Source organism: Arvicola amphibius, chromosome 3, assembly GCF_903992535.2.
Source record: "Arvicola amphibius chromosome 3, mArvAmp1.2, whole genome shotgun sequence".
Classification (NCBI taxonomy): Eukaryota; Metazoa; Chordata; class Mammalia; order Rodentia; family Cricetidae; genus Arvicola; species Arvicola amphibius.
Window position 1 is genome coordinate 156,850,704 of NC_052049.1, and position 72,089 is coordinate 156,922,792.

A 72,089-nucleotide genomic window follows, 5' to 3' on the forward strand; every position below is an offset into this window, starting at 1 on the left:
CAAAATAATTACACAGAAACTATATTCATTTAATCACTGCCTGGCCCATTAGTTTCAGCCTCTTATTGGCTAATTCTCACATCTTGCTTTAACCCATATTTAGTAATCTGTGTAGCACCACGAGGTGGTGGCTTACCAGGAAAGATCCTAACCTGCATCTGTCTCAGAGAGGAGAGTCATGGCGACTGACTCATTGCCTTCTTCCCAGCATTCTTTTCTGTCTACTCCACCCACCTATGTTCTGACCTATCAGGCCAAGCAGTTTCTTTATTAATTAACCAATGAGAGTAACACATAGACAGATGATTCTCCTCCATCAGGAGTAGACTGAACAGATGCTGGGTATAAGGCAGTGTAGCAGACGCCATGAAGCTCCAGCCCGAGATGATGGTAGGTTAGAATCTTCCCAGTAAGCCATGACCTTGTGGTGATATACAGATTATTAGAAATGGGTTAATTAAGATGTGAGAGTTAGCCAATATGAGGCTAGAAATGATGAGCCAGGCAGTGTTTAAATGAATACAGTTTCTGTGTTATTATTTCTATGTCTAAGCTAGCTGTGCAGGAGCCAGGCGGGATGAAAAGCAAGCCCGCTGCTCCCTTTACAACTTGCAATAGCTGCATGGGTGTAGAAGTAACAACGTAGTGGATTATTATTAAAACATCAAGTCTAAAACTGACCAGGAAAGGGCCACCATTGCTCGTTATCAAATCTTGGTATTTTATCATGTTGGCGATCAGGACCCAGTGGCTAAACCTCGTTTGCAGCATCTTGCTTTTCTTTTCCCTGTAGCTGTCAAAACTGGCAACACTTTCCTGGTTACCCTCCATGTAGTTCCTCTGAATCAGTGTCTGTATTTTGATCCTTATCCTCTTTTCTTTCTAAATATTGTACCCATGTTCAGTCATTGGTCTGTTCTTCTCCCTTCCCTCTCTACTCATTAACAGCTTCCATTGCCCCCTAACTGTCTGCTTCACAAGTCCATCTCCCAAATATATTCATTCCTTTGTATATTTATTTAATTCATATTTTCCATCTTTACTTTAATATACACACACATATATATGTGTGTTTATATATGTGTATATATATTTATCTGAATTGCCCAGTTTCATGTAAAAAAGATCCAAAATAAGATTTTTAAAGGACAGAAGCTCATATATAACTCATTTGTGGCTGATATGATGGCTTCAAAGTTATTTGAAACCTTGAAAGCTTGGACTGCCATATTAGATTTCAACAAATTTAAATAATGTGATCCCACCCTCATAGCCCAAGATAGATTCCCTCAAATTATCAATAACAGTGTTTTTAGTAGTTTGTAAAAGGAGGGTGAATGGCTCTACAGCAAGCCCAAGCATGGCGGACAGTTTTGCCCTTACCCTTTCTAAACTGTTAGATTACATTCCCAAAACTAGCTCCGAGACCTGTTCCCTTATTTAGCTACTGACTCGTTCCAGAGACTGATCATAAAGGTTCAACTGTCAAAACACCAAAGTCCAGCAATAAAAGTACATTATTTGGTTACACTGGCTATTCTGTCCATTCAGGACTTAGCAACTCGCCCTGTTCACCCTGGCAGAGACTTCCCCTTTTCTCCTTAAAACCAACTCCTGTTTAAACAAAAACAAAAGACAAACCAACTGCTGCTTGCTGTCTGCCTTTGCCCCCTACTCCCACCTCCCAACTCCCTACCTTCCATGCCCCATCCCCCATGCCCTTATCCCTATGTGCTAATAAATCTCTTTCGTGAGAAGGATCAGAGGGATGATGAATGGGGCTGTTACAAGAATTTCCCAAGAATAGACTTGGAGATAAATATTTGCAGGAATGTGATGTGGGAATCTCCTCTGTATGCTGTAAATACCATTGGTTAATGAATAAAGCTGCTTTGGCCTACAACAGGGCAGAATTGAGTAAGATGGGAATTCCAAGAAGATAGAAGGAGGAAAGAAGGTAGAGTCAGAGAGACTTCATGTAGCTGCTGGAGGAGAAAGATGCCCGCACACCAGAACAGGTAAACCACAAGCCTGGTGGTAAAAATATAAAATAATAGAAATGGGTTAATTTAAGATGTAAAAGCTAGCTAGAAATATGCCTAAGCTAATGGCTAAACAGTATTGCAATTAATATAGTTTCTGTGTGATTATTTCGGGTCCGGGTGGCCAGGAAACAAATGAGCAGCCTCTGCCAACAGGAATGAAATTTACTAGGATGAGTCCTGCAGTTCAGCATCTGCAGCCAAATGAAGGAAGTAGGATGAGAGGACAGAAACTGGGGTGCGATCATGGGAAGAAAAGAACAGCAGATAGCCCTCAAAAGTGTCCCCACATCGGGCAAGGGGAGCAGTCCTTTTCATCTCCGCGTTACTCAGTCATGAGAGGAAGACCACCAAGGAACAGAACTTTCAGATGGCTCTCCAGGCGAGGATAGCCTCTGAAAAGCATCAGCCCCCAACACTCCCTGTAGCCAAAGACTGAAGTGCTTCAGGCCTGAAGCTGGGAGGAGTCTGGGCGGTGAAAAAGAGAATTCAGGGCCGTCCACTTCTGTGCCACAGATCCACGTACATGGCTGAACTTCTAGGAACAGTCCCTTGACAATTCAGAAGGGTCTCTTTTTCTCTTTCAAAAACAAATTGGGGACTGCGCGGGGGAGGGGGGGAAGGCTCAGTTAGTAAAGTTCCTGCTAAGATTCCCAGATCCCATGTGAAAGTCAGGCATGGCAATACATGCTTGTAATCCCATCCTTCAGCAGGAGGATAGCAAGCCACGCAGGTCCCTGGAGCTCAATAGCTGGCCAGCCTAGTCAAATTGTAGCTTCAGATTCAATGAGTAACGCTGTCTCATAAAACAAACAAACAAAAACGTAGTGACTGATAGAGGAAAGGCATCTGACATCAATCTCTGATCTCCACATGAATGCACATGTGCACACATGTGTGCATACACCACACACATGCAAATGCGTAAGAAACCATAAATGGACTGCAGCTCCATTTGCTGTTGCAGCTCAAAGCCCCTGCAGTTCCTTCCATCCACTCCCACTCTCGGTGTCTCTTCTCATCCCGGCAGGCTGCCTTGTGCAGTGGATCTTGTGGTCGGGGCATCAAGTCATAGCGCCCTTCTCGAACTGTGACTGCAACATCTGTCCATCAAAATTGATGGGGGAGTAGAAAAGCTGCTTCAGAGTATCACCTTGGTGCCACATCCGTTTTTCTCCGCCTCTGTGTAGCTGCCAGCACTCTATTTCCACCTAACTGTAGTCAATCATCATAGCAGACACTCAGAATTACCAAGTAACAGCCTTGACTTGAAATTTAATGGGTCTCTTGTTACAACTTTTGGAGAAATCACTCCTCACACTCTAAGACCAAGGTCTGTAATGGCACAGACGCCCCCCAAATATCACTGGAAGCAATTTTAGTCCACGTGGGCTCTCCTCCATTCTTTAGTTCCCAGACCCATCTAATAGGGCAGCATTGAAGTCTTTGAAGTAGCAAAATGGAAATTCCAGTGCAGCAAGGGTGAGGCTATATCATAAGACAGTGTTTTAAACAGGAGGAGGAGTATAGAGGTGGTTAGGTTGTCCAGGCAGGAAATTATGTGGATCTAATAATGGAGCATTATTAGAACCTGACATTTCCTGCAGCAGAAAAGAAAGCACTTGGCATCCAATTAGTGTTCCTGGGTACATCGGAAGGCATAGTGTAGGTTAGGAAAGACATTTGTTAAGCTTTCCCTGCACTCACAGAAGCGAAACTATTACAGGACCATTCCAAAAATAACCGAGCCAAACTGGTGAGCTGTAGCTAAGCCATACGTCAGCTCGATCAGCAGAGACACAGACGTCTCTGCATCAGCTCCGACCAGTTCTCACCCCAACCTCTGAGTCCTGCTTATCTCTCTGTGCCTGAATGCTTATCACATCTGCTGGTGTTCAAGGTATTTACATGTAGACTGTCACCAGCTCTAGTGTCAGATGTCAACTAATAGGAAGCTTGTCCCAGATTCTTTTGTTACCCCTGGCAGTGCCCAAACAATAAACTCAGTCAATGTTGCAAGGAGGCTGCTTGTTCGTTTCCTGGCTGCCCAGAACTTCCAAAATAATGACACAGAAACTGTATTATTAAAATCACTGCTTGGCCCATTAGCTTCTTATTGGCTAACTCTTATATCTTAATTTAACCCATTTCTATTAATCTGTGCATCACCACTAGGTCGTGGCCTACCAGCAAAGTTTCAGTGTGCCTGTCTTCCGCAGTGGCAAAGCAGTTCCTTTATTAACCAATGACATTTACAGCATACAGAGTGGAATCCCACATCTAGTCAACACCGAATGGTATTGAAAATTTGTTGTTGGTTGTTTTTGCTCTTTACTATTTTGGGGAAGGACCATCACCCAACTCTCAAATAAATCACAGAGTCTTATTATTACTTATAAATGCCTGCTGTTAGCTTGGTTTATTTTTAGCCAGCTTTTCTTAACTTAAATTATCTTGCTCCTGGGCTTTTATCTTTTCTTACTTCTGTTTTTCTTATTTTTACTCTTACTCCATGGCTGGCTGTGTGGCTGGGCCCCTAGCATCCTCCTCTCCTTGTTCTTGCTCCTTCTTCTCCTCCCAGATTTCTCCTCCATTTATTCTCTCTGCCTGCCAGCACTGACTATCCTTTCCTGCCAAGCTATTTGCCATTCAGCTTTTTATTAGACCAATCATGTCTTTTAGACAGGTGGAGTAACACAGCTTCACAAAGTTAAACAAATGCAACATAAAGATTATAACACATCTTTGCATCATTAAAACAAATGCTCCCCAGCACAAACAAATGTAACACATCTTAAAATATTGTTCAACAAAAATCCTACAAGTGAAATCCCCAAACTGTCTATCTGTGATCAACCATATGATACTGATAAGTACCATTAACTGGAACAAACTTTTAGGCTAGACAGACTGTTACATATATGGTCCTATTTAATTCTTCATGAATCCCTATAAGGGAGATATTATTATTATTATTGTCCCCACTCTGCACAGGAAAAAATTTCAACACAGAGTTAAGTGGTTTTCCCAAGGCTGCCTTGTTCCCAGGTGCTAAACCCATCTTTAAAAGACAGGTGTGAGTGGAGGGTGGGAGGTGGCTCAGTGGGTAAGAGCACTTGCTACACAAGCATTAAGACCTGAGTTTGGATCCCAGAACCCCCATAAAATGTCAGGCCTGGCTGCCCACATGCCTGTGTAATATCTCCAAGGTTATGTGAAATAGAGACAAAAGGATTCCGGGAGCTTGCTGTCCAGCCAGTCTAGCCAGAAACGGTGAATAAGACAGAGAGTGACAGAACAGGATACCCAATTGCTTCCTCTGACCTCTGAACACATGTGCATAAGTGCTTATATACATGCTTGCACACATACACCACACACAGGTGCCTGAACACACACACATGGGAGGACAGATTTTGCCAAAGAAAGAGAAAAAGAGAGAGAGAAGTGGATGCTATTATTATGAACCTGAAAAGGTGGCATCGACCCTTTCAAGATCCCAGAGTTATTTGTGAGATCCGACTCTATCAGCAACAGTCCAAAGATTACTAGGAACCAGCATGTGTCCATCCAGAACATCTCATTCCTTTGCCAACTCTCCATACCGTGCCAGCATCCTTCATCAATGGCTGTGTCATTCCAAAGCATTCCCCCATGTCTGCAGCTGCTGCCCAGCCTCGAGCCATGTGCTCCTAGGGGAATTACACAGATCTCTCTCTTACGTCATTTATTTTCAAGTAGCCGAAGGTGTCATCACAGTTTCTCTGCCATCCCTCCCCCACAGCTGCTGCCCTCTTCTTGCTAAGCTTCATTACCTCAACACCAGGTAAAGTGCACCGGCCCCAGACATGTGAGAACCAGCTGCCTCCAATCACAGGTAGTAGCAAGTGAAATCCCAGAATCAGAACACCTATCAACCTGCCTCACCTTCTGCCTGGCCGCCCGCTTGCTTTCTCTGCTTACCCGCAGCTAGGACAGTTTTGCTCACCCTGGCCTGGGCAATAAGTTAGGACCTGCCGTAAGTGGAGCATTCATATCACTGCCTCCAGAGCTCAAGGAACATCTCAGAAGAAGAGTGGGCAAAACCGAGTCATAGGAATGGCGGTAGTGGTATGAGAAGCTGACTTCCAGGCATCACATTCTTCATGAACCCCTATGAGGGAGATACTATTATTATTGCTGGACAGTGGTGGCACACGCCTTCAATCCCAGCACTCTGAAGGCAGAGGAAGGTGGATTTCTGAGTTTGAGCCCAGAGTTTACAGAGTGAGTTCCAGGACACGGCCACACAAAGAAACCCTGTCTCAAAAAAACCCAACAACAATAATATTATTAATAGATAATTGATGACAACAATATGGAAGAATTAGAACCTTGTGCACCATTGTTAGAAGTGTGAAATCCTAAAGCAATTATAGAAAACAGTATAAAGGGCCTGAGGGAAACCAAAAGCAGAACTCCACATAACCAGCAATTCTGTGTCCAAGTCCTTATCCAAAAACAGATCTCAAAGAGATATCTTCATTCTTGTCTTCATCACAGCATTGTTTACAACAGCAAAAAGGTAAAAACGGCCCAAAAGCCCATTATTGGATGAATGGATAAGCACCATATGATATGTCTATGCAATGACGCAATATTCCAAACAAAAAGAAGAAAACCTGCTGTACACAACACAGGTGAACCAGGAGATCATTACAGCAAGTGGGGGGAAAGGCAGTCAGAGGATGGTGAAAACTGCATAATCCTACCTGTGTGGGAGGTGTCTAAACAGTCAGTCCTAAGGAAGCAAAAGCAGAAGTGGTTGTCAAGGTCTGGGCAAGAGCTGGGGGTGGGAGGATGATGAACTGTTTAACTGTGCAAAAACGAAAAGCCTTGCTGATCAGCCATAAAACCGGGAGCATACAGTTAACTTTGCCATACACCTAAAGCATGATAAGATAAAGCTCATGGTGCTTTCTTCCCACTATTTTTTTTTCATTTTTCGAGACAGACTTTCACTGTAGCTGTCATACCTGTCCTGGAACTAGCTCTTGTAGACCAGGCTGGCCTCAAACTCACAAAGATCCCCCTGCCTCTTCTTCCCAAGTGCTGGGATTAAAGCCGTGCGCCACCACTGCCAGGCCCCAGTCAACTGTAAGCATATTTAAAAAAAAAAAAAAAAAAACCTAATGATAAGACAGGCACGGGAGGACTGTGTAGCCCAGGACCTGTCTTATTCTGCCCCTCAAAATTTGCCTTGGCCTGGGTGACCCTGTAGAGACACACAGATATGTAAGAATTTAGGTTTATATAGATGTAAAAATTCATGAAGCTAAAACAAGACCAACACAGTTGAGTGTACATATTATGCTGTGTTTTTATGGGATTCCTGTGTGTGCGGTAGTGTTTCACGGTGTCTATATACATTTCTTGTGGTTTTTCTCTGACCCTATTCCTTGTTTAGTTGTGTTGTCATGTTCTGATTCGTTCCTTTCTCTTTTTTATTTTATTATTATTCCTCAGATAACTTTTTGTTTTCTAAGAAGAGACAGAGAAGGTGTGGGTCTATATGGGAGTGGAAGTGAGGAGGAACTGGGTGCAATAGAGGGAGAGTAAATCATAAACAGAATATATTGTATAAAAAAATCTACTTTCAATTTTTTTAAATGTAAATTGGAAGGCCAACCGAAGACCAAATCAGAGAGATCCCTGGTTGACAAGCAACGACATTTCAAGTATGCTGAGCAGGGCCAGCTCTCAGAGGCAGCTGTCCTTTATCTGAAAGCTTCTGGAAGACCATGATGTCATGTGCAGGACCAGTGCCTGCCTTTGCTTTTCTACCACGCTATGCCTGTTGCGGGTGGGGTCCTGCCTGGTGTGTCATGGCTCCGTCCAGTGCACAGCATAGTCACTGGCTCATCACTGGAGCAATGGCAGGGATGGTGGCATACTAATTGTTTACCAGAAACCCAAGAAGTCATTCAGGCTAATGTTCAAGGCCAGCCCACTCCAGTCAGCCGGCATCAAGACACACCTGCTGTATGCCTGGGATGAAGCAAACAAAAGCTGCCAGGAAACCAGAAATGGTCTTAAGTTTCTCTCCCCAAAAAGAAAGGCTCTCTGACAAGATAGTTGTCCTCAGAAACCGCGTCTGGTAGTTCTCAATTTCATATTTTACCCAGAGAGACTCATTAATATTATAGGATTTGCCTAAAGAGGCAGCATGCAGACTTCAGCTCAAGCAGATGTCAAAAAGAATTAGCGAAGACACCGGCTGTAAGGTTAAAACAGTATCTCATTGCCATGGCAATCCTGCACGTCATTAGAGAGGAGGTATTTAGGACTGACAGGAAGCAGGGGCCATGAGGAAGGGAGAGAATCGACCAAGATGCAAAGTGGAAATGACTGACAGCTGCGGCCTGAGCACAGAAAGTAATCAGACTCTCGAGCTCAGGAACGTACACAGAAGAGGTCACGGAGGGCATTCTTCTGCAGGCGGATTCAGGAGGCTCTCTTACCAGGCCCACATATCTGGCCACTGCAGAATGCCTATAAACAGAGAACAGGAACAGAAAGCGAGAATGCATCTTTCTGGGATTGAGAATGCAGCTCTGTTAGTAGAACGATTGCCTTACAAGCATCTTGGTATCTATCCCCAGCACTTCATGAACTGGACATGTTGATGCCTGCTTGCAATCTGGGGATTCAGAAGGCAGAGGAAGGAGGGCCAGATGTTCAAGGTCATCCTTGCTGCTGCATCGTGCACATCTTCAGGGACTTGCCTAATTGGGGAGATAGGGGGAATGAAGAAAGATCAGACGCACGTATAGAAAAGCTGGGCTCTGTGGGATGCGCTTGCTCTGATAAAGAGCCCCAACTGAACCAGAGCTCTGAAATTTCAGTGTGTTTAGTTTTTATCTCTGAAGTAAAAAGGTGGTTTTAGGGTATGCAGATGAACAATGGGGCAGGTTGAGCTAATCTTGGTAGGAGGCCTCTGTAAAGCGGCGGTTTCAGGCTGCAGTCATCCAGGAGGAGGGAGGTCTGGTTGATAGTGTTTTCAACCAGTGATCAATCGTTCATAAGCCCTTGTACCAGAGGAAGGCTTGGACAGTTCCCTGAGCCTATCCTGGGAAAGGCTTTGCCACGCTCATGAGTCTGGCACTGGGACCCTTGACATACCAGTGCTCATGTCAACAGCACACATTCACTTGGGTTTGCCTCTGCGACCCATACATGGCCACATAGAGAGTTTGAGGCTGACAGTGACTACACGAGACACTGCCCCCCCCCACACACACACAAACAGAGAGAGAGAGAGAGAGAGAGAGAGAGAGAGAATATGATATTTGTGGTGAGTGCCTCATAATAGAGGGAATGGGGGACAAAGGCTCATACAGAATGGATGGTATGGCAGAGAGTCTTACTACAACTAAGATATCCCTCTTCCTAGAGCACCCATGAAATAAAAGCAGTCAAGCCAGTCTGGGTCCCCAGGGCCTTAAGACTTTGGTGACCTCAAGACCGTTCCCAGCATATGAACAAAGACAAAACAGGAATTTGACCCCAGCTCAGGGGCAGAAGACTTCCTGAGATATTTCAGCATTAATTATCACCCCTTTTCCAATTCAGGACCTTTCCTCCATCACCATGACAACCCACATTTCATAATAACCAGGAGGACTCTTCATTAGAAGGGATGAGCAAAGCAAGCCTGCATAGGTAACTTGCCCTTGGTTCAGAAGAATTCAAATGAATTCAAATGAATTTGTTGGGGCCTCTCAGCATATTGGGAGAGTGGCTGGAACCAGAGGACCAGAATCAAAGATGCACAGATTCAACCTCAGGGACTCTGCTAGCACCCAGATGCCCTCCCGATGGACACATCAAAAGATAAGGTGAATTTCCGCATTCTGTAGTCCCTAATAGCAGGGCTATATAATAGCCTAATAGCACAATTGGGAGGGTTAAAAAATCTTGCTCTAAGCCTGCACCAGCTCTGGACTGAGAATGTTAAAGGATGTCGTCAGCTTCTGCAGAAATGAGAGGAGTACCAGTCAGCCACACAGATACAGAAGCAGAGGCAGGCAAGCCAGGCTGCTGGGCGGGTTTGAAATAGCCACTGTGTTCTTTAGTATTCAGCTGAGCATATAGGACAACTCACCCCAGTGCTGTCAGTACCTCTGAGACCATCAAAGTTTCTTCAGCAAAGCAGAGCTTGCTGCAGGATGAGAGGATAGGACCACCAGCAGTGGCCTGAGTTAGATAGTCACACTTCACCTGATAATGGTGTCCCCCCGAGTCGCACTTAGATGTGGACATACGGAGGAAAGAACTATTCCCCTAAGCCTTGTCCTAAGGGCATCATCTGAGTAGTCCTGGATAGAATGCCTGGGAATGAGGGTACAGAGAAGGGAGAAGCCCACAGCCCTCAACACAGCTGGCACAATGAGTAAACAGAGAGATAGCACAGACCCAAGCGGAGAGGAGACCAGAGTCCAGCCTAGATTCCAGGCTCAACAAAGAAGGGCTGTAGTTGATGGTAGAGATAACAAGAAAAAAAAACCTAGAGTTTCAGGGCTCAGAGATTTGAGACAGTTTTCTGGAGATCGGTCCGGTCAATGGATGCTTTAGATGGGGAGACAGACCTGAGTAGAGCCCTGCCAAAACTGCCACCAGCCCCAGACAGGAGTGTCACAACACCAAGGACCTGGTGAGAGTTGAGATCGGGACATCTTGAAACCCTGGATGTAGAGAGCGGCAGATTAAAGTCTATCCTACTTTTACCATAGCCAGTCCATCTCTGTAGGGTCCAGGGATCACTCATCAAGGACTAGGTTGGCTGCTAGAGAAACAAGCTATGTATTTTTGATGGTGCGGATTTAAAATAAGCGATCCAAGAGCAATGGGGGTACAGACTCTGGCCTCCTCCTTTTCTTCTCCCAATAGAACACAGCTTCTCCTCTAAATAGCTTTCCAGAAGATACCTCAAGACTGGTATTTTGAAATATATTAATTTTTCATTACATTTTATTTACTTATTTTGTGGGGGAGGAGATGCATGCACAACTAGAGGTCAGAGGACGACTTGCAGGAGTTAGTGTTCTTCCTCCTGGTCTGGGTCCCCAGGATTAAATCTGGATTATCAGATTCAGCAGCAAGCACTTTTACCCACTAAACAATCTTGCAGGCCCAATCATTCATGTGATGATGACAAGCACACATTACCAGTCCAGCAACTTTTTTCAGAGCCCCTGCTGTGAGTGACTTAGTACCTTGGGCAGCAGGATGCAGGAAAGGAAGTCAGAACTCAAGAAGCCTGGTGTTCCAGCCTCATCCCTTCACAGAGGGCCCCTGAAGAGCCACTGTGGGGGTTCTGGAATGACAGAGTATCTGCCAGTTTTCTTGTTCTAAAATGGCAGCTAAAACCCACCTATCAGAATGAATGGTGACAACTACCTCACACTTGAAGTCCAGACGACCCTTGGTTCAGAAGAACCTCTGCTTCTGTATCTGTGTGGCTGACTGGTACTCCTCTCATTTCTGCAGAAGCTGATGACATCCTTTAACATTCTCAGCCCAGAGCTGGTGCAGGCTTAGAGCAAGATTTTTTAACCCTCCCAATTGTGCTATTAGGCTATTATATAGCCCTGCTATTAGGGACTACAGAATGCGGAAATTCACCTTATCTTTTGATGTGTCCACCGGGAGGGCATCTGGGTGCTAGCAGAGTCCCTAAGGTTGAATCTGTGCATCTTTGATTCTGGTCCTCTGGTTCCAGCCACTCTCCCAATATGCTGAGAGGCCCCAACAAATTCATTTGAATTCATTTGAATTCTTCTGAACCAAGGGCAGAAGGGCCCTGTAGTCAGTGCCCCAGAAGCAAGCCCAGCTTAGGACTGTCAGGTAGGAAACACATCCCTGTAAATCTCCCATTACCCTAGCTCTGGACAACGAGCAAGACAAATGGGGACAGGCATTACCCATGGAATACCACATTTTCCAGAAGAGATAATCTTTTTCTGTTCTTCCTGGTAGTAAATAAGGTGCTTCCCCTCCCCCCAAAATGAAGGGGCTCCTGAGAGATCTTATAAATTTAGAGGGTGCTTTCCAAATGAAAGACTGGTTTGGGGTTCCCAGTTAGACTTTCTCTCTGTCTCCAGACTTCCATCTATGTTTGTGTAACCTGTGCTTGGAGAAAGGGGGTATCATGGGGTGGGGGTGGGGAACCATGATTCGTGGCAAGTGGATCATAGCTAGTTGTAGAAGCTCACCTGGCAGTGCTGGCCACGCACAAAGACCATCACAGTTGGGATGTGAAGAAAACACCTGTCTTCCCCTTCTCACCTGCACTGCCTCCAGAAGGTGTGTTGGGGTACAAGCAGAAAAAGTAGAGAATGCTACACCCCTCAGTGTAGCCCAGCTTCCAGGCTTCATCTCAAACAACAAGCCCTCCCTGTCTGACCTGCTCTGTGGGAAAAGAAGAGCTTTACATAGATGTGAGACCAACATTTGCAAATGATCAGCGCTGAGTTCTTTGTAAAGGCAACTGTCAGAACTTTCTGGAAGGAGATGGCACTGTCACTGATAGACCTGCTACCCAGAGAGAAAGGCACAGCAACAGTGGAACAGAACAAACCACCTCACCCTGGCATGGCAACTATTTAATAAACCACTTACATTCTCTCAACCTGGTTGGCTCAAAGACTTTCAGGATCTGGAGGCAGGAAGGTGGGGCTAAGAACTGTAGATACAGCCAGAGCAGAGCTGCACAGCAGGGACCAAGAGGTCCTTTTGTAAAGGACAGTCATGGCCACAACGAGGAGGGACAAGAATGCCAGGCTTAGAACCTAGATCGGAGGACAGGCAATGAGAGACAGAAGCTGCCAGGTTCTAGGGAATTCTTTGTGGCTGTTAGAAAGTTGAGTGACCTCTTATGCCCTAGTAGTTGACCCAAAGGTAAGATTCAAAGAAAAAAGCCAGTTATAATTAATCATAGCATACAAGAGATATAAGTGGATCTTTGTGAGTTTGAGGCCAACTTGCTCTACATATTGAGTTCCAGGATAGGTAGGGCCACATAGTGTGAACCTGTCTCAGAAAAACAAAACACAATAAGAAGAGACAAGTCCTGATATAAGAGATGAAAACCCTGGCCCCACTTCATTATGAAAAGACCCAACCAATAACAGATTAAGATTATTTGTGGGGCAAGACTTTGTTTCAGTTTCTTTAAAACAACCGTGCTTACAAAATGTGGACCATATCGGTGCAGTCTGCCAACTGGGCACCAGACACTCGACACCTGAAGCCATTGGTCTGTGATACAGTTGTCTGCTGCTTCTAAGAAATCCCTCAGTCCAAGCTGGAAGAGCCTCCTGGGGAGGCTACTTACTCATTAGTGTCTCCTCAGTATCCATCACGGATCACAGTAGCTGCCCAATGACTGTTTCCCAAATGGATAGCTGGATGGATGATAGGACGGATGGGTGGATGGGTGGGTGGTTATGGATGAATCGACAGATAAGTGGGTGGGTGGGTGCATGAATGAATGGGTAAGTGCATTAGTGAAGCTTTTGGACAATCAGATCTTTCTTCCACTGTATCCTCACTATGCCGTTATGTCCCGGCTATAGACTTCTCTCAAAAGAAATGAGGTGTCTGTGTGTTGGAGTGTGTGATCTTCAGCATGACACAAGTAAACTAGGCCTCCAGCTCTGTGACCGAAACAGCTTCAAGTGTCCACCCTCTAGTGTCCAAATGCTAGTATGCCCCATAGGTTCCACCTTTTGCAATCACAGCTGTTTTTCAAAGGGGATCACAGAGGCATCTTGCCTCCCACAGACTTTAGTCTGCAAGGTCTGTCTCCTATAATGAAATGGAGTCTGAATTGTCTGTTTTTAAATGGAGATCTGTTATGACAATGAAAGGTATGTTGTGTGGCTTTAGGAGCGAGGCTAGAGGCAGCAATAGCCATTGTTCCTGGCACTCGTGGTGCGCTGGTTCTTAGATCCTGGCCGTGATCCAAGGAAGCCTAACCAGTCCACAAATAGACCATGTATAAGTGTTGCAGACACATCCCCAGGACGGCTCTGAGCTGAAGTACACTATTTTTCCATCCATGTCAATGAGATATCTTCATGGAGGAGAAACAAACAAGTCCCCTCAACCCCTATCTAAATTGTAATTTTGTGGGCAGAAAAATTAATGTTTTCAAAAATAATTAGTGTTGTCATTTAACCACAAGATTTTGCAATAATTGTGCAAAAGTAGACATTGAGAACAACAAAAAGTCAACTGAAAGGGATCAGAAAAGGATAAATTAGCAATACTTATTAAACATTCCCAGACCTTAAATATTCCTTTAAAATTTCCATGCCTTAGCCGGGAGGGGCTTGGTCCTGCCCCAGTTTCATGGCCCAGACTTTGTTGACTCCCCATGAGGAGTTCATTGGGAGGACTGGATGGGATGTGGGCTGTGGGAGGATGGCTGTGGAAGGAGGGAGAACTGTGGTTGGAATGTAAAATGAAATTTTTAAAAGTTAAATAATTAAAAAAAATCCCATGCCTTAAATCCATCATCACATTTTGGGTGATTTAACCCTTGTGAGAAAAGGAAATGTGAGCTCTAAAATGTTATTGCAAGAATATATTTTGATGTGGTATATATACACAGTGGAATTTTATTCACAGGTAAAGAGCAATGAAATTAAGGCATTGTGGGAAACAGAGGAAACTGGAGATTATCATGTTGATCAAAGTGAGCCGGACTCAGAAAGAAGACGAACACACGTGTTTGTATATGTGAAATCTCAGCTTAAGCTGAGATTTAAATGTGTACTCGTGTGTATGCGTGGGAAGGAAAACGCCTAAGCTGGGGGACACAAAAAAAGGCGATAGGATATATGTGACATGTGCAGAGGTACTGTTGATTGACAGAAAGGAAGCCAAGAGACAGGGAGAGTAACAGAGATACAGATAGGAACAAAGTATAATGACTTACGTGTATGAAAACGAAACATCACATCGAGACCTATTATTCATGACGGTAGAAGCCTGCAATTCCAGCCACATCTGGAAGCTGAGGCAGGAGGATGGTGAACATCCAGAGTGAGTTCAAGACCTGCTTGTGAAATTTTTTTTCTGATAATGTCTTTTTTTGCTTTGTTTTTTATTGAGCTATATATTTTTTCTCCACTCCCCTCCCTTACTCTCCCCTTCCCTTCTACCCTCTCCCATGGTCCCCATGCTCCCAATTTATTCAGGAGATCTTGTCTTTTTCTACTTAACATGTAGATTAGATCCATGTATGTCTCTCTTAGGGTCCTCATTGTTGTCTAGGTTCTCTGGGATTGTGATTTGTAGACTAATTTTCTTTGCTTTATGTCTAAAAGCCACTTACGAGCGAGTACATATCATAATTGTCTTTCTGGGTCTGGGTTACCTCATTCAATATGATGTTTTCTAGATCCATCCATTTGCCCACAAATTTCAAGATGTCATTATTTTTTCTGCTGTGTAGTACTCCATTGTGTAAATGTACCACATTTTCCTTATCCATTCTTCGGTTGAGGGGCATTTAGGTTGTTTCCAGGTTCTCTGCCTGTGAGACTTAACGAGACCTGGTCTCAAGATTCAAAGTTAATAGAGGCCTGGGGATCTGACTTGGTGGGAAAGCACTTGCTGGGAGTGTGTGCAGCTCTGAGCTCAATCTCCAGAAAAGCAAAAAATAAATTATGTTAAAGACATGTGAGTAAGAAGAGTGTGCGTTAGAAAGAAAGCATCTGCTGGGAGGCGAGAGTGGGTGGTGGGAGATTGAGGTGGTCATATATGTTGTATACATGTTAGAAGTTTCCAAAACCAAAAACTCTGAAAACCACCCAAATATTTAATAGGGACCTGACTGGTTCCATTTCAGCACATCTGATTCTATTCTGGTGACCGAGCGCACACGTGGTCATAGAGTACATCTTCCAGTCATCTCACTGATGCTTCTAGCATGGGACTCTTAGAAACGGCAATGGAATGAATTTACATCTGCCTTAGATCCTGTCTGTTGTTAATCTAAGATGCATTCTTAGGAGCCGGAGAGGTGGCTCAGCAGTTAAGAGCACTGGCTGCTCTTCCAGAGGACCCGAGTACTATTCCCAGCACCCACATCAGGTAGATCACAACACCTTCTTCTAGCCTCCATGGGTACCTGCACACACATGAATATATTCACAGAGATACACATATACCTGTAAATTAAAAATCAGTTTTCTAAAAAAAAAAAATACATCCTTAGCTCTCAGCATCTAACTAACTGAACTTAAATAAAATTTCAAATTTATTTCTGCAGTCATTCCAGCTTCACTTCAAATGCCAGTAGCTGCCAGTGGCTGGTGAACACAGCGCTAAGAGTGCAGAATAAGCAGTTTCCACAGCATGCGAGTTTTTGCTGTACATCCTATCCCATCCACTGTCTATCATTCATCTTCATGCTGCCTTGCACCACAGCTAACTTGGAATTTTTATGTCATTAAGTTTTGTAATCTTTTCTTTGTAATTACTAAATATATCTATCTTCCCTCATTAACTAAGCCAACCCTATCCCAAGATCATTACTTTAAAGGCTAAAGTATGCTAAATTACCTTTATTTACTTATTGCTGCGGGGGCCAGGCACTCATGTGCCACACAGGTACTGTGTGAAGGGCAGAGGCCAACTGTGGGAGTCATTTCTCTCCTTTCATCGTGTGACTCAAGTCAAGTTTGATGGCAAATGCCTTTGAATGCTGAGCTGTCTTACCAGCCCCAACGCTTCAGTTTTCGTTGCCAATATTTTATGCTACGTTTTTCATTTAGATTTTTAAAAATCTTTTCTTTTTCCATTTTTGTGTGTGTCGTGTGCATGTTTGTGTTCTCGTGTTTGCGTGTACATATGTGGACACCTGGGGTGCACATAGATGTGTGTACATGTGGAGGCTCAGTGTGGATGTCAGAGATGATCTTCCATTACTCTTCCACTTTATTTAGTGAAGGAGAACCCCTCCATCAAACTCGGAGCTCCCCCAGACTTTCTTGGAGACTCGCTGTGTTCTGAGACTAGGAGGACCATCTGGCAGCCACACCCACCTAACATTCAGGTGGGTGCTGGGCATCTGAATCTGCTCCTCAAGCTTATGCTGCAAGCGCTTGAGTGCTGAGCTCTTGACCCAGCCCTTAGATGTTTGGTCTACAAGGCGTTTATATTTCTACATGTCGAGCCTGTGCATCTGGTTTATTTCCTCCCACATATATTTGTATCATTTACATTGTTGTTAATGTTCGACTGTGCCCTATCTGTTTAATCATGCTTTTATTAGTGCGCTGCGCTCTCTTCCTAGGCTGAAACAGTTCTGTCTTCACCCTTGCTCTGGTGAGCGCTTGGTTGTGTTTTCAGTGTCAATGTTCCCTCTCCGGTCACAATCTTGGGCCATTCACAATCTTGGGCCATTGTATGCAAAAAATGGTAGGAAAGTCACATAATGGGACAAGAACAAAGACAATGAGACAAGGCTGTGACAGGGAGGTGCATTTGGAGAGCAGAGAGCTTTCACAATACCAAGTCAGTTGCCTGCAGATCTCCCACCAGGTTCTCTCACCCCAGGTCACCTGTGCCCAGCTGCAGCAATGCAAGGATGACTCACTGTCAGAGTCCTCCTTTCCTCATTCCTGTGTCACCATCATCCTCAAGTGCCTCCAGGGCTCTTCCCCAGCTGGTGCCCAGACCACACCCTGGCCTCAGCCTCCCCTCATACAGCCAGCCTGGACTCAGTTTGACATCTGGACGGAAACCACAGCAGACGCCAATGGAAGGTCTTGTGAGCAGCAGAGGAAGGGCTGGCTACATTATTTCTGGGACCCAGAACAAAAAGAAAATGACAGCTTTTTGCATTTTTTTATCCTTTTTATTTATTTATTTATTTATTTATTTATTTATTTATTTATTTATTTATTTGGTTTGTTGAGACAGGGTTTCTCTGTTTAGCTTTTGGGGCCTGTCCTAGTACTACTCTTGTAGACCATGCTGGCCTCAAATCACAGAGATTGCTTCCTGAGTGCTGGGATTAAAGGCATGCATTACCACCACCTGCTATATATCCTTTTTAACATTTTAAGAATTTTAGGGCGGTGACAGCAGAGTTAACTGAGCCTAGGGTGCTAGGAAGTATGGAGGCATGAACCTTCTAGAAACGCCAGACCTGGAGATCTGGGATCCCACCCTATCTTCTTCCACATTCAGAAAGTGAAGCCCTCATTGCTCTGTGTGTAGGATAGATGTAGCACTGTATACGTTCCATCTCTTTAGAATCTATCTTACTGCCACAAGCCTGTCCCTCTATCTTTGCTCTTATTACCTTAAGCTGTTTTACTTACCTGGAGCCCTGAGCCCTAAAAACAGTGATTGACAGGGTTCCGTCTTCCCTCCACACCTCCAGTCCTATCCCAAAATCCCCACTGAGAGCCTTGGCCCAAATCGTCCTATTTTAGAAACCCCCACTTCACTGAGACCATGTAAACCCTTGTATCTGTACCCAGTACAACCTTGGTCACATCCGGGAAAAGGATGGCCCACACTCTGTAATAACAAGGACCTGAGTTCAACTTCCTATCCATCACACCACATACACTGTCTTTTAGGGACTCTTACTTAGATGTGCTTCAGAAACAGTTGTGAGTTTTGCACGAAGTAGGACTCAAGGCCTGGCACAGATCAGGGACCAGATAATAGTAACGTTTTAAGATGAGGCAATGTGGCCAAGTAGTAAGAGCACACACTTCTGGAATAGTCCCAGCTCCGCCACTAGCCACCTTCTACCCCACACCCCCACCCCGTTTCTGCAGAAGTAGCAAGGAGCAGCTGCTGGTGGTATATTCTCTGTGTGCCGTGTTTTTAAAGGATGAAACCTGTTGATGCACGCAACTCAGCTGAGAGCTCTGCCTGCACCAGTCACATGACTTCATGTTTCACTGATTTGGAGTACTCGGTGAGTGCTCTGTGGACCTTTGGGGATTGCAGTAAGAGCTGGGTTTAAAGATTTTTCTCTGCCTCTTGAGCAGGCCTGGTAGATTATCTGGGCCATTGTTTTCTGGTCCAGTTAATGGGAATAATGGTTGGTGCTTTCAGTGGTTGCAAAAACCAAATGGGCCCCTGGTGCCAGAGTGCTGACTAGAAAGAGGCAAATTCCATTGTCATTGTGATGATCTTTCTGGTCATCAGACTTCCCAGTCTTGGGTTGGCAGGGGGTTTCAGGGGCAAAGGCCCTTAACCCAGCCTGACAACCTGAGTTTGATCCCCAGGACCGACACAATTAGAGAACTGACCCCCAAAGTTGTCCACATGCATGCACACACTCAACGTCCACATGCGTGCACACACTCAACAAACACGTAAGTAAATAAATGTATTTTTTAAAGTTAAAAAATAAAAAAAACCATAGTCATGTAGGACTACGGAAAGAGAGCCAGCAACTCGGCCCAGACTGAGATGGCAGAGACCCACGCCCATACGCCAGCCAAGCAAATTCACTTAGAGATTGTGCAAGGCTGGAGGGCCCCAATCTGGCAGCTTAGAGTGAGTGCTTTTCTGGGTGAGGCTCCACTGTCCCTCATTCTTTTCATAAGTTCTTGCCTCTTCCGCCATCCATAAACATGAAGACATTCTTTTGCGGAGATTTAATATCGAAGCTGTCTGTCTGGCCTCCCGAGAAAGCCAAAGCTTCTTCTGTATGCCTGTGTCTAACCCGGAGCAGCTTCCTGCTCTGCAGACAAGCCTGCATTCCCCTGATGTCCCTGGGATTGATTGCTCACATGAAAATCCGCTGCCTCAGGGATTTCCAGACAGAAGTAAGCCTTCTTTTCAGGAGCGATCACGAAGCAGCCTGGAGCAGGAAGGCGGGGTGCCTGCATGCCTGGCTGGTCTCTATAGATATCGGATCATACAAGCCTCCCCTCTCCCTGACCCCACACGGTAACCCTGGGCTAGGGAGAAGCTGTTCTGTGACAGAAAGCCATCTACATCTTGCTACACACATGGGAGACCCAAGGTTGGGCACAGCACTGGATCTGCTTGGATCCAAATCTCAGTGTAAACTAAATATTCTTAATCGCTGCCCAGAGTCCAGTGCTTGTGTCTGAGGGGCCTTCCTTGCAGGGGTGGGGGAGGAGCAGGGCCAGGAAGTCCTACATGGCTTTGACGTAAAGCCTAGGAAGGGAAGATGAGCACGTTGAGCAGAGTGGGGCAGGAGGGCACACATCTAAAAAAGGCCCTCCGTGCCCCTTCTTGGAGATACTGTTCACAGGCTTACATTTCTGAGAGGCTGTATGTGGCTGAGCGTGGAAGCTGTAAGGAGCTGGCATTGTGTCTGTGCACATGCGCCCCTTGGGGACTTCTAGTCTACAGACATTGAGTCTGAGCCCATTATGTTCAAAGCCACATGCCAGAGCCTTGGGAGTCAGGGATGAAGAGAGTCAACACACACACTGTGTTCTGCCCACTTCCAGCCAAGTACTCAGGCCACACCTCAGGAAGGTGGGCCCCATTTGAACCTTCCACTACCAGCCGTGTGTCCTGGGTTCGAATGTGGACTTCAACCTCCGTGTGACATGGTACTCGTCAGTTACCCGCTTTGACTTCTAGTATCCCAACTACAACCTAGAAATGACGACAGCAATGCCAAGCTCCTACCACAGGTGTCATAATTAAATGAGTTAGTTAACATTTAAAAGAGAAGGATTTTGCTCACAGATGTTCCTAGTAAGCCCTAAATAAATGAGCCATCTACTTTTAATTATTAATATCCTATCTTCCCCAAAACAAACAAGCTTTGTTTCCATCTTTTCACGTGTATGTTCCTGGATCAATCAAAAAGAATGGAAACAATTTGTATAAAAATGGAAATGTAAGGAACTGTGAAAAATAACCCCACTGTAGAATAGACCATAGAGATGTACTCTGTTTTGTTGTGATTTGGAGCCCAGCAGGGTGTCACCAGGAAACCATCACATCCTTGAAGAATCATATGCAACAAGGAAGGGTAGGGACTTCTCAGCAAAGCAAGCCAGCCCCTAACTGGCCTGGGAGGTGAGGCAGCAGAGTCTCTGGCTGCACTTCGTTCCTCTAAGCTGCTCTACCCATCTATCCTGTAGCCAACCAAGCTCCTCTCCACATCCTCTGTTCAGATCTGAGCAGCAGGTGCTGAGTCTCCCCTGGTAAATGCAACCTCAGGAAAGCACTCAAGAACCTCAGGTGCCTCAGAGAGAAGGGAGGACCTGGAAAAGACTTCCACCTCACTTGCTGTCCCCAAGATCCAGTTTTCATAAAAGTGAACAGGCATAGCAATGGTTAAAAACAGAGGCATTGCTGAGCCTTCCGGAGCTGGAAAGCAGGCACCTGGACTCAAAAGTCATCAGCTGCCATTGCAGTCACACCCGCCAGTCTGAGGTGTCCCTGTGAAAACGCTGCACAGTTGCAAGGCCTGGGCCACATCCGCATCAATCAAGCCAGCATCTGTGAGGATGAGGAGCACAACAGCAATAGACAGCTGAGCTCGTACACCCCTGCATTAGCAGGACACCAAGGGCCTTCTGGACAGTTCTTTGCATCTGCTCTTAGCCAAGCTGCACCTCAGAAGTTCCGGTGTAATTGGCTGCATGTCAGAATCATCAGAACCACCAGGTGACAGCAAGGAGCAGCTACAGTTAGGAACACTATTTCACGAGCTGGACCACTCCGTAAGAGCACTTGCTGTAGAAACGTGAGGACCAGAGTTCGGATCCCCACATACAAAGTCAGGCTTTATTCCATACCTGCCTGTAACCCTGGTGCTGTGCGATGAGGAAGACAGAAGGATCCTTGGAGTTTGGTGGCCAATGTAGCCAAAATGACAAGGTCCAGTTCAGCAAAAGACCCTGTCTCCAGGGAATAAAGCAGAAAGTGACAGAGTAGGACACTTGATGTCCTCCTGTGGCCTTCCCACACACCATGCATGGACACACTCATCACTATACATGTGTGTATGTACATGTGTGTGCAGGCGTGTGTGTGTGTGTGTGTGTGTGTGTAACTACAATTGTTTTGCACAAAGTGGTACATGCTTTTAATACCAGCGTTCATGGATTGAGGCACGAGGAACATGAGTTAGGGGCCTACCTGAGCTATAGTAAGACCCTATCTCAAAACAAAACAAAATCTTGTTTGAATGCACCATCATAATCTAAAAAAATTGTATTTACTCTTAAAGGAAAACATAATAGTTAGTTGAAACAAAAAGTGAGTTTTTTGGTTGAACTAGAACAGCATGTTAATCTCTAATTATCAATTCGGGATATGAAAGCGTTGCAAGTACAGAAATTTCACCAGTGGCTTGACCTCTTTCATACAGGTGGATTTAGACGCATACATGTAACGCTGCCATCTGTCCATTCGCAGAAATGTTTTGGATTTGACTTGGTGGAAGTAATTGGTGTGTGTGTGTCTGTGTCTGTGTGTGTGTGTGTGTGTGTGTGTGTGTGTAAAGAATCAATCTGATCAACAACGAAATAAGCATCTATCTTTAATGCACAAGAATGTTTTTAGTCGATGCCATGAAACACTCCTTTAGCACGTGTCCTACAAACTGAAAAAGAAAAAAGTGTTTGGTGAGTATCTGCCATTTTCTGAAGAAAATTTCTAGGATGGGACTTTGGTTCAAATAGAAATTTCTGTTCTTACCCTTTTAAAAAGTAGAAACCCTTAAAATTCCATAGTTCCGTCGCCCTTTCAATCCCCATCCAGCTATCCCGACTCCAATCCCCATCCACTGCCCTCCTTGAGGTGACTCTAAGTCCAAGTGCAAAGAGCACATTTTTAATAAACAAAATGAAGACTTCGCCAAGTCTATCCAGCATCCTCAGACAGGAAGCTCAGGCTAACCTTGCTGCCCTTCCCAGGCGACCTCCTCCCCAAGTCCTGCGCTATTCTGAGGCAGTGGCATTGGGTCTTCTCCTGCAGGTGAGTCAAAGGTTTCTGAAGGCAGTGAGTGCCAATCACCCACCCTTATCAGTTCTCCGTCCAACACTTAGAGTCACAAAGCTGGCTGGAAAAGTGATAAGGAAACATGATTGGCAGGCGAAGAAGATCCAGTGACCTACTGTAGCCGGACCAGATGAAAGCTGGCGCTTGCTCCCCCCACCCCATTCCTAGCAGGCTCCTCTGCAGCACCCACTAAAGTCTCCCTGGCCCTTCTACTTTGCTCTGACCACTCCCTGTCTCGCCTTCTGACAGTTTGAAATCCTCGGACAGCTCTGGAAAATTCTTTGCATTTAAAAAAAAAGTATATTTTTCAATTGAAAGTAAAAATAATTTTCAGTTTTAAAAATTAGTAAGTAAAGTTAAGCGAGCAAAGATTTTACCAGAGGGCTCCTGCAGGTCTGAGGCTGGGGGCCTGGTGAGTCCTGCTCCTCCCCAAGGTCTGCTGCTAAGCCAACCCCCACATGCCATTCATAAAGTCCCTACAGGAAGTCTCCTCCTCCCACCAGGATTGGTCCTCCAGAGGGGCTGGCCTCAGTCCAGGGCCCAGAGACAGCAGATGTGCTCTGACTGGATGTGTCAGCCCTGCTGCCCAGCCCTGGGGGGATTATGCCAGGGTGGAGCTCCTGTCTAAGGGTGAGGGAGTGCCCACCACTGGCTCACTGCCCCATCATGTCAGGCTCTTCCTCTTGACACTCTCACCTGCCACACTGATTCACACAGGAGAGCCTCTGAAAACCAAAAGGAGACGGATGGCCACCATCCTAGAGACCTTGACACTGTTCTATTTATGCCAGTGAAGTCAAGGAAGAATCTTCCAGAGCTCGAGAATGAATTTGTGTTATGGAGAGGGCATCAACTTTTATTAAGTCTGCTTATTATTCCTTGACTGTGTAACTGAAAATCACTGCATCCCCTGAGCCTAGGATTCCTGGCCTACAAAAGAGTGTTCAGTTGACCCTTTGGTACTCACGAGGGACTGGTCCCAGGAACCCTGAAAACCCCTAAATCTGCAGATGTTCAAGTCTCTTATACAGAGTGGTGTAGTGTTTTCATATGGCTTTCATGTATTTCTCTATGTGCATTAAGTAATCTATAGAGGGATTTTAATAGCCAACACAATCTAATGACTATGTAAATAAACATACTGAATTTGGCGATGGAGAGGTAGTTCAGCACTGAGAACATGGGCTATTCTTCCAGAGGACCTGTATTTGGTTCCCAGCACCTATTGGCAGCTCACAATCATCGGTAACTACTATTCCAGGAGATCTGACACCATACACACCTACACAAAATTACAAACAATAAAAGCAAATTATTATTAAACTGACCTGCTTAAGGAATGACAAGAAAAGACATCTACACACAGTCAGTTCAGACACGATTCCACCCAAATCTCTACCCTCTCCCATAACTAAATCTGCAAACATGGAATTTGCAGACACAGAGAGCTAGCTGCTCTCCACCCAAGTACCAGGATTGTGTGGGAATCTCTTGAGACAATCGGTGGAAAGCACTAAGTTCAAATTCATCATGGCTACTTACAGATTAGGTCACTTTTAATGGGTCTCTGGAACTTTCCAAATTTCTATTTCTTGTTCTAAGACATCTAAAATCTACCCCAAAGAGTTGCTCTGAATATGCACAGTATAAGGTTCTGACTCACTGAGGTCTATGTGCTTGAACTGCCTGGATTTAAATCATTCACAGCTCTGAGAGGCTCTACAACTCCCTGACCATCTCCCTTGGCTTCTCTGCAACACACACGTGACAAAACCCCAACCCACAGGACAATGATAATGAGCAGAGAAGATGAATGGCCAGAAACTACTTAATCCAGAGAATTTAACAGATGCAGAGCCAACAGCACTCACAAGACAAGGCCCCCGTTGACGGTGGCCTTGACACAGGCCCTACCACCTGGTGACCATGACCTTAACAGCTCTTCTAAGAACGGCGTGCTTTGGGTCATGTTCACAATTTCCTCAGGTTTACACCAGGATGGTCTTGAGAATGAGTCTGTTGCAGGCAGCTCCTTAAGCAGGACCAAGAAATAACAGAGCTCCTACCTCCCAGAGTGCCCAGTGAGAGAAATGGGATCAAGGCCTCTGCCCCATGCGTAGCCAAAGGTAGCCCCGGATTTGAAGCAGTTAGTGCTTTGATGCGCAAGAAGTCCAACCCAGTCAAAGACAGGAGGAGCCTAACTTGCAATACAGTGAGTGGTTTAAACATTTCCCAACGCTTCTAATGTCAGCATCTGGGAGGAGCTGGGTCCAGGTGGTGATAACACCTGTGGTCCAGGCCCCATCTTTTACCTGATGAGAAAGTGGAACCAGAGTTGAACTGTGGTCCAGGTCTGAAAGATGCAGATTTGCATCTGATCCTTGAGAGAAAAGTGGCTTCTTACCCTCAGGAGGGAAAGCAGCTAGCTCCCTGACTAGACGTCCATCCATCTCACCACCTTCCAGACACAGACTGTGAGAAGAGACAACACAACGTTCACTCTTCTAGGAGGACAGTCGTCTTCTCTCTTTTGAGACGCCCACAGTTCTTGACACAATCCTGCTTCCATGTCTGTAAATGCTATAGGGTACGAAAGCTCACGAGTATTCAAAGCTTAAGAGTATCCTCAAGGACGGCTCCTGCTCCTCTCCATGCCTGCAAAGGAAGGCTTTTACCTGGCAGAAGGAGTCCGTTTCAAAGGCCCCTCTGGGGGAGGCCCTTGGACTTCCCACAGGGCAGGATACCCTGCCCTCTCTTAGAACTGGAGGGGGAGGAAGGAGAGGGAGGGAAATGGGAGGAGGGGAGGAAGTGGAAATTTTGAATGGTATTATTTATAAAGCAATAATTTTTTTAAAAGAGGCCCCTCTCTTATCATCTTGCTTCTCTAGCCCCTGCCCACAAAAGTTTCACATTTCAGTATCTAAAGTAAGTTGCTTGTCACTCATATTTCTTATAGTCATTCTATTGAATTCATTTTCATTCATTGTAATCCATCTGACTGGCGTTGAAGAGGGCAGGGGTGCTGTACATATTAGATACAAAGGAAGAATTTAATCTCTACATCCAAGGAAAGTAGTAGCTCATGAGTAATAGTGACCTGCAAAGCCCTTAGCAGAAAAGAAACACACACACACACACACACACACACACACTGCCTTTGGAGGAGATGGAGAAGAGCGACTTGTGGCCCTCGCCTGGAACACAGGGAAGGGATATGAGACAGAGTCCCTGCAGAGGTGCGGAGCTTTAATGTAGCAGGCAGCAAGCATTCCAGTGTGCAGGTGAGCATGTGAAAGGAGACCAGGGGTGGAGGGGGAAGACCAATCATGCCTGGGACACTGCCTTAATTTGTGTCCTGCCTGGTAGGCAAAAGGAAGCTCTGAGGTTCTAAAAAAAAAATGCCACCCTTGAGTCAGACATGAAGAGGGAGGCTTGGGTACAGACAGCAATGGAAAGACCACTCAAGCAGCTGCTGTCAGTGCACAGGAGAAACACATATTGTGTCAGCGAAGACGCGTCTCTTCTCCACCTGAACTGTAAAGTTAACACATTCTCAGACAGTTGGTAAAATGCATGTCGCACAAGCACAAGGTACTGAGTTCCAAGACAGTAGGAGCTCCTCTCTCTAAACAAGACAGGCAGCTCACGGATAGAACACCTGGGCTTGACCTCCGAGCTCAAAATTCACAGGTGCATGCGCACCCAAGTACGTATGACACACAAATATCTTCACACACATACACACACACGAATGCACGCACGCACACACACACACACACACACACACACATGTATTTTTACTAAAACATGCTCTGAAAACACTAAGGCCAAAGTAATACTTGGCTTAAATTTTTCCAAATCTGACAGAGAGTGGTGGCACACATCTTTAATCCCAGCACTCAGGAGGCAGAGACAGACGGGTCTCTGCGAGTTTGAGGCCAGCCTGGGCTACAGAGCAAATTCCAGGATGGAGAAACCCTGTTTCAAAAAAAAAATCCACATGTGATACCTTCTTGAAGCCTGTTGTTCTCAGGGTAGCACCATCCTTGCTACATAACAGGAATCAGACTCAGACTCAGAGAGGTTAAGAAAGTTGCCCAAGGCTCAGAATTAGAACCTATTTGGTTTCTCTGCATTGCGCACTCTGTCAATGCACAATATAGCAAATTAGTATAGTATTCAACTCCCACAAACATCCCAAGTCACACATGCCATGAAACTATTTCCATTCAGATTAGTCCCCCACCCCATTGAAGAACAGTTTAACCACGGGACTAGCTTAAAAGTTAAACGAAATAATTGCTGAAGTGTTAAGCAATGCCTCGCCCATCTTTCATGAACACCTTGTCCAAAAAGTGACCCTGAAGATCCCCAAGGCACTTTCTCTTTGGCCTAGCCTGACTCTGTTCAGGTTATGAAATCCCAGCCCAGCAGTCCTTGACTGGGCAGCCTGTCATATCGGCTTGCATCTCACATAATCCTTTCCTGCCGGCTGACTGCTTCCACCCAAGCCAGTCTGTTTGCCTGCTACCGAGTTCCTTCTGAGCCGTGTCAAAGGTCACCTCAGCAGTTAAAACCCCCATTCCCGAGAGCTTGCACCATGTTTGGGGCACTTTGAGCTATAGAAAAGACTAAATCAGGATAGGCAAAGGGACAGAAATGACGGAGCACTGAGCCCCTTACAGCAGGTGCCTGGTCCCTGCGTCCTGGGGCTCCGACTCTCAGGCTCCTCCCTGTCCTCTATCTGGCTGAGCTCAGCTCATCCCATTTAATGAGGTCAGGAATGCAACCAGTTGAGACAGCCAGTGTTTGCTTTGGCATCTCTGAGCTGAACTGTGGCCCAGGCTCTGCTCATCCACCTGCAGAATCACATAGTTCAGCCCTCAGACAGCATCCACTAGGAGTGGGAGGCCAACACCCAGAGAGGGGCTCTAACTTGTTGAACATGTGCTGAAGTATGGTAAATAGCCACTAGGCCTGCCCTGCAGAACTGCTGTGGGCTTGGATTAGAGTCTGGGGAAGACTCGGTTCTCATCCTGTGTTAAACCTCAGAGCTGAAGGCATCAGGGTCAAGGAAGCTATTCCTTTCTCAGAATACCACTAGACCCCAATGATCCTGAACAAAGTTATCCCCCACTGAAGTCCACATGCCAATCTGAGGCTTTATCAGAAAGCATTGACTAAGCATGCACCAAGCTATGGGTTGAAACCAATGGCATCAGGCTGGGGCGTAAGGAAGTTAACAGAGACATAGAAGTGGAGCCAGAAATCCTTAACCCAACCCTGCATCTGGTTCTGATTTCACACTAAGTCAAGACTTTAGGTAGATGAGAAAACACATGGCATTGCGGTGGTCTCAGAAAACCTGGTTTACAAACAGATCAAGAGCCTAGAGTCAGGGAAGCTGTGGTTGAGTGGAGGCAGCTGGAGTATTTACAGTGTGCCCTGTGTGGTGAGCAGTGGGGCTGGAGAGGTAGACGGGTACAGACTGGGAAGGGTCTTAAAAACCAGGCGAAAAAGAGAGGCTCCTCTTGTGGAGCTGGTGATCTAGGGAGGGCGTAGACCAGCATGAACACCTCATGGCCCTTTGTCTCTTCTGTCTTCCCACTAGGACATAAACTCTGAGAGTTTTGTCTGCTTTATTCAAGGCTGCTTCTAAAGTGGCTAGAGTTGAAGCTGCGGCCGTGGACACTCATTCAACATTAATGAACAAGGAATAAGTAAAAGAGTGACTTCCTTGTTAGAGAGTGGTGTGCTGCCAGTGAGTTTGGTTTCGCTGATACATATCCTGGTGTCAGTGCTCTTAAAAGGTGAAGAAAAAAATTAAAAATCCTGTTCTTGCCATTCTAGCAAGTCAGCCTCCAGCAAGCCGGTTATCCTAGAAAAACTATCTCTGCAATTTCCAGCTTAATCCAATCCAGTCCACTCTACAAACCCAGATCACATGCAAGGTGTTAGAAACTAAACAGAGACAGTCCAGAAAGGTAGCTATGGAGGGGGCTGGAAACTGGGAGAGGTAAGGTTTGAGTCTCAGCTCTGTTGTGTTCTAAAGAAGGGGACAACGCCGAGACTGAGAATCTGCCTTCCAGAGGCCTCAGAGAAACCACCCCACTCCTCAGACCTATTTCTAAGGTGGTACCTTTGACTCATGGTGATATTCAGAACCATATACAGGCCTACCTCTCTACACCTTGCTCTGGAAGCGAAAGTGGCTCACCTGGTCGCCACTATCTTTGTATGTCTTCTCTACCCAACACTCAGAGTATACACAGGCTGGACCACTGTGCCCTTCTCCATGTCATCCGTAACACCTCTGCATGATGCTGAGGTTCTAGCCACATATGAACAATCAGTGACACAAATATACCCCAACTGTTAGCCATGTAGCCCCTCTCTCTCCCTCTCCCTCTCTCTCCTCTCTCTCTCTCTCTCTCTCTCTCTCTCTCTCCCCCCCTCCCTCCCTCCCTCTCTCTCTCTCTCTCTCTCTCTCTCTCTCTCTCTCTCTCTCTCTCTCTCTCTCTCTCTCCCATCCTAGCATACTCAGCACAAGTTACAAGTTCCCCCTCCTGCATGTCCAGAGAACAAACCCAAAATTGAGACGGGCAGCTGACACAACCGTCTCCTTCCGTACTGCCTGGATCCACTGTTCTTCCAGATGCTGCTTATCCAGGAATGTCTTTAGGATCTTTTAAACACTGCTTCAGCAAGTAATATTTAAAAGTCCAATGTCTTTAATGCCAACTGAGTCATGTCAGCTGACCTTGGGCCCATCGCCTTGAATACAACTTTCTCCTCTCACTTAGGGACCTAAAAAACTAACCCTTTTCTCTTGAAATCGATACTTCTTCACCCTGATGCTGTGTCCCTCTCCAATAAGCCCTTTACCTAAAAGTTGATCCACCCCATCTATCTCTTAACTCTCTTTCTTCATGTTTATCTCTCTATTTCTTTTTATCTCTACCTATTTCTCCCTGCTCCTTTCAAAAACAAAAAAAAAGAAACAAACAAAAACCCTAACATTAACTTTCTCAGGTGTCTGTCACACTGAGGCACAGGTTTTAGGCTCTAAGCATGTTCTTCTTCTCACATGTGAGCCTCTTATCCACACATCTTCATCCTCTCCAGCCCAACCAATGTCATATGATTCTAACACAGTCAGATGTTGTTCCTTTGTCTCCACCAACTCGCTGGATGAGGCAGTCCCTTTTAACTAAATCCAATCTCTGTCTTTTTGACAATATAGACTATAAAAAGACTCCCAAACTTGCTTATATATACAAATTCTGTTACGAGATGTATTTCCTGTGCAGTCTAACACCATAAATAACCAAGAAAATCAGAACAATGTTCTGCATATCAGCAACAGCAGACACGGTCAAAGCCTTCACCCACATCTTCTTGGTGTGACCGTTCTTCTGCATATCGACTGAAAACAACTTCAATGATCAACCTAAAGACTTTTCCTCAGCTCGTGCAGAGGAGACTGAATGCACCAGAAAACTGGCCCTCCTGGGGATGTGGAATATATTTTCAGGTATATAAATCTCCAAGATACTTGCTAGGCAAGTGCTCTACCAGTTAGTTTCACCCCTAGTTCCTGGATCTTAAGCTTTTTGTAGTTGTGTATGCTCTGTTTTGTGAGACAGGGTCTCACTATGTAACCTTGGCTAGGCTGGAACTTGGCTCAGTAGACTCAAAGAGAAGATCTACCTGCCCCTGTCTCCCTGGGTTTAAAGGTGTTCACCACCACACCCAGCTAAAGCTTTTGTTAGAGGAAAGAAGATGATAGGAACAATTGGATTATAGTCTTCAGGTTCATGTGAACTTGGCATCACCTCATTCTGATAACTTTGAGACCATTTTCCACCAAGTTAGTCTCATATGTTCAGAAAAGCATCTTACTGAGGAAAGGAAGTGAGAAAATGCCCTTATCTTTCTTCTCATTGTCCACAAGTCTGTTGGTCTTGTACACTGTCACATACACTTGTTAGATCATTTTAGATAGCAGTCTGTTTATGTAATGAGCTAACTTTCTCACAGAGAAACTCTGGACTCTAAGTTGTTGCAAAAATTAATTTATTTGTGTTATCTTATATTGACAATAAAAATCTTTACTACTTTCTCAAAAAAGAAAGATAAAACTCTGAGATAAGTTTTCCCAGATATGTCCTGCAAAAGTGAGCTCCTGCTCCACAGTGGAAACCTGTTTGCACAGTCAACACCAGTTTATCAGTCGGGGTCTCTGGAGAAGCAAGACGGGGGAAGAAGACAGGGAGAGAGCTCGCCTGGATCTATGCTCAGACTACTACAGAAGGCAAAGTCTGATATCCAGGAGCGACAGCATCTGATCACATAGGGTTGTGCTTGCGTGTGCAAGCAGAACTTCTGCTGCTTGCTCCATCCAGCCTCTTGGGCATTCAGGATCAGGCAGGGCTTCCTCAGGGGAAAACCCTTCACTTGCGCACACCCAGGATTAGACTTTACCTGTTTCTTAAGGTTTCTCTCAATCTTTTCAAGTTGATAACCAAGATTCAAATTATTTAAACTGCCCTCTTTTTCCTTCTTATCTTGTTTCACCAGTCAGAAATCCAATGATAGTCAAGTCCTTGTCTAAGGACTGTTTCTAGAACATTCTAGCTTAAGAAAAATCTGCTGTGTTAAACACCTGTGAGGTCTAAATATATAGGATCACTCCAGAATCACATATTAAAATTCTAACTCTCAAGGTCGTTGTATGGAGATAAAATGGGAGTAGGGTGGGGTTAGGTCATGATTGGGTTTGTACTTACGTAAGAGGTTCCAGAGAGGCAATTTGTTCCTTCTGCCTAGAGACGACACAGCAAAGTGGGCCATCTATGAGGAAGGAGGCCAGATGATTAAAGCCCCCAGTTCTTAGAAATCTGACTAATACATTTCTAATATGTATAAACCACATGGTTTACGGTGTTTGTTTTAATGGTCTTAATGTAGTAAGAAGCATCTTTTTGCCATGAATATAGTATTTACTTTCTTCTCCATGCCCAAACCCTCTTGTCTATAAGGAAGTGGCAGCAGATGAGGGAAGCCAGCCTATGACAGTGGAATATTGAAGTCAAAGCCTTCAGAGATGTCCCACCCACTGCCACCAAATTCCAGAGCTGTGTTGTGTGTAGGCAACAGGAATGCCCTGCTCCATGTTGTTCTTTGGAGCTTCTAAAGACAAGCTTGCCCAAAGTCACCCATCAGCTAAATGACAGCTGGAACAAAGACTTTAGTCTTATGGAGCTCAGATTTGGGACTGGATCCTCCAGGCCATATTACTGTGGAAGAATTCAAGTAAGTGCCAAGTCCCACTAGAATCCATCTCCAAATTCACAAATGAAAACAAGTCCTGGCATTCCAACAGTCTCCATGAGCCCACCAAAAATCTTAAAATAGAAAGTAACAGCCCTTTCCAAGCTCAGGTGTTATGTGACTTCAAAAGTCCTTATGTGATGAGGGGACATCAATTCCAGAAGCAATTATTCAGACAAGTTAGTCCCAGGGGAGCTTTGCCATAATGATACAGACCTTCTCTAAGTTTTAGTCAAAGAGAAGCAGTTCTTACCAAAGAGTGGGGATCATTAGAACTCGAAAAGCCTGGTCCCATATTCAGTTAGGGAAAGACAGAACTCAAAGGGCTCTTACTCTAATGGTCATATGCTGCCATATTGCTTCCCTCACAGCACTGTGACAGGTGCCAGAAGATCAAGTAAAAGCCTGTTTCGACTTAGAGAGAGCCGGATCCTTTCTTGTCCTCCCTGTTTTGTCCTGTCCCCAGCTGCTGAGGGCACATCAGAGTTGTCCAGAAGGTAGGGTCTTTCCTGAAGAGCGCAGAGTTGCAAACCTGAGTACAAACAAAAGCATTTTGATTGCACATCATGAAAGAGAAATAGAAAAAAATAAAAATAAGGTTCAGCCACACAGCCCATGCACACACACCAAGGTGTGGAGAGTGTGAGTCAGCCCAGAATCATTCCAGCATAGCTCCAAAGGTATTTGCAAACTGGAGGGTGGAATTAAAAGTTCTTGGTTTTTGATCTTGCAATCTCCATGCTTGGCATCCTCTCCCAAAGGAAAAGCAGAAAGCAGAGGGGAAAAGTGACATACAGGCATTCTATTCAGCATGATATGTAATGACCGTAGAGCTGGAATTGCCAAGATGGCCCTTGGAAGAATGCCAAGAAGAATAGACTGTGCATCATCCATCCCATAAAGGGAAACTATTGGCCCAAGTCACTGCATAGTGCAGTGATTTGAAAATGTCCACAAATCCTTTTCAACTCATCCCCCTCAAGAGTAGAGTGGTGATCCCCACCCCACTCCCAAAGCCACATGAGCCTCTTTGGCTGCCTCGAAGTACAGGATGAGGTGGAAGTGTCTCTAGCGGTGTTTACTCCCACCACCTCTATCCCATGTGCTACAGTTTCTGCTTCTCTCATGGATTACTCTGTGACCCATGAGCTGCCGTGTCAGGGACCACTTGTGACCATGTGGAGAGAAGAACCCCAGCCCTGTGAGTCTCCCCAGCCCAGAGACATACAAGTGAGGAGACCATCCTGGGAACTCCAGTCCCAACCACTATCTGGCTGCAGCCCCTGAGAAACTCTAAATGAGAACTGCCCAGCCATGCCCGGGCAACACATAACATAGCAGAAGACATCATTGTTATTGGGGGCTGCAGAGCTAACTCTGTGCTTACCACATAAGTGTGCTGTCCTGCATTTCATATGCAGCACCCACATAAAAAGTTGGGTGTGGTGATACACTTACAATCCCAGTGCTGGTGAGGTTGAGACAAGAAGGTACCTGGGGCTCTCCAGTCAGAGACCTAGCCCAAAAACTATGTGCACCAGGTGCCACTGAGAAACTCTGTCTCAAAAATTAAGATAGGTGGCTCTTGAGGAACAATACCAAAAACTGACCTCTGAGTTCCTCACATGTGCGTGTACATGCACATATGTGCACCTGAACACACACACATGCACACAGTGATAAATAAACAATGAATAAAATTTTTAACAGAAATTATTTTTGGTTGGTTGGAAATGCCATGGGGGGGGGGGGGTTATCATACTCTCCCTTGCAGTGACTAACTAACCGAGCAGCGGAGGTACAAAGGGAAAGTAGCCAAGTAGAGCCGCCTGAGCTGGAATCTGAACTTGGGCCCTCAGTGTAGAGCTGTTTCTCTGCCACACATGCTGGCTGGTAAGCAGAGGGAAGGTGTCAATATGTTGTGGGGCTTTCACTGGTCCTTCACATGAGTTTCCCAGTATGTTGGCATTTTGTACCAACAAGCACGAAAAGCCCGCTGCAGCTTCAGTGCGGCGGCTGCAGCAGGAGGAGGGAAATGTATTGGACCCACAGGGTCTTCCCGCTCCTCTCCTTATGGCTTTTGTTACATGTGCTCTTTAGAAAATGTTTGTCGTTCAGTTCCCCCTGGTGGCTGTGTCTTGTTCCCTCATCCTCTCCCGTCAGTGGTCTCAAGCCCTCTAATGTTCAATTAATAAGACCCTGCACCATGATCTCTGTCCACATGAACAAGGGATGCACCTCCCAGTGTGTCCCAGTGCCTTCTGGTGCAACATCTGTCTGGCTTGTGTACAGTTCAATTTACAGTTCCTGGCTTCAGACACCGACCATGAGGTTCTTCAGTGTAGAAGTTATTTGTTTTTTCTTGGCCTTGATATTCCCTGATGGACCTGTGGAACTCACTCTCCCCAACCTCTCTGAATAGTATTCAGTGCTCGCTGCAACATTGTCATTGCTGCTGGAGTACAACTGAGGCCACTCTGGGCTACTGAGCAGCTGCATTCTCCTCTAATTCCACCTTCTAATCCCACCTGGTCCCTAACAGACTTCAGTCTGGGGCAATTTACCCTCTCCTGTAACTGATTAGAAATGGTGAAAGCACCTTTATTTTCTCTTCCAGCTCCAGCTGGGCTATATATAAGAATTAGATGTTAGAACTCCTGTCACGTGTGTGTGTGTGTGTGTGTGTGCGCGCGCACACACACACACACACACACGCTCCCCATCAGCATTCAGTGTCCATAAGTTTATGGAACACACTACCGTCCTCTTGGTCAGGGCGCAAATGCCCACTTAGTTCACTCCACAAACAGCTGTGAGTTGACTTTGAGAGACTTATATAACAAAGACAGATGTTAGACTAGTGTGCTGGAAGCAGTTCAGTTGTGTCTGGGAATTCAGAGCAAGGCTGCATGCATAGGGTGGTGTGCAGAATGAAGGGCCGTTGCTCCCAGAAAAATGTTCATCCTGGAAGCAGTAACGGCTCTATAATGCGCTGAAATGTAGACTTAAAATCCCCAGGTTAGTTTTAGGATTATATGTATATTTGCATGCATATATGCATCTAATAACAATTAGTTTAAAAAGAGGCCATGAATTTGAAGGGTGAAGAGAGGTATACGGGTGGGTATGTTGAGAAGGCAGGAAAGAGAGAAAAGTAATTGCATTATAATCTGAAAAAACAATGCTTCTGATGTTTAATGAATGTCCTTCTGAGAGGAAGAAGAGGGGGATCAGAGATGTGCCAGCAGCCACCAGAAGCTAGGAGAGAAGCCAGACATGATTTCTCTCTCAGAGCTTCTGGAAAGAAGCCACCATGAGAACCTCAGACCAATGAGGAAATGAGTTTCTATTGTTGGAAGCCTCCTGTTTTGTGGTCATTTGTTAGCCTCAGTCTCAAACTAATTCAGGCCTTGAAGGGGGGCATGGGAAGAGGTAAAATTGTTCCCTCTGAGGGCTACAAGGGCAGGAAGCAAGGAGAAAGGGCCTGCTGTAGGGCACTGTCTTCCAGACATGACACAACCCTTATTTACTCCATCACCCTCTGCCTGCCCAAGATATAATGCCTGCCCAAGACCCTCACAAGATCGGGCTTATGGATATTCTCTCATAGAAGGAATGGGGAAGGCTAGGCTGGGGCCAGGCTGGGAGATCCTGGAGAAAACCTTACAGATGAGCTGCCCCTGAGCTGTGCAACTTAAATTTCTCCAACCACTCAAGAAAGCCTTGTAGGAATTAGGGCCCAAGGTCTATCTGCAGGAGGGATGGAGGGAAGGTTTTGAAGAGCAAAGGGGGAGATCAGAGAAATTGGTACAGGAGTATTGTGGGGACAACTTGGTCTTGTAAAGCGAAGCCCACTGGGGTTATTAGTTCAAAGCAGAAGAAAGGGGGCTCTGTGGTTTACAATTGTGAGAGGGGCTGCCTCACAGCAAAGCACCTCCGGGCTCTTCGGAGAGTTGTCTCTCAGCAAGGTCAGAAGAACATTTTTCTGATGTGAATTTGAGCAGTTCAAAGGAGTGTGACCTTATTCTGCAATCACAGGCTGGCAGAGCCTGAGACATTCCAGAGAGGTGAGCATGCCTGCAGTTTCCCAAAATAGGTAAGAAATTAACACCTCCAAAATAGCTGTGTGAGCGCCACCAGAGGGTGCAGCCTGGTTCTGGGGCAGCCACTGTCTTCTCCCTTCTCCTTTGTTTCTCTCCATCTGGCCCTCTCCCACCCACCTGCCACATACTTCTCCACTCCCTACAATCCTCTCTGTTTTCCTTGCTGCCTCTGTCCTGTCCTGTCTTCTAGGCCTTCTCCTCTCCTCCCTTTCCACCCCTTTCCCTCTCTGTTTTCCCTTCTCCTCTGCTCCCCTCACCTTTTCTCGTCTTCTCCTTGAATGAGCCCCTAAGCCCACAACTGTGCTTCCCAAGGACTTGAAGCAACAGGGAGTCCCTTCTCTTCTACTCAGACGCAGGGTAGCTACCATCCCTGGGTGGTCTCTGGCTAATAAGCAGTGTGCCTTCTGCTGCCCATCAGGAAGCCTCAGAAGCTTAAACTGTGAGGAGAAGAGGGAGGTTCCTTGCTAGAAGAGCTCTTTTTAAATAAAAATGTTTAAATCCATACCATTTTTTCATGCAAGAAATAATCTTAGCTGATGTATTGAGCACCTACTGTGTGCCAGCTCACTGGTGTAGTAGGTATTCTAGTGAAAATGTGCCCACGTGCAGGTGTGTGACATGTAATGGGGACAGTTTATTAGAGCAGAATGTGACCATGTAACTCATTGTCCAGTCTAGAATATAGTTAGAGCAATGATTTCTCTACAGCAAAAGGAACAAACCAGATCTGCTGCCAGCGAATGAGGATCCCTGGACCCCTCAGCAATGAGGATTACTTAAGAGTAGCCATTTGATTACATACCTAGGAAGAAGGAGATTGTTGTGTTTGGGCAGACACCTCTCACCATTTAATGCAGAAGCAAATTTGGAAAGTCAATTAAGCAGTCTACGTATTATTTGTTTCAAGTTCTCACTCTAAGTTCAAGAGAGCCTCATATCTCAATCTTCCTGCTTTGGCTTCATGAATACCAGGGTTTAGGTAAGTGCCCTGCGCCTGACTGAGAGTTCACCTTTCAAAGGCGTCAGACACCAGAACAGCTCTGTTTTATTCCCTGGGGATCTAGCATAATGATGGAAGAAATTACTGCAATCACATCAACAGGATAAAAGAAAAAAGACACACAAGAAGCACCATCAGAAGTCAACATGCATTTTTATAAAATTCAGTCTGTGGTGCTACAAGAGAATATGCTCCGTGAACTGTCAGTGGAAGAATGCTTCCGTAATGGACAGACCAATCAACATGACACTCGCTAGGCAAACACTGCAGCCGTTGCCTTTAAATAAGAACTGACAAGAATACTTCTGTTCTCACCGTGATTAAACATTGTTCCGAAGCATGCAGGCAATGACATAAGGTAAGGAAGCAAATCATGCAAAATTACAAGGTAGGACAAAGCTAAATGACACTCGTCAGGAAGGAAAGCTTGCTCCCTGGGAAAACTCCATCAGGGTTGAGTGAAGTGACTGCTATAAAATGGTTGCACAAATATCAGGAACATTCCTTTCTTACATTCAGTGTGTGTTATGAATATATAATATATCCATACATACACTCATACACATATATTTGAAATTATACAAAATGCTAACATTTATAAAGGAACATAAAGACTTTAATAATTAAAAGTATAAAATGTTTTCTTGAGGTAAGAGATAATATTGTGGAAATGTCTAATCTCACTAGAAATCATAACTGCAGTTCATAATATTCAATATGATATTTAAACGTTTTCTGGGAATAAATGGGAATAAATAAACCTCTAACATTCACATTTATTAAAACGTTTTCTGACAGTCAGATCCCGGTAGCAGCTGCAGTGGCTCAGTTCCTCTGTAGCTCTCCCTGTCTCCCTTCTACTTCCAGAAACGTGGCCTCTGGTGTGACTGTTTCTGACAGTGTCATCAAGGTGTTCAATGACATGAAAATGCACAAGTCTTCAACGCCAGAAGAAGTGAAGAAATGAAAGAAGGCATCACTCTTCCGCCTGAGTGAGGACAAGAACACCATCCTGGAGGAGGGCAAGGAGATTCTGGTAGAAAATGTGGGGCAGACTGTGGGCGATCCCTATACCACCTTTGTCAAGATGCTGCCAGACAAGGACTGCCGCTACGCTCTCTACAATGCCACCTATGAGATCAAGGAGAGCAAGAAGGAGGACCTGGTGTTTGGTGTAGGAGGTCCTTCTGTCTTTGTGTTGCTTTCATTGGCCAATGAATAAAGAAACTGCCTTGGCCTGATAGGGCAGAACTTAGATAGGCAGAGAAGACAGAACTGAATTCTAGGAGGAAGAAAACAGAGTCAGAGAGAGCCAATATGGATCTGCTGGAGACAAACGCTGGGAATTTTACTCGGTAAGCCACTGCCACATGGTGATACACAGATTAATAGAAATGGGTTAAATTAAGATGCAAGAATTAACTAATAAGAAACTAGAGCTAATGGGCCAAAAAGTGATTTAGTTAATACAATTTCTGTGTGGTTATTTTGGGGCTAAGCTAGCCGGGTGGCTGCGATGAACAAGCAGCCCCTCCTTGCAACAAGTGTTCAACTTCTGGGCCCCTGAGACTGCACCCCGTAAGAGCAAAATGATCTATACCAGCTCCAAGGATGCCATCAAGAAGAAGATTACAGGAATCAAATGTGAATTACCAGCAAACTGCTACAAGGAAGTCAAGGACTGCTGCACCCTGGCAGAAAAACTAGGTGGCAGTGCTGCCATCTCTCTGGAGGGCAAGTCTTTGTGAGCCGCCTCCAGCCCCCTGCTGTTGGCTGAGGTTTCTGTCACACCCAGTCCTACAGCCATTCAGTCCCCCCCCCCAAAAAAAAACATACAGAGGTCTACATTAATTATAAATTGGTTGACTTATTAGTTTGGGCTTCTTATTAACTCTTTTTTTTTTTTTTTTTTGGTTTTTCAAGACAGGGTTTCCCTGTAGTTTCTAGAGCCTGTCCTGGAACTAGCTCTTGTAGACCAGGCTGGCCTAGAACTCAGAGATCTGCCTGCCTCTGCCTCCCAAGTGCTGGGATTAAAGGTGTGTGCCACCACTGCCTGGCCCTCTTATTAACTCTTATAACTTACGTTAACCCATAATTCTTGTCTGTGTTAGCCACGTGACTTGGTACCTTTTATCAGTGAGGTGTTCTCATCTTGCTTCCTCTGGAGCACTTAGCAGCACCAGAGCTGCTCATGGGTGTTGCAGGCTGACGCTTTCCTACCAGACTGGAGGGGCTAGGGGGATCCCAGCAGGGGGATGATAATCCCTTCACTCCATTTGCCAAATGTCTCCCCCACCTCTGGACACATCTCCCCCACCCTTACAGTTCTGGCCTTCCCAAACTGCTTTTGATCTTCTGATTCTTCTTGGGTTGAAGCAGACCAAGTCCCTTCCCAGGCACCCAGTTTGGGGGGAGCCTGCCTTTTTTAAATGACACCCCTACTCCTCATCCCCCCATCACATGCTGCCAACTTCTAACCACAATAATGACTCTGTGCTTGTCTGTGTGGAGTGACCCTCCCTCGCCAGCTGGTTGCCCTCCCCTTTTCCTCGTTCTCTGCCACTCATGGCAGCAGGACCAGAAAGGGGCCTTCAATTAAAAAGAAAAAAACACAAAAAAGCACAAAACAATAAAAAGACTAATTAACAACAAAAAAACTTTTCTGAAATAATAAATGTGAACAAATAATATAGAAGGGTATATAGGATTCCTGGAGGGGGAGTTATAGAGGCTTAGGGACATCTGATTTTTCATGGGGTGATGGGATCCAAACTCACAATTGATCAGCAAGTATTCTCTCTAGCCCCAAAGCAGCAATTCTTAAGACAGCAAATGTGAGGAGCACCAGAGCACTGGGAAGCCCTGAAATGACTGATTGTACCTATAAAGAGCCAGAATAAAATACTATTTTCTGATAGCATTTGATAAGATTCAAGGAAGACAGAAAAATACTGAAAAAATGGCAGGCAGCCATTTTAAAGTTGGGAAGACAAATGATCACAGGTTAGGCCTGACTTTCTTTCTTGCATGCTCCCCGATAAAAATTTATGATTTGATCCTTGTGTAAGTTTAGTGAGAACCAAGCCAGCCTTGTGGGCAACATGTGAAAACTGCCGAAGCAGTCGGGACAATGGTGTCCAGGCCACCATCTACAGCCCTTTCCTCTCTCCCTAGCTTCTCTGTTTCTGGGCAGGACACATGACCAGCTCTGGCCAATCAATGGACTATGAAGCAAAATAACTTGAGCAACTTCTAGTCTCAAATACAGAGGAATGTGGTATGACCTTCTGGATGTTTTTTTCCCTTTTTATGAAGGCCAAGAAAGCCCACTACTCAATACGGTACCAAAGCTGCCATTAACTGCTCACCGCCTGCCATTAGTAGATAGGCAGTAGGCTCAAAAAGCCAATATTTGTGTGAGAAGCCACTAACATCATTCCAGGGCTATAGTCTGGGAGTTTCGAGTTATTTGGAATAACTCACCTACCCTGCCACGAGCTGTCACCCAGATGGTGGAGTTCAAACCCATGATTCCAAATCACAGTGCACATTAAAAATATCTGTCCCCAAGCCAATCCTTTCAGAATGTCAGGCTTGACTCTGAGTGTCATGCAGGCATGGGATCATTTTAAGGGTTCCCCGGGGCCTGCATTGTGCACCCCCTGTTTCAAATGCCACTGCTTTAAAGTGAGAAGCTGGGTGTTGCAGTGCTCATAAAGGTAACAGCACACGTGAGTTGTGCTTGGGTCAACATCTGCTCTTCAGAGTTGCTTCTCTCTCTCCATACAGCAATAAACATACTTGTGTTTTATGTTGGGTTAAACTATCTGGTTTTACTCACAGATACTGATTTGAGAGAATCATGTGCATGCATACTGCATGTATGTGCAAGCATGCACATGTGTTTGCAGGCCTGAGAGGTGTCAAGAGGCTTGTAGTTAGAGGCTTCTCTATAAACAGGTCAGAGGGCCTAGCTTGGGAAGCTCAGCTTAGAGTGTTCAGTGTTCTAGCTCTGGAACACTCAAAGGCAAGACCCTAATGGCTTTTCGAGACTCTCACATGCTGAGGAAATTTCTCCACTTTAACCAGAATTCAAGCTGGAATTGTGGGTGAGATTGCTGTTGAACAGGGTGAAATTGTGGGTGAGATTGCTGTTGAACAGGATGATGATTGTTGCTGCTTCCACGCCTGGGGCCAGGGGTCCTGCATACTGCAAGATTCCAGGGACAGAGAGAGATTCCGCAAGCTGAGAGCTGGGAGGTGGGCTGTAGTGTGAAATCACAGTCCTGTTCCAGGGATGAAATAATAAGGTGTGATGCTTCTCTTCTCCCTCTACTCCCAGGTTTGTGTGTTGGCAACATCTATGACCCAACACAAATCAGTGGATGAAGAGGCCTTTAAAGATAGATGGTGACCGGCAAGAAACAGCACGTGCGGAGGCTCAAAATGTCACCATCCCTAGGAGCATTTAAACAGAAAAGCAAATGTCAAAAGAGAGCCTGGGAAATCTAGCAGACTGCATAGAGCTAGAAGCTACAGTCATTTCAGGAATGTGACTTGTGTCCCTGGTGATGTGATGAAGGTCTCATCAGAAAAGATAAGGATTAAGATGACTGGGGAGTTGTGGGACTGGGGATGAGACAGAGAGTTGACCCTTGAGCTCACCGTGTCTGAGTAGCCTGTGGTTGGTCCAGAGGACTGGGAAATGTTCCTTAGCAACCACGCTCTTCCTTTTCATGAAAGAAGTCTTATGGTATCAACAGGGACTAGAGAGGAGCATGGTGGCTCGGGGTGCTGTGTTGGATGAAGTAGAACCCTACATAGAAGCTGGACAACCGGGCTGCCAGTTAGTAGAAGCTGGGCAAAGACCCAAAGTCCAATGACGTTCTGGGCAGATTCTCTTTCCAGATGGTAAACCAGGGAACCAAGGCAAACTCACTAGCAAGAATACAGTGCTAGGTTGTCACTGCATGGCAATTCCTGGGCTGCCCCTCACCTGAGCAGGGTGGTGACTAAATGCTGGGTGGTAAACCTAAGTCCAGATAAGAGTCTACTTCTGGTTCCAGAGATGCCCTAAAGTTCTTCTCAGCAGCATTGGAATTCCCTGGGAAATCAGCCGGTGACATGTCTGCAGCATCAAGCCGAGCTTCTGAAATGGGGGTGGGGGACCTGGACGGATATACCTCCCTGAGGCTTTCCATATATATTAACCAAAGTAAGCCTACCCACAGGGAGTTACTATGTCATTCCCTCACATTTTGTCAGTGCTGCCTCTGTTTCCATTCCCCAGCCCCCAGCTCATGTTCATCATAACTCAGTTAATCTCCCCAACGCAAGGTTGCTCAGCAGCTCTGCAAATACTCAACCCACAGCTGCTGCTAGCTCCCACCACCTAGGCCAGTGGCAGACATCACTAGGTGATTTCAGTAGCCCTTCTATCCAGACCTGTGCAATGCCCTAACTTGATCACAGGCAGTCGCTGCCTGCCAATGGGTATTGGATGCTGCCACCTGACCTTTGCCTTTAATTCCAAGAGCAAAGCCAAATCAAAGTCAGTCCCACCATTGATGTGGGCTTCATCTCTACAGCTCTCATTGCAAAGGCAAAACTGAGCCCTATGGCAGAGACAATCTAGTCAGCCTAAAGTGTCCGCTGTAGGGTCCTTCCCTGGTCAGAGCAAAGCAGGCTCAGATTTAGGGGGAAGGGTTTCAGAATTAAAAAAAAAGTTGTCATTAAATTAGTAGAGAATGGACAGTCCTGGACTTAGGGTGATTCAACTAACAAGGTATGTTTTGTTGTTGCTGCTGTTATTTTTGTTTTTGATTCATTTTTCTTTATGATGGAGTGAAAAGCATACTCATACAATCATTTTCCCACTCCCGTTCAGCAGAGTATGCAGGAAATTACGTGATCTATTCAATGATTCATTATAAAACAGGCTTTGTGTTAGACTGTTGACTGACTACTTTCTAAGACACGGCTCCAAGCATGTTGAAGGTGGCCTAGGCTAAGTAGTGAAACTCTACTGGTTAGGTGTAGTGAGTCCCTTCATTACATCAGCTTATGGTGGTCTTATCAGGCTATAACACCATCATAAATCAAGGAAATATGTATAAACCTTTCTATAAAAAGAAGTATCAATAGTTGAAATGAGGAAAATTAGCTGGAAATAGAAGACTATAGGAGAAATAGGGACCATCTAGTTATCATGGGAGTCAAATGCTACTATATTTGATCGATGCAACCTTGGCACTGGAGTCTATACATTATTTAGCAGAAACCACCTAAGATATGTCCACTGATTTGAGCCGAGTGGAGGGTCCAAGGCCCCCAAGGCAGAGATAACCTTCCAGCTATGCTATTCCATTCAAGAGCACTCTCAGGCCATGGAAGGAAGGATGGAAAAAGAACCTGCAGCTCTGCCTTCTTTTTTAGCTCCAGACCCCTTCCTTCCCACTAGGGTGGGGTTACCTGGGTGACTCAGTTGTTAGTATCACCCCCTCCTCCCATCAGCTCCTAGCTCTACCAGATCAGTCCCCTGTTCTGATGGCATGGGAGGACCTTCTGTCTGTGTGTTGCTTTTATTGGTTAATGAATAAAGGAATGGCTTGGCCTATAGCATGGGAGAAGGAAGGCAGAGTTGGAGAGACACCATGGAGCCGCCAAAGATAGACGTGCTGAAACTTTGCTGGTAGGCCACAACCTCTTGGTGATGCACAGATTAATGGAGATGGGTTAAATTAAGATGTAAGAGTTAGCCAATAAGAAGCTAATGGGCCAAGCAGTGATTTAATTAATACAGTTTCTGTGTGATTATTTCGGGGCTAAGCTAGTTGGGTGGCCGGGACAAACAAGCGGGCCCTCCTCCTACATTCTGATGTACAGCTAATTTACTGGGGCTTTTCCTAATCAGCACAGCTACCTCCGAGCTGCTCCTCCCTGCAGAGCAGCATTCACACAAAGCCCATGACTAAACCTCCCCAGCTTTTAAGTAGTGATTTCCTCGCGCTTCTGAAATGAAGAGCACCTGCCTGACAGCTCCGCTCTCCAGGATCACTCTCAGCTACCTTCGAGGGGATAGCCTGCGAGTCTGGTGAGCAAAGGGAGTTCTCACCTGTGCCATCAGGGTTAGGAACTGGCTTCTGTCCTCTCTCATGGCTCACAGCATGTATGTTGCCACGAATTTATTAAGCGACCATGCTTGTGGGCTGGGAAGATCGCTCAGCTTGTGAGCTGCTTGTTGCATGAGCATGAGGAGCCCATTCAATCCCAGCACCCATGTGAAAATGCCAGGCACATGCCTGAATCCCAGAGCTGAGACAGGAGGATCCCTGGGGCTTGCTGGGCAACCTGTTTATCTGAATATATGAGCTCCAGGCACAGTGAGAATCCTTGTCTCAAATTAATAATAACAATAATTAACAATAATAAAGTGGATAGTGACCGGGGAAGAAGCCCCACATCAACCTTTGGCCTCCACAGGGATGTGCACACGTGCAAACACACACAAGCACGAGTGAGACAGAGACAGAGAGCCACAGATATACAGACAGAGACAGACAGACAGACAGAGGGAACTCCTGACTATCATCTCAGCAGATCGCAAAACCTCACAGTGAGAGCCAGAGACAGACAGACAGACAGACAGACAGACAGACAGACAGACGGACGGACGGACGGAACTCCTGACTCTATCATCTCAGCAGATCACAAAACCTCACAGTGGGGCAGAGGAGAAAGATGTGATGAGGTTTTAGATCAGGCGAAGTTCTCGTGAGTATTTTGGAATTCCTCATCTCAAGTGTTCTTCTTCCTCAAGAGTCATTCCAAACAGTTCAAAAGCAAGACCAGGGAACCCAGGCTCTGCATTATTTAGCAGGCCCCAGGGTACAATTCAGACTAACTATGTATTTAATGTTGTTGGAAAACACCTAATACGGCCTCTGGCAGTCCCTGTGTAAAACCCCGACTCACCCAAAGCATCTGGAGACCTAGATAAGAGTCATAGTTTTAACATTCGGAATGCTGTGTTCAAACAGCCATCCCTTTTGTCCCACCTTCAACTCCTCTTGGTGCCTTTCTCTTTACAAAGCAGGTGCTCTCCCTGTGGTTTGGAAGAGCTTCTGAAAGTCAGGTGCATCTCCTCTGCAAATACCCTGAGGCTATACAGTATGGACCTCCATGAACACTGAGCTCTGCCACAGCTCTGAACTAACCCTACCTGGGACGGTCCCACTTCAGCCCTTAATGGCTACCTGTCTCTGGGAGTTGCTTGAGCTCTGAGTGTCTATCCAATCACTCCTGATGTTTCTCCCTCACTTAATCAAAGGAAGAGCTAAGAAGCCTCCTATCTATAAAGTGCTTACTGGCTTAAAAATGTTATATTTAATGGGAATGGCGGTAAAATTCTGCCTATAATGTCCAAGGAGCAACTGCAGCTGTATTCAGCATGCTTCATGAGCAATGGGGAGAACCTGGTCGGCTATAATCCAAGATTCAGCCATGCATTCACTTCATTTTACAGTGAATTTTACTGAGATGTGTAGAGGTCATGGCAGTGAGAATTCACATAACAGGGAACATGCCATGCACTCCATGGATAGATACTGGGCATTTGAAGCTCAGTAATGCCCTGAAAGGAAATGGTGACCACGTAGTAGACAAGGGAGGAGGAGCTCCAAATGGTCCACTCTGGACATAGGCTGATTTGGTGGCAACAGCACTAAATGGGGCAGAAAACAAGGAAGGCCTATGCTGGGCCTCCATTTGCCTAAATCTGCAAAGACAATCAAGACGCTTTGGATGGCCAGGGACTTTTCTCACCACAAGGGGGCACCCGTGTCATGTGTTAGTTTAGAACATGGTTGGGGGTGTTAACACCTTGGAATCTTGTGGTCTCAGATTATAGGTAGGGAAACTGAGGTCAGGAGAAACCAAAGGGTTCCTGAGTCATCCTGAGTAACTTTTCTTCTCCGTGCTCTCCACTCCCGTGTAAGGCTTTAGATTAGCGTCACGGTTTCCAACGAGGGGACTTGGTGCTTGATGGATATCCTCCTAGAAGAAGATGCGGAAAAGCTGGTTTCAGACTGCTCCACCCATCCGAGGCAGCACCTGCAAGCGCTGAGCCCCTAGTCTGGTGCTACCACAAGTCTTTGACATACTGGGCTCTGTATAAGTTTTCCTCCCAAGTTTCCTGGCTATGAAACTGTTTGGAAGCTGCTGGTCTCGGTGGTCTCTGAAGTTGTACATTGCCCAGAAACCCCACAACTCTATTCCAGAAATCCCCACAACTCTATTCTATTCTAGGAAGCACCTAGAAGCTTCCGAAGGACAAAGGTATGTGGCCCTGATAACCGGGAGAAATTCTGAAGGCAGCATGGCAAAGCCAGGGTCACAACCAAGTTGTCACCGAATTTTAGACCTTCACTGTCTGTCACAAGGCCAGCACAATCCCCAGGGAATGTCATTCCATGGAGCGACTCCGTTATTTAACCTACTTTTCCCACTATCCACCGCAGTTTACAGATAAGGAGAATTAGTGTGGTGGTTCATTGTAGTTGTCAACTTGGCACAGCCTAGAATGACCTGGGAAGGAAAACTGTTGATTTGTTTGTTTGATTGGGTTTGGTTTTTCGAGACAGGATTTCTCTGTGTGGCCTTTGCTGGGCTGGAAATCACTCTGTAAGACCAGGATGTCCTCGAACTCCCAGAGATCCTCCTGCCTCTGCCTCTCACGTGCTGGGATTAAAGGCGTGTGTCGCCACTGCCCAGCTCTCCGAAGGAAGTTTTAATGAGGAATTATAAGGGAGGCCTGTGAGGAAGTTTCATAACTGGGCTGATTGAGTTAGACCATGCAGAATGAGGGTGGAACCATTTATAGACTGGTGCCAGGAGTGACCAAAGGGAGCAAGCTAAGCACTGTCCTGCATCGTTTTATAGTTCTTCTGTTTCTGTAGAAGGATGCATAGGGCACACCCCCTGAAGCTGCTGCTGCTGCTGCTGCTGTTGCTGCTGCTGCTGCTGCAATTTCCCTGCTTGGGGGGGGGGGGGAATGTAGCCTTGAGCTGTGCGTGGAAGTAGACTCTTTCTCTCCAAAATTGCTTTGGTTGGGTACTTTGTCCCAGCAACAAGAAATAAAACTAACACAATGAGGTTAGTTTTATAAGAGAAAAGAGTCATGCACTCCAAGGGACAAAATTACTTTATGTTCTCCGGCCTCTCCAGGGGGAAACCCTCAAATAAAATGCAGGAAACCGTGGATACCTGTGGAACACCCACTCCAGGGCTCTCCCTGGGATTCAGTGACTGCCCCTCCCTTTGGTACATGTCCCCACCCCTCCAATCATGGCCAGAGCTTCTTCCTTACCACCAGGAATTCCCTAGCCACCCCCAGCGCTGCTCCCTTGACATGAGTCAGCCTCCCAGAGACAACTGAGGCCAACCCAGTGTCTGCATTGGGCAGAAGACTGTCCAGGACCTGTGCCTCCACCACAAGGGGGGAAGCAGAATTCCTGAGAAGGTGCATGGTTACATCTAAATTAGATATCTGGATCCCAGAGTGAGCAGGTAATCAGTCTTCTCTAGACAGCAAAAAGAGAACGCAAAAGTACCTGGGGGACTGTGCATGGTGCAGGCGCTCTGGGCTTCAGAGGACAGTGAGCATTTATTTCAGGTTCTTCACATTCAGACTCTCATATTCAGTGTCTGGGAGCAGCCAGGGAAACAAAAAAACATGTAATTCTTTCCTTCAAAGAACTCAGAAACCAATCCCCACACCACCCTGAGAGGCGGTGCTGATGGCCATCCCAGAGAGAGGGCACTGTCCCCTGCTGTAGAGCAGGAAGGCATTCTACAGAGGACACATTAGTCTGAAATCAGGAAAGTGCGCTGGGTCTGTTTCACTTTTCATGGGACCTCAAACTTAGAAAGGTGTGTGTCTATCTATCTGTCTGTATGTATGTATGTCTGTATATTTCTGTGTGTATTGATGTGTGTGTCTGTGTGTCTGTCTCTCTTTTTGTATGTGTATGTGTGTGTCTGTATGTTTCTGTGTGTCTGTGTATCTGTTTGTCTTTCTCTCTTTCTCTCTGTATGTGTGTGTGTCTGTCTCTGTGGTATCTGTGTGTTTGTCTCTCTCTTTGTATATGTATGTGTGTGTCCCTGTGTGTATCTGTGTGTATGTGTGTCTGTGTATCTGTTTGTCTCTCTCTCTCTCCCCACCGCCGTGTGTGTGTGTGTGTGTGTGTGTGTGTCTGTCTGTCTGTCTGTCTGTCTGTCTGTCTGTCTGTCAACAGGAGTGAGAGCCTGCTTGAACAAAAGTTAGAAAAACAAAACCAAGTACAAAATCTAAAATTGATTTTAAATGAAAAAATTAATAACAGAATCTAATTTTTGTAAAGCTAAAAAATATTAGGGACTTTACAATAAAGTCAGGAAAAGAAGGCTGTTCTCATCAATGTGCCTGACTTGCCTCTAACGTGTTTTTTTTCTACATTCTTGTTCATTTAATCATTGATAGTCTCTTCATAAGACTGGAACTTTGTAATATCATCTTTTCTTGTCGTAAAAATATTAAAAGGAGTCTTTCCTCCAGCTTGGTAGATCAGAGAAAAATTATGTTTGGTAATTTCAGTTAAATGAAAATTAATATTTAGTATCGTTACTCTAGCCATTACTGCCCCGCTGCTGTGACAAAATGCCGGGCAGAAGGCAATTTGAAGGGAGACCAGTTTATTTGTGCTCACATTGTCAGAGGCACGGCCAGGAGGGTAGCGAAGGCATCACAGTCAGAGTGTGGGGCAGCAGCTTGTGAAGTCTCAATGGATCAGGAAGCATAACACCAGATGTAAACTAGAGCCAGATCATACTCGTCAAAGGCTCAGCTCAGTGACCCACGCTGCAAGGCATACCCCACAAACGTTCCAAAGACTCAACAAACTCCCAAACCGTTCCACAAGCCCAGGATCAGGTTTTCAACCCCACGGGCCTCTGGGAGGACACTCTGCTCCAACCATATAGTTACCGATTAAGGAAACTTCTATCAATGATCTTTTATATGTGAACTGTAGGCTTTCAATGCAATGTGGGTTGTCTTTTGCGAAGATGAATCTTTAGTTCTTTTGAACTTGGGAGCATTTGTTAGTCAATTTGTTGATTACTGTTCTGTGTTACCATCGTATTATAGCTTTCAAGTTATCTTTGTCAATGCCAGTACTTATTCCAAATAGGCAAAGAAAAATTTAATCTCTTTCAAAGATGTTCTTATGATTGATTTCTCTTCATTAACTTACCAGCCAAGCCATCCATGAACCAATCCATTATCTGTATTCAAAACATCTCTCCTCCTCTTAATGAATTACATACATTATAATTTACTCTTCTTTAATTAGTATGTGTATGCGTGTGTGTGTGCTTATGTGTGTGTGTGTTATGCATGGACAAACAGCATGTGCATGTGTACGTACATGTGGTGGCAGAACTCAATGAGCTTCTCTATTTCTCTCCACTGTATATTTTTGAAACAGGGTCTCTCACTGAACCTGTGTGTCTTAGTTAGGGTTTCTATTGTTGTGAAGAGATACTATAATCATGGCAACTCTCATTAAAAAAAATTAATAGGGGTGGCTTATATTTACATTTAGTCCATTATCATCATGGTGGAACATGACAGCATGCAGGCAGGCACGGTGCTGGAGGAGTTGAGAGTTCTACATCTTGCTTTTCAGGAAGCAAACTGTCTCCACACTGGCCATAGCTTGAGCATATGACACCTCAAAGCCCACCCCCACGGTAACACATTTCCTCCAACAGGGCCACACCTCCTAATAGTGCCACTTTCTATGAGATTATGGGGGGGGCAATTACATTCAAACTACCACACCATGCAAGACTAACTTGCCAGCAATCTCCTGGGGCCCACCTGTCTCTGCTTCCCCAGCATTAGAATTACAGGAGAAAACCATGGTGGCCAGCTGTTCATAAGTGGGTGCTGGGGATTTGAATCCAGATCCTCGTGCTTGCACAGCAAACCCTCCACTGGTTAAGCCATTTCCTCAGACTCCTCATTCACTCTTCAATGACAGAATAATTTCCATTAACTTTGTTTATTTCTAGAGACTTGTCTTATCATTGATTTTTAATTGAATATTCTCTTGTTTCTTTAGTTAATAAATTGAAAGACATCAAAAGGATTTAGCCAAGTTGGGAATCTGAGTAAACTTGTTTTATGAAACCATTCTAAAATCTCACCAATTTTAGTAAGACTCAATTAAAATTGTGTGATTGAGCTTTATTAACTTTTTGAAATGAACTTTTTGTATCTTGCACCAGTATTTGAGATTTTCCTTAAAAATACATTTGACTCTTAAATGCCCCAAGCTTGCACTGCAAGACTTGCATGGTACCCTTTGAGTCTAAGCCAAAAGGATCTAAGTTGGGCGTGCTTTCAGCTGGGGTAGGTTAAGTTCATCACCATCCTATACAGAGTTTAATGACTGTGAGCTATCTCTGGGTAGGTCACGCTTTCAGGAACATTCCCAAAGATCTTGTGCTAGCTCACTTGGTGCTGGGTCTGAGCTGCAAACCACACTGTGGATGTCCTCTGACTCCTCCATTGTCACAGACCCAAGAGCAAGTAAGACTGGAGGCGATACCGGGACAAAAGGGACAAAGCGCTCAGCCAACTGCAGGCAAAATATCTTACCTTTGAGCTAGTATTAAAACTTTAATATCTAGTGATCACATCAGAGGGCCCATGGGAGGGGCTACGCGTTCAAGTTTCCTTAGTCTTCTATGAATTTCTGAAAATAAGGAGCAAATTACAGAGAAAGAGAAATTAGGCAACAGAAACAGCACAGACAAAGAAACCATTGCCACTCATTCAAAAATACACCACTGGCAATAAGCCTCGTGTAGCTAAGAAAGCAGAAGGCTGGAGAGCCTTGGAGCCAGCTGACAAGAGGCTGGTATTCCCAGAGGAGGAGGGCAGAAATGGATCTAGCATCCAACAACATTCTCGCAGTTAGCCGCAGTTTCCCTTCTCTCTCCACCTTCCTGGGGTCTCGCCTGCATTCTCCTTGTCAATAAAGACCTTTTCAAAGCTGTCTAAAGAGAGAAGTACATAGTGCTGCGTTGAAGTTTGTCCCTCTTTTAGGCACTGTGCGCATGCCCAAGGAGAGACGTGCTCTACAAACAGGAAGCAGAAGCTGCGCTCGCTGCAAGGTTGCCATGTTACCTGCCGAGGGTACTTTACAGTCCAATGAGACATGAATGCTACCTTTGGTGCCTTTTGATTTAGATCCTGCGTTTTTAAGAGGCAGTTACTAGTACTCCTATTTTACAGTTGAGGGAACCAGGCCTGTGGGGACCCAGATGACTCACTGTAAACAGGTTAACAAGGCCCTGCGTGAGTCATCCTCCCAGCCAAGGACAGCCAGACCCAGCACCGCCTGCATGGTCCTATCAGCTGTCATAGGACAGCCTGCCTTGGGAGATGTGTCAGAGGTGATCTGCGCCTGCCATCCTCATGGAGCGATGGCGCCACTGTCCTTCCCACCCACGCGCCTCTCACTTCTCTCTGGGGTTCTCAGACCTTCAAGCCACAGACAGCACTGAACACTGCAATATTGTTGGTGTATGGGAAATAGCCCTACCTGTAATTGTCATTCAAACTGGAAGGGCTTCCTCTATCAGAACTGCTTTGGACACTGGGTACAAAATGGCCAATGATCAAAAATTGTCTGCATTGAGAGAGCCCAGCCCACACAAGCAGAATGTCCTGAGGACTCGGGTCAGAGCAGCGGTTTGTGCCCAGCGTTGATCATCTTAGGCTTCTCCAAGCTAGTCAGCCCCTTCTGTCCTGAGTGCTGGGCTGGAGAGGCCATTGGTGCCGCGTGAAAGGGCTGTTGATTGCTTAACTGGTGCTCTATGTCGTTCACAGGCTCAGCTACCCAGGGACCTCAGCTGACTGGAAGCTTCCAGTCGTCCCCCATGAGGAGTACTAGGAAAGGAGTAATTAACCATCCATTTCTTAATTGTTGAGAGTCACTGCAGCCTTAAAGGGCATCTCCAACTTTGGAGTCTGGGGTGGGGAATTGACTGTGGCAGGTCCCAAGACTGGCAAGGCCCTGGATAGCCTAGAAGGAGGCTGTCTGATATAAGGTGCCCGATGTGGAAAGCCAGAACCATGGAATCTGGATTGCCCTGATGTCAGCTCATCTGATCAAGACGGCACAGTATTTTCCCCGAAGTTGTGGCCCTTTTAGGGTGTTTGTCTCCCTCCATCTCCTTCTACAATGTGCACACAGGCTGGGCACCCTCTTAAAAACAAATTCTGACTCGGGAAATGGGAACCATGTGAGGGTCTGCTATCTAAAAAGCTCCCTGGTGGTCCTGGGGCTGGACCACACTGCACTCAACTTCTGTATGGTTCTGAATGGTCCAGTTCTCTTCCAAAGCTGAGAGAGTAGGAAAGATGGGCCAAGGCAGGACGGCCAGGTGACATGAGCAGTTCCAGCATCAGTGACAGGAGGAAATGAGACTCTTCTCTTTAAAGAGAATTTAAAGGTCACATGTGGTATCCCTGAAATATCTTTAAGGCAACCCCAGAAGGTGTCTAGCCAGGTGTCCAGGAAGAACATGAGCACTCTCAAAGGCAGCCACAACACCCCGTGGGGATGTCCATCCAGTGAGCATGTCACTTTGGTTAGTGGGAAAACCAGCCTTGATGCCAGGTTTATAATATTATATTCATTAGTAACTTAATGAATAGTTAGGGAGATGTCTGAGCTTTGCTTCCATGGCTTTAAGAAGAAGAAAAACGTCTCTTTGTGTCAGGTTCTTCAGTGCTGAAACAGGGACGATAGCAGAATGAGAAGAGCACAGAGAATAAAATCCTCCCTGAAGACCTAGAGCTATAAAGCACCCAATCAGCATTAATGCTCATATAAGTATAGGTTGTTTTTATTTCGAACAGAAAGTTATACAAGAGAGCAACTGGTTCTGTGACCCACAGAGTCCATCGGAACCTCAAATCCTGCATCCCTCTAAGGTGAGTCACCAGCTGGCAAAGGATAAAAGGCAGACTTGAAGAGACAGACATCGGAGGCCTCCTATTTCTAGTCTTCCTTTGTCGCCCAAACAATAAACCTCAGGACACTTGACAAACAAGGCTGAGGTTCAATATTTGTGTCAGAGTGCATCCACTTGGCATTTAACCAGAGAGGACTGCCTGTGTCCTTGGGTTGCCGGAACAAAGCACCACACACTGGTGACTCAAAATACTAGAAACTGATTCTCTCTCACCGTTCTACAGGACAAAAGTCTGAAACCAAGTTGTCAGCAGTCATGCTCCCTCTGCAGGAGCTAATAACAAATCCTTCCTCCTCCCCTCCCTTTTCTCTGCCATCTTAGTTCCTCCTCCCTTCGTTCCATTGCTCCTTTTCCCTCCCTCCATCTCTTCTTCCCTCCCTTCTTCCTTCTTCTGCTATCTCTTCTTTTTCCTCTATCCCTTCATCCTTCTTCCTTCCTCTGTCCCTTCTTCCTCCCTCTTCCTTCTTGCTTGCTTCTTGAGCCTCCAAGTGCTCCTTAGTTTGTGGCAGCCTAACGGGTCTCCTTTCTGTCTTCATGTCAGTTTCTTCTGCGCCTGTCTCTCCTATCCTCTCTTCTTTTTGCACAGGTATCATTGTATTTATTCTCCACCCTAAATTTAGAACGATATCTGAAAATCAAAAAAGCTCATTGGCAAAAAGGTCTTTTCCCAGGCAGGTCATGCTCTGAGGTTCCAGGTAAACATGAATTTTTAAGGGACACTATTTAACCCAGTCTAGGGACAGTCTGCAAAGCTGGGTGGCATCATTCACCTATTCAATCACAAAACATGTTTTATATTATTGTATCCAATTGAACCAGGTTCTCGATGGTGATACAGTGAACACCCTCTGAGCATATACTGGATGTAGGGAGCAGGATAGAAAGGCGTCTGGAAGTGAAAAACATGCCTTCCTTCTTATCCTTCTTTTTTATGGGCATAAAGTCATGCCCAGAGGAGGATTGTCTGGAGTATAGGAAATCTTGACAGAGCTACTTTCAAATACCTTGAGACACTGGGGACATCAGGTTAGAGGATACAGTTGAGGACTCTGAACACTGTGCCTTTGCGGTCTTCAATGCTGCAGACACAGAGTGGATGGGACATTACAGACTCTAGGAAAAACGCGCTATAGGGAAACAGTGCTTGACTCATCCAAAGATGTGACCTCCTTCATTTCTTCTTGTCCTTGGAGCATGACTGCTCCCTGAGGATGTCCCCGCATCCCTGATTCTCACACAGCTCCCTCCACAGGCATCTCAGACACCCATTGGGCAGTCTAGATGCAGGGGCCGGGTTCATAAGTTGGACAGGTGGCTGGTTGCTTATCTCTGCTCACACTCTTTCCCCAAGCTCTGTATCCATTATTCCCCACATGTTCCAGCTCTCCACCAGTGATTTGCAGGAGAATTAGACTCAACTCATTCAACTCTTGTTCATTGTCTTGCTGATCTTACCATATGGGCTTATATGTCTTCTTGCCTTACTTCCCATATGCCCCCAGGACAGGTTCTTCAATTCCAGCACCCTTAACGCTGTGGGCTACATCATTCTGTATTATGAGTGTCTTCCCTGCTCATTGTGGGATCTTTCCCAGCCTTTGCTTCTCTTTGGCCTTTACCCACAGAATACTAGTAGCAGCCCCTGACCTTTTTTTTTTTTAACCACAGAATACTAGTAGCAGCCTCTAACTTCCCTATTTGTGATCATCAAAAAAGAAAAAAAACTCTTTAGGGCTTGGGAGGTGGTGCAATTGGTACATTTAGGTTGCATCATGGGTCAAGACATGGAGCTTTCTCTATGGAATGGGTATGAACCCAGCAGATTTGAACCCTCCCCCTGAGACATTTGGCTGCATCCACTTCCTGTTTTTATTTTTCTCCTACTAAACCTGGGACTTGCCCATTTGGCTAGTCTAAAAGCTCCAGGGATCCTGTTCTCTTCAACTCCCCGGGCCTAAGGTAACATGTAGGTATAGCCTCGCCTGGTTTTTCTTTGGGTGCTGGAAGATAGAATGCTTATCCAACAAACACCTTACCCTGCATCATCTCCCCAGTCCCCAAACTGGGAAGTATTTTAAAGTCCTTGCACTCTGTCAGTCAACCACAAGAGGTGGCATCCCACTTTAAAGGGCCTCAGGCAATGCCACTATGTGTGTAAAACTGGAAAGTATTGTCCTAAACCCTGCCTATCTTCAGCCTGCCACTCCACTCATTTCCCAGCGTGAGCGAGCGCGCGCTCACACACACACACACACACACACACACACACAGAGGGGGAGAGAGAGAGAGAGAGAGAGAGAGAGAGAGAGAGAGAGAGAGAGAGAGACTGCTTAACCCCAAAGGATTCAGTCATGAAGTCATTTTCCATCTTCTGTATTGCAACTCTACCCATCACTTCATGTTCTTATTCGTATTCTGCTCCCATTGGCCAGAATGCTGTTATCTACCCTATTTAGAGTAACACCAAAATTTGAGGACTAGAGACCTGAATGATGGTAACATTAAGCAATCTGGAGTATTAGGGGGAGGACCATCTGTGAACAGGGTGCATCCCTAGACTGAGAGCTGAGACCCAGAGAGGTGCAAGCGGAAACTGAAGCTGGCTGGGCCTGCCCATCAGGACAGGCCATCAGACAGCCACTGTGACCTAAGTCTGAGTGTGCTGACATGCCAGCAAGCTGAGCAACTAAACCGGAGCAGCCTGCCACTCCCACACTGGTTAGTTTCCACGTGATCTCCAAACTCTCCTCTTTTTAAAATTCATTGTTGAGGCTCAAACTCAAACAGGGTCTCAGGCATACTAGCCCCGTGTTGCATCCTGTCCCTGTCGCCAGAATCTAAGCTGAGTCTCGTCATAGGTAGAATGGGGATGATGGTAGCATATTTCTTAGGGTTGGGAGAAGGATTAAAGAAGCACACACAGGTGAAGGGGATCAAGCCGCCCTTGATCAACGAACATTAGCACTGTCAATAACATTACAGAACAGAGCCTGGAGTCTTGACTAGCTTATGGTGAGGTCCTTATGGGTTGCATAGCACATGCTGCAATGACCTGGAAGCTGCATACGATTAGTCCTTTATTATTTAAATCTTGACGACAATGACAATGATGATGATGACGTTATGGATGCTATTATTGTTATTCCTGATTTACAGACAGTGAGTTAAGATTCAGAGTGATTGATAACTTACCCCAACCCAGATAGTGACTGTCTTAGAGACCGAATTGTCCCCTCTTCACACATACTACCACATTAATTCTCAGGGAGATCTGTGAATTGGATTATGGTCTTTGTGTTTCATGTATGAGAAAAATTGGCTCAAAGAAATGCATGGAGCTGCACACAGTCAGAAAGCAAGGGGGGGGCAGCTTCAGAAGCAAGACTCACTTGAACACTGGCATTTTCTACCAAGACCTGAACAAACCACCGCAAGTTATTTACAAAGAGATGGAGGCTTTTGGAGCTCAGCCTACAAACAGAAATGCTTTTACCTTTTGTCTGTTGCCATGGTCTCTGTATGCTTTTAGCAATTAATTACCACTATTAATTTCCACTATTACTCAGTTCATTACAGTTCTTTTATTCTTGCCTATTGCTGGCCCTTGGGCAGCTGACTCCCACAAAGGTATGTCCCAATATAGTTGACCTGCCAGTAGCCAGCCCAATCTTGCGTCAGAGGAAACAACCCGAAGCCAGGCAGGACCTGGGACTGCTGAGTTAGACTGAAGGGTCTGCCGCCTTGTCTGGTGTGAACTAAATGGAGAGTCATTAGCTAGAGCCAGCTGTGGCAACTTGGGAACATTCCAGACCTGGGATGTAGGAAAGTCCCGGGCAGTGAGGCCCACAACCTTGCTGATAGTTGCTGCTGCTGCTGCTGCTGCTGCCCTTGTGGAGTTCTTCCCCTTCATGCCCACGGGCATCTACTTCTTTACCTAACCCATACTGTCCCGCCTTGACTTCGAGAGGTAAGAGAGAGATTTGTATGTGCAGAATTCTCATCGAGCTCATATTCTCAGAAGTGAGTTCTTTGTTCAAGTTCCAAGACAGGATAGGTACATCTCCAAGCCTCCTATTACTGAAGTAGCCCCTCTAAACTGCTTCAGACCCCTAGAGAAACACATTCTCCAGTCCACTGACAACTCCTGAAGTGGTCAGGGTGAGTGGATGCTTCAGAGGTGTTAAGGAGGAAGTACAACCCTGAGATTAGCACTAGGACTGACAGGCACCTCCCCGCTTCTGAGCAAGGCTGGCCTGCGGGTCGGGAACAACAGTAGCTCCAGTGAAAGCTGCTGGGGAAATGCTGGAAGCTTCATGGTCTCCTTGTCCACCCTGCAGCCCTGTAGGTGAGGAGTCAGGGTGTGGCTTATGGGAAAGGTACAAGAAGTCTATGGCGCTGCAGAGCCAGGACTCAGAGGGAGTGTGAAAGCAGAGGGGATCACTCTGCTCCATGGTAATCCCAAGAGAGCTAAGCCACCTCCCAGCCCTATGTAGTATCAAGAGAATACACTGTCTCTGCTTCAATTCAGAGGAGATGCCTAGCCTACCCCAGGAGCCCTGGTTGATGGCCAAAGAGAATAGGATACTCCAGCTCAGAGTAGATACCCTCAGAGACAATGCCATCCTGGAAGATGGACCCAAAGGGAACCCAAAGTATGTCAGACCTGAGAGGATCACATGCGGGCTGGGGTCTGGGAATCTGAAGCCAATGTCATACTAGCAAAAAACAATGCCTTCGAAGCCAGGGAGTTCTGCAGAGCCTGGAGAGAAAACCCAGAAATGCAGCCGGGAGGAACACACAGGCCACTTCAACAAGCTGGGAGACATGAGGCAATCTGTGGTTGGCTGGATCTGTGGCTTTCAGCCTCTGGCGGTAAAGCTGTACCTCACAGTAAGAAGGTTTGTGGCAGAAAAAACATGTCCACCACAGAGTAGCAAAGAAGAGAATGACTGAGATCCTTAGAACTCCTTCAAGGTCCTTCTCCCAATCACCACAAGTTGCTGAATGCCAAGCCTTTGACATGGGGGCCTTTGGAGAATGCTTATTTAAGTGAAAGCAGTGACATGCACTTAAACTCACACACTTCATCATCGAGATGGCCAGCAGTTACACTCACTTGTCTCTGTCTAAAAGGACAAGTACTAACTCAGGGCACTCTGGAAACCATGATGGGAAGAGGTGAGAAGGGCCATCTGCTCTCCACGGTCTCCAGAATGGATGGGCACTGCCTAGATGTCCCTTGGGTTCAAGGTAAAATACCCTTCCCAGGCAGGACGCAGAGCCTCTCGTGGTATTTATACATTTGCTAGAGAAGTCTGGGATTGGCAAGCCTGGGGTTCTGCATCACAGAGTATCTTTTCCCAATGCTCCTATGTTTATGGAGCTTTGCTTGACCTATGGCTGTGTTTGAGACGTCACAGAGTTTGTATTCAGTCAGGCCTGCACAAGCAGACAGCTCAACACAGAGTCACAGTACCAACCTTAGATTCCTCGCAAGGAGGACAGCCATGGGACAGCTACTTCATAGCGCTGAATACACGTGGACAAGATCATGTATGGGAAGTGTCCTGTTTGGCAGGGACTACACAGTCCCATCTGTGACATGAGAAGAACACAGAGGAGCACTGACCTTCAAGGGAGTGTGAAAACAGGTCCCGTCACTAAGTACAGGTGTCCAGAGCTGATAATCTCAGTTTATACATGATCCGGACCAGGAGGGTGAGATCCCCTCAATGGGATTTAAGAGCAGTCTTTACAAATTTTAAAACTGCATCTCTAATTCTATTATCAGGGAGTGTGGTGTGTGTGTGTGTGTGTGTGTGTGTGTGTGTGTGTGTGTGTGTGTGTGTGATGAATGTATGATGTGTGCACACATGCCCATATACAGAAACAGAGTCCAGAGGACACAAAGTGTCCTCATCACTCTCTGCCTTACTCCCTTGAGACAGAGTCCATCACTATAGCTGGAGGCCAGCAAGCCCTGGTTATCTTCCTGTCTCTGCCTCCCTATAGCGTTGGGATGTGACTGTAATAACCATTCTCATGCTGGGGGCATGGACTCAGGTCCTCACACTTTCACAGCACATCCTCTTACCCACTGAACCAGACCTCCCATGGTGGTTTTGAGTTATAAGTTTACTAATTCCTTGAGCAGATCGTGCAAGGTGCTTTTATCATACTAATCCCCACTCTCCCTTGAAGTCCTCCAAGATCCACTCCTTTATTGAAGTAGCTCAAGCTACTTTTTAAAAATAGCTCGATTTGTACTACCAATATTCTCATGGGCATGTGGTTGACCTAGCCAGGGGCTACACTCAAAGAAAACATCAGCTGTCCATTGCCGCTCCATTAGGGACTGGAGCTCATGAGGCCCTCCTCACTTCAGGCTGTAATGTTGACTAGATTGACCTTGTTCAGACAACCACAGTGGCTGAGTTCATGAGTACAGTGGCCCTGACATGTCCAGAAGCCACTGTTTGCTCCAGTCTTCTCTGACCACTGGTTCTTACAGTCTTCTGAGTTCATCCTTGAGCCTGGGGTGGGCGTGGGATACAGGTGTCACATATATGACTGTGTGTACCAGAGACGCATATCTGATACCAAACCAGCTGGGAGTTTCTCTGTTAACCAGAATCTACTGCACAAAGAAACTTCTTTGGTAAAATCTAGAAACTATATCTATGGGGATAAGAACACAAATTTACAGAGCAGTTTGATATTGTGTCCATTTAGCAGAATAGCAAGCTCTGAGCCTCCCAACCCTGGGTTGTTAGCTAGATTTACAGTACCATGTATACATTTCTTCCTGTAGAGTGGGGCTTAAATCTAAGCCGAAATTGGCCTGGTTGCTTCTATAACATCCATGCCGCTATTACACCCATGGGCATATCTTGCCTATCAATCATTATTGTAATTTACAGGAGATGTCACAGCTGTGTAAGACTCTTGATGAGCTCTCCCCTCTTCACAAAAGCCTACAATAATGCTTTCTGATACTATAACAACTGGCCAGGGAGGAAGCTTCCTGGTCAATATCAAGTTCATTTCTCTGTGTCCTGTGATCAGTGTGTGTGGTATCTTCAGCAATACGGTCTAGTCATCAAGTTCTGGGAGGGTAACCAAGAGCAGTGGAAATACTCCACACTGGGTTTCTTAGCGGGTGTGGGGGAGGTCTCTAGGACACCTCTGGCCAGCAAAAGGAGGAGGGACATACATCTGGTACTTAGTTTTTTATTTGGAACTTATGGCTCATAGGAGCATAATCCCATGTGTAGGGTAACCCCAGTTCTGAGTGTGTGTATGTGTGTTATAAAATTGCGGGCCTATGTGTCTTTAAAAAAATTTAGTGTTAGTTACCCCTCCCCTGCCCCCTCCTCTGCTCTGTGCTTCCCACTCTCCCCATTAAATCCCCCGCCTTGCTGTTTACCCTTCCCCCATGTCACCGGTGCTCTAGTGAGCCACTTGTAAAATCTCCCTTCCCCCTCTTCACCAATGGTCCTTTCCTAGTTTCCTGTATTTTACAGGTTCTCCACGTTATACACAAACTGAAAGAGTCAATAGCTATTTGATTTTTAAGATATTGTGAAACACAAAATACACAAAATGGTACTCACTCAAATCAAAATGAAGCTAATTTTGTTAATTCTGACCACTTGGTTCGTTCTGTAAAGAGGTATTTCTCCACGCCTTTCCCTAACCTCTTTCTCTAGAAATAACAACTGTTAGCTTCCAGATCCTTCCAGACCTCCCTTTGTGATTAAGTAAACCCTTGCTGGCGTGTTCAGTGGGTAACTATGGCCAAAGGCATTGTAATTATTTAGGTGTCTTCCTTATGTAAGAAAGAATAAATCAAGCATGATGGTTCATGCCTGTAATCTGAGAGGCTGAGATAGGAGAATCTCAAGACCAGCCTGGGCTAAAGTGTGAAACCTCGCCTCCAACAAGCGAAGCAAAACAAAGCAAATAAGAAAGAAAAACAAAGATAACATTGTAAAATACCAATGTAATGAGAGAAGGCTGTATTGATCAAGTGTTCTACAAAACTGACTGCCAGCCCAAGACCTGGGCCAGGGCGAGCCAGGCCTGTAGGGAACCACTGTGACTCAGTGTGACTGTTGACCTGGGAAACAGGAGAGCACGAAGCAGGGAATGCCAAGAGCCCATCATGGGATGGGCACTCATCAGTGTGGCATTGGCACCTGCCTCTGGGCAGCTCCCAGACATGCTCTTGAATCAAGTAGACAGCTCCAGCCACATCTGACCAGCCTGGCAGCCCCGCCACAGCATGCTGGTAACCCTACCACAGCATGCTGGTAACCCCACCACAGCATGCTAGTAACCACACCACAGCATGCTGGTAACCCCACCATAGCATGCTGGTAACCCCTCCACAACATGCTGGTAACCCCTCCACAGCATGCTGGTAACCCTGCTACAGCATGCTGGAAGACGCGCTCAGGTCAGCAGACCCTGCACCTTCTCGGACACTTAGGAGTAATACTGACAGTGAATAACAGCTCCACGGGGTAGAGGGCATCTGGGAGTAGGCAGCATCCTGTTTAATCCCTCACATGCTCCCTGGGGAGTGGGGGGAAGTTACTATTGGCCTCCTTTCCAGCAGGCACAACTGATACTCAAGGAAGCAAAGGCCTCTGCCTACATTGGGTCACACTCCCTGGTGGTCAGAGGGTACCATGTGCTCTACCAGGACTTCCATGGGGAAGGAACCTTCTCCCTATTTTTTAGATTGAAAAAACTGAGACCCCAGGAAGTTAGAATCTGCATCTTCTGCCTCTGAACAATCTTACTCCTCCTCCCTCGGACCCAGCATGGGGGTAGTGCAGCGGAAATTCAGAGAAGGGCAAGTTGCATAACATGGCTGTTCTCCTCCAAAGGCTGTGAACACCCACTTTCCCCATTCACGAATCCGGGCAATGAGCGGTGGGAGTCGGGGAAGGATATATTAAAAAAAAGTCTTCAGTCAGGGAATTTCACAGTATAATTATATAGTGAGGACACCAAATTAGCAGAATGAGGGACTGTCAGATGCAGCGGTGGTAGAGCACCCATGTCATTCCCGGATTCCCAACCACTCGCAGCCTTCTGGGTAAGCTGGGAAACTCTCCTCTCTCTAGATCCTAAGTACACCCTGTCTAGGCTAGGGCGTCTCTGCTGGACCAGTTGTCATTGACCCCCAAACCCCCTCATTTCACACTTGGAAAACTAAAGTCCTCAGAGGGCTGGACAGCCAAGTCCAGCCCCACGCAGGCACGCTGAAGTCAAGTGGGAAATACACTCCCCTTCGGTTTCTAGAGTCCAAAATAAAGGCATGCACAGCTCTGTGCAGCGTTACCATGGTTATAGATAACAAGGGCCGTGGCAAAGCACAGCAAATTAGTTAATGATGAGAGAGAAACTTCCAACGGTGACACATTCCGCGTGAGCGAATGGCTTTCCTTACTTAGTCGCAAGTTGTTTCCTGGTGCCAGAGCAAGCTCTGTGAGAGGAGATAATAGTACAGGGGAGAACGAGGAGAGCACGCTAGCCACACAGCCTGCTTCTGTCCCTCCTTGGGCTTCCTGCCACCAAAAAGCATAGCGTGAACCATGCAAAACTCTCAAGATCCCCTGAGGCCTTCTTTACTAGGCCAGCAGAGGAGACCCACAGGGAGACAGCCCCTGGCCCTTGGCCAGATTGTATGAGCCTGTCTGAGCATTTCAGAGTAAAGACTGGAATGAGACCAAACACAGAAGTCTCCCATTTGGCTTTGCTTGATTGCTTAGCGACTTGCCTCTGCGTCCTCAGTGGCGGTGATTTGAAAAGAAAACTGTGGTTGTTCTCCTGTTTCTAGCCACCCCTCTTCATGTTATGTCTGAGGCTCCTCCATTGGGAGAGTCCATTTCCCTCCGTGTGAACCAGCATCATTGCCCCTCTCAGTTGTGCAGAACAATGGAACATGGAGCCCACTAAGTTACTAGTGCTAGAGTCCTGACCCCACTCCGGAAACGTTCAGCGGGGTGACCATTAGTATGTAAATCAAGCAGCACTGAACGCACCAACCATCTACAGTCAGGCTTTTTTCAGTTCTGCCTTAGTCCCAGTCCTTGGAGAAGCAGATGTTGTGGGGGGGGGGGGAATGGAATCTCTCCAAAACTCTCCTGCAGGGAATCTATGAGGAGAGTGCTTTTGCTAAAAGCCGTGTGGATAAACCAGTGGCTGGGGCAGAGGGATAGTGATGCTATGCTGACCTTAAAGAACGACTGGGGGAACAGAGGCAGCATGGAAAAAGCCTGAGTGTTGTGAGGTCTGAGGAACAAACGCAAAACCCTCCGGGAGCTAACAGGGATGTCAGCCATATGCAGGAAGCAGCCTGTAGAACAGCTTCGTGTGAAGGCAGCCGTGGGAGATCCAAAAACCCGGTAGCTGTCGTGCTTGGAGTAAGAGGGATAAAGACACCTCTCTCAGTCAAGCCACAAATGCCCCCTCAATATGGCCCTCCTTGATCACAACCTCCCATTAGAGAGTGAGTCATCCCCCAACTCTATCCCTGTCATTCAATCACCCTTCTCTACTCTGCATTATTTTAGATTTTTTTAAAATGTGTGTCTGTGCACAACACACATGCAGTGCCCACAGAGGCCAGAAGAGAGCTTTGGATCTCCTGGGATTGGAGCTACAAATAGTTATGGGCCACTGTGTAGGAGCTGGGAATTGAACCAGGGTCCTCTGGAAGAGCAGCCAGTGCTCTTACCTTCTAAGCCATCTCTCCAGCTTCTCCTGCTCTGTGAAATTTAGCTGTGTTATCACTCACCGATTTTTTGTTTGGTTTTGTTTTAATTTTTCCATCTCTTTCTACCACAAGATGGGCTCCCTGATAACAGAAATATGTGTCTGTTTGCTCACTACTATATCCCCAGGTCATTAAATGGTACCTGGCACTCAAAATGTATTGTGTAATGGAGAACATTACAAAAAACCGTAGCCAACCGAAGTGCGGAGAACAGTGAGTGTGTGGTGTTCAGGTCCAACGGGTCCATCTACAGCACAACTCCCACACCACAACTCCAGGATCATAAAGGAAGAGGGGGTGAAATGATCAGAAGAGTCAGAGAAACAGAAGATTGTGTGAGATCGTCTCCTAGAAACGTCAGAGAAGCTGCACCTGCGAAGGCTCATCAACATGACTGTCTAAACAAAGGGAACATAACACATAAAGGGGAAATGTCAAAGGACCTCAATCCTAGACAAAATACTACAGGCAACTAAGGAATGCTGAAATCAGGAGAGATAGTATTCCTCAGGGAAGAGGCCCCAAATGAGTTACCCAATACCAAGTGGTCACCCTGACATTGTAAATGTACTTCTATGCATACAATTAAAACTATACAGGTTTATACAATTAAAACTAAACTGAGCAGGTTATATCTATGGATTTGGAAATAGATTTATACATATACATATATGTCAACAATGAAAGAAATAGAGGCTCTGAACTTGAGAGATAGCAAAGTGGGTGGTACATTCTTTATTGTGTGTTGGAGGAAGGGAAGAATAAATTCATGAATTATATTTTGATTTTAAAAACTATGTATATATAAACTAATTATATACATATATAATGTACATATCCACACACATACACATACTGCGGACTGAGGTGGCCAGACGTTGTAACATTATGCTTGCAATCCCAGCATTCAGGAAGATAAAGCAGGAAAACCATGAGTTCAAGCCTGGCCTTACTACATAGCAAGACTCTGATTTAAAAAAGAAAAGATGAAAATACCTTGAAAATGAATGGATGGGTGAATAAATTAATGAAATAAAAATTATGCCTTCGTAGATCCTGATGGACTACTTTAAAATTGTATAATCTTTGTGTTATGAATTAAATATCTGTGACCTTCAAGGACTCATATGTTGAAGCTTTAACCCACAATATGATGATGTGGGTTAAATAATTAGGATCAGCAGAAGCGACAAGGGTGAGTCCAACCTGAAAGATGGAAGTAGAGCCCATATAAAGAAGAGACACCAGACAGCCTGCTATTGCCGCTGTTTAGAGGAAAGACCACATGAGGGCAGAGAGAAGGCAGCTGTCTGCAAGCAAGAGAGTCCTGAGAAAGTCTATGGACCAGCATCTTCACTAGACTTTCCATCCTCCAGAATACGGAGAAAACAATGGGCTGTTGTGTAAGCTGCTGGCCTATGCTATGCTGGGGGAAGTAAGGCACCTCAAAGCTACAGTTAACTCACACAGAGAAACACCACAAGGTCTCAGACACCCCCCGCCCCACCCCCCCAGAAAACGCTCCATGACAGCAGGTGTCATTCCCCACAGCTACAACAGCCACAAGATGTGAGGCCACCTTTCTGATGACTGTTATGGATTGTCAAGGAGACAGGAAATTGCCTTATCTGTGGCTGGTGGCAGCAAGGGTATAAAAGAAAGGAAGGGAGCCACATAGTTAGCTATGCCTCTGATTCCCTGCCTATTTAAAGTTCTTGCCTTGGAAGAACCCCGACATTCTCAGGCAGTGATACCCAGAAGACATGATGATGCGAGAGTGGGCTGGCCCTGGGGGCTAATCAGACCAGCGCTCTGGGGCAGTTTTCCCTACCTTGTTGCTATAGCAACAGACTCCGGCTGCAGGTGCCCACCTGTCACCAGTACCAAGGCCAGACTCTGATTGCATCCGAATAGGGCTGTCAGTGTGGGAACATAGAAAGCAGACACAGAAAGGTCTTTTGCAGCTCAAGGAATTGTAGGTCACAATGAAGAAGCAAGTCCATGACATAGATCTGTTAAAATTACTGCTGGATGCTTCTACCCCTAGGAATATCCACTAAGCCCCAAAGCTGCCCTCTTTCCAGCAACAGAAGAGCCCTAAATGTAAAAGGTACCACAATACCACCCACTGTACAAAGAAGCAATGGTGAGTACAAGATCAAGGAAGAACCTCCCTGTGCCCTTGCCCCACTGACTTCCACCACCCACCCCTACTACACGGGGCTTTAGACAGCCCATCTCCAAATCTGTCACTCATCTCATTGTTTACCATCAAACTGAGGGTGGGAGTATGTTCACCCCAGTCTGCTGTCCCATGTGAGCCCTATCCTTCACCCATGACCTCCCCTTTCCCTAGCAGTGGTGATGTCCACTCCCAGATGGCCAGGCCAGAGCTGCTGGCTCTATGAATACTGCCACATCAGGGACATTCACAAAGCTCTTCTCTGATCACTCCTCCAGCTGGGGAGAACTGTCTAGCAACCCTTCACATTCCACAGCCACCTTCCAGGGCCAGGCCACTTCCTCCTCTGTGTGTGTATTCTTACAGAAGTCTCCTGCACCCACTCGTTGCCATTCTTGGCTATTTGCTTGGCCCTGAGTCAACTTGCGTTCAAGAGTCTTTCTTAGTTTAGATCTAGGATGCCCCCCCAAAGACTTATGCCTTGAAGGCTTGTCCCTCCATGCAGAGTGTTCAGATGTAGGACTTTGGGGAAGTGATTAGGTGTTGCGGGTTGTGATGTCACCAATGGGCTAATTCATTCATTAACGGGCTGATAATTTGTGGACTCCTGTGTGGTAGTGTAAACTGAGGCAGGGGGAACCTAGTTGAAGTGAGATCCTTGGAGGCATGCCTTCAGGGGCTTTATCTTGTCTGTGGCCACTTCCTTTCTGCTACCTCTGCTTTCTGTGTGCCTTGAGGTCAGCTCCACTTCAGTCAGGGCACCCTGTGTTATATAGCTGTCTCCTTCAGGCTGAAAAGTTTCTCCTCTGGAGAAAGGGAAGAGGCTCTGGATACTCACAGGAATGTTACAAGATTCTCTTGACTCTTCCGTGGGCTTATAAAGGCAGTAAATGCCATCTGGGGAAGAAGAGACTCCTGCAAGGCTCTTCAGGGAGTTCCAGTGATATAACTGTGAGGAAACATCATCCACACTGAGGTAGGCTTTTCCACAGTGTTGCTGTGAGTCTTTGAGTCACCCCGGCTCTTGTAAGTAACTCCAGTAAATACATGGGTTCATCAAGCTAGACATGGGTAGAATTTTCATGATCTATAATTACTTTTCTGCAAAGAGAGAATAGAAATTTTTCATGTCTCTACAGGGAAGAGCACACAATACCCCATTACACCCAAAGATGCCCAATTTGTTAGTACTGACATTGCTCATATCTCCACATAACAGGAACCCAATGCATTTATTTATCTCACATAAGCCCAGTGGTGGGGTAGTTGCTCAATGGGAAGCCGTTGAACATTAGACCACTTGCCCAGTCTCATTCCTGCCCTTATCAGTTTGAAGCCCATCACAGTCCCCAGTGTCACGTGCAGACCAGCAAACATGCAGCAGCAGAAAAGAAATTCTTACCTCTCCCCTCTTCAGAGCAAGAAACTCTTCCCCGGAATTCCATTGACTTCCTCTAGCATCTCATTGGCTAAGATTGTGTTCCATGCCTGTCCCTAAACCAGTCATTGGTGAGGAACATAGAATTCCACGATTGACTTAAGCTGTAAAGAGTTAGGACATCTGCTTGGTCCAGAACCAGGACCTATTCACCTGACACCAAACACACTCTTGTTCTGTACCCCAGAACAAATGGTGGTGGTAGGTGGAGAAGAAATCAGTTAGATACAACCAGGTGTGGCCAGACCATCTCTAAGGCCAGGCCAACGTGGAAGAGCAACAGAGAAGGGGAGGAAAAGGGCCGGTAGCAGCTAATCCCTGAGGAGTGACTGAAATGGTCTGAATAGTAAGAGAGTGGCAGTAGGATGGTCCGAGGAGAACAAAGAAGCAGATATAAGAGGCATCCCAGCGTGCTCGCCAGGGAGTCTTGGAGCTGCTTGGTTGTGGAGGTTGTGGGAACAAGTGTAAAGGACGCTTTACACCCAGGCGTTTCCATTGGTGTTAACTGAGCCAGGCATAGCTATGCTGGGAAACCCAGAGAGGCAATAGACTGGCACACAGGACATGGGAGGTCCCCAGGCCTTTCCATGTTTGTGGTATCATTCGATCCTCAGAGTAATTCTGCATGGCGTGCAAGGTGAGGTGAACAGTGGCACTCCCATTTTACAGACGAGGGCACTGTCGCTGGGACAATGGGCTTCATGCCTCCTGGTGGCTGGGACACAATAGGCAGCAGAGCTGGGATGAGCTAGTATCTCCTTGACCTGTTCTTAGTCTCTACCCAGAAGAGAGGCAGGCAGTTCCATGTTCTGACTTCAAAGTTGAAATTTCTTATTTCTCTGTGCCTCATAGCAAAAAAACTCTTTTGTTGGTCGGTCTCAAAGGGACCAATTTCCTTGCACTATATTTAACTGATATTTTTTGAAGTGTAATAATTGGACATTTTTATTATTTTCTCAGGGTGGGGAAGGACTTTCTAAGTATGACTCAAATTCAGCAGAAACGGCAGCAAAGAGAAGAAAGAGAGGGAAGGAAGGGGAAAAGAAGAAGAAAAAAGAGGGAGAGGAGGGGGAAGAGAAGAGAGGGAAAGAAGGGGAAAAGAAGAAAAAAGAGGGGGGAGGAGGAGAAGAAGGAGAAAGAGAGAGAGAGAGAGGAGGAGAGAAGCGTGGTAAATTCGACTCTGAAGGAATAAACATTGCAAAGACTCTCATAAACAAAATCAAAATGCAACGGAGGAAAATACAGAATTTGCAATTCAAATCCCAAGGAAAAAGCAAATTATCCTAATAGATACAGTGCTCTACATATCAATCCAGCAAAATAAAATAAAAGACCCACAAGCAATTAAGAAAATGGGCAAAGAATACAAACCAAATTTAGTAAAAGAAAATATACATGTTTCGTAACCCATGGAAGTATTCTCAGTGTCCAATAAAAGGCACCAATAGAGCATGTTCCACCTTATAGCGTGTAGATTAGAGGGCAAAAATATGGCTATTGCTTGATGAGAATAAGATACGGACTCTCATATTTAGCTGGCATAGGGATGTTGTTATGAGTTTTGTGGAAGAAAAACAATGCAATATTCCAAAGGTATCTGCCTCAACACACTAAATTCCCACTTCTGCAGAACAGACTTGCATCTTGTCACAAACACACCAGCTCATGTTCCAACACTGTCTGTAAACAAAAGATTAGACACCACTTAAAAAATTCACCAGTTAGAGACTGTCCATTAAAATAAAATCCATCCATCAGGGAAAAGAAAGGAAGAAAGAAAAAGACGTGAATAGTAAAGAATGATTTCCAAGTCTGAATAGCAAGGGCAGAGTGGTGTACAGAGAGATGCCAGAGAGAACTACATATGGAGTGGAATTTGCACACAGATGGGAGAACTTTCTGGAAAGATAAATAAGAAACTGATGGCACGTGTTGCCCTGGGGAGAGAAACTGAGTAACTGGGAACGAGGCGAAAGAGTAGGCGTTTCCCTATCCTACACAAATATCCTACACAAATTTCAAAATGTTGGCACTATGTAAATTTATTATATGTTAATAGATAGAATATGAAATGGAAATGAAATGAACGGATAAAAGCTATGCTTAATGTTGGAAATGGATATTATTAGTTTTCTGTGCTACATAGTAAATTATCAAAATTTAGCAGCTTGAAAAGCAAACATTTACCATCTCACCCTTTTCATGGGGCTGGAGTCCAGGCACAGCTGAGCTGGGTTCTGTGTTCTGGGTCTCACCGGGCTGTAATGGAAGTGCCAGTGGGGCTGTGTTCTTATCTGGAGCTTGTCTGGGTAAGAGTCCAACTCCAAGTTCACTCGGGTTATTACCACAATTCATTTCTATGTGGTTATATGGCAGAGGACCCTAGTTTTTTGCTGGGTATTGGCTGGAGGCCACTCAAATTCTGGAAGCTCTCTGTGCTTCCCTGCCATGTGGGAGTCTCCAACAATCTGGTACCTTCAGAAAGTCCAAAGAAGAGAGCTTGCTCCGATCTGCTAAGATGCAGTCTTATGTAACACTCTACTCACCAGAGAGCTGTTAGGCCTCTTTTGCCAGATCTTAGGGGAGAAGCAGAACCCAGGATTTTCACTCAAAGACCAAGAATGACGAAGTTATGAACACCAAGAGGTAGGGATCACTGGAGGTCACTGTTGTCTCCCCTCTAGCCCATAGCTGTTTTTCACAGTAGCAGGAGCTGCTCACAATGAAGGTGTCAAGCATCCAAAACCTACTGAGGGTGGGGAGGAATTGAATCCACAGACACCCCAAGTTCTTTTTTAAATATTTATTACATTTATTTATATATGTGTGTGTGTGTGTGTGTGTGTGTGAGAGAGAGAGAGAGAGAGAGAGAGAGAGAGAGAGAGAGGGAGGGAGGGAGGGAGGGAGGGAGGGAGGGAGGGAGGGAGAGAGAGAGAGAGAGAGAGAGAGAGAGAGAAGAGGAGAGAGGGAGGGAGACAGAGGAAGAGAGAAAAAGAACACTTTCATGAGTCAGTGTATCTCTGGGATTAAAGTCAGGCAGGCAGTCATGCCTGATGGTCCCTAAGTACTTTCATCCCTTGTCTTTCACCTTTTCAGAGTGACTTCTGCTGCCATCCCAGCCTCAACCTGGTTTGTATGTTCCACGGTAGGGGCATGAGGACTAGAAATGTTAGGTAGGAGGAACAGAGATAAAAAAGAAACACAGAGACATAAGATAGTACCTGGAGGGCAACTCAGCGGATACTTAATGCTGAATTCTGAGTTCATCCGTCTTTAATTTTCAAATGCTCTTGTACCCTAATACAAAAGGGGGAGAAGAACGCAAAAGATTGCTTTAACATGATACGAAGGATAACCGGAACAGTTACCTGCTTTAATACTTAAGACATCAAGTCATTAATTCCTGAGCAAAGCATTTGATGTTTGGGGCAGTGACCACACCCTAGACCAAGTCTCCTGCAGGCAGCCACTCCCTAAGTCAAACCTCCTATTTTAAAAGGAGGCTCGAATTCTCTGCCCTCTGGTCAGGATGGAGCAAATCTACCTCTATGGGCCATCTTAGTGTCCAAAACACCAAGTAACCACACCCTAGATCAGGACATCTTGTTCTGTAGCCACAGCTGTTGTCAACAATTTTAAAAGAGCAAAAATAAGCTCACACTCTCTGGCTTTCAGACAAGGTGGACCAGGCTCACATTTCGGGGTCCCCACACCCACTGAACCATGTCACCATTCTCCTCCCAAGGGCCTTTTGTCCCCTCCAAAGCTTCCTTTCTGTCCTGAGTATCTTTTCACTTGTGAAACTAGCCCCTGTCCCCAGGAAATCAAAGTTTCCTCGACAAATATCCTGAAGATCATGCAGGCCTGGCCAACATGGTTGACTCTGTCCCTTCATGCTTTTCTGTGTTCCTTTGGCTATACCCCTTACACTGAAGCTCACCATGGCTGTCTAGACTCTTCTGCAGGTCAAGCCCTGTTGGAAGTTTCTTGAGCGGGTGAAGGGCCATGCATTTGGTACTAACTAATAAGAACAACGTGTACTTTCCGGTGTCCCTATCATCATGATCATGACAACTGCAAGCTGTGGATTTCTTC

At 45.8% G+C, this 72,089-nt stretch overlaps 1 pseudogene; it reads left to right on the forward strand.

Moving 5' to 3' along the window:
* The first annotated feature begins 38,373 nt into the window (after nt 1–38,373).
* Nucleotides 38,374–39,244, forward strand: LOC119810642 (annotated as a pseudogene).
* Nucleotides 39,245–72,089: the final 32,845 nt, after the last annotated feature.